Raw genomic sequence first — 72,089 nt, forward strand, 5'->3', positions numbered from 1 at the left:
TAAAATGTGTGAGTATGTGTTGGGTTTTATGATGGTTCCGTGGTTCCTTGACTTGCGCAATGGCACCACTATTATCACAATAGAGGTCCAATGGATTAGACGCGCCCTCAACCACACCAAGATCAGAAATGAAATTCTTCACCCAAACACCTTCTTTTGCAGCTTCAGAAGCCGCAATGTACTCGGCCTCTGTTGTAGAATCAGCTACCGTATCTTGCTTGGAGCTCCTCCAGCTCACTGCTCCTCCGTTCAGAATGAACACAAACCCAGATTGTGATTGGCTATCATCCCTATCAGTTTGGAAACTAGCATCGGTGTAACTTTTTACAACGAGCTCATCCTCACCTCCATAAACCAGGAACATATCCTTAGTCCTTCTCAAATACGTAAGGATATTCTTAATCGCTGTCCAGTGACTCTCGCCTGGATCAGCCTGGTATCTGCCCACCACACTGAGAACAAAGCTAACATCGGGACGAGTACATACCATAGCATACATGATGGACCCAACAGCCGAAGCATATGGAATCCCATCCATGCGTCTTCGCTCATCAGGAGTCGAAGGACTCTGAGTCTTGCTAAGACTAATGCCATGTGACATGGGCAAGAAACCCTTCTTGGCATCTTGCATGTTGAACCGCTTCAACACCTTGTCAATATACGCACTCTGGCTTAATCCAATAAGCCTTCTCGATATATCTCTATAGATCTTGATTCCCAAAATATAAGCTGCTTTTCTCAAGTCCTTCATCGGAAAACTATTTTTCAATGAGTCCTTGGCAGATTCAAGCATTTGAACATCATTTCCAATCAATAATATGTCATCCACATATAAGATCAGAAATGAAACTGAGCTCCCACTAACCTTCTTGAATACACAATGATCACAGTCGTTCTTGATGAAGGCAAACTCTTTGACCGCTTCATTATAATGAATGTTCCAATTCCGAGATGCTTGCCTTAATCCATAAATGGATCTCTGAAGCTTGCATACCATGCTAGACTTCTTCGGATCGACAAAACCCTCGGGCTGTGTCATATACACATCCTCGGTTAAATTTCCATTAAGGAAAGCAGTTTTGACATCCATCTGCCATATCTCATAGTCAAAATATGCTGCTATAGCAAGAACGGTCCGAATTGATTTAGGCATTGCTACCAGTGAGTAAGTCTCATCGTAGTCAACTCCTTGAACTTGTCGATAACCTTTAGCGACAAGTCGAGCCTTATGGACTATGACATTTCCGTCCATATCAATTTTCCTCTCAAAGATCCACTTGCAATCAATAGCTCGAACGCCATCTGGCAGATCAACCAAGTTCCAAACTTGATTGTCATCCATGGACTTTAATTTGGATCTCATGGCCTCAAGCCATAACTCGGAATCAGGGATCTCCATTGCTTCTGCATACGTAGTTGGCTCGTTATTCTCCAAGAAAAACACACTGCAGTCATGCAAATTGCGTAACCTTTCCGACCTCCGTGGACCTGGCGCCGACTCCACCACGGGTTCCCTGACTAATTCCATTGTGACATAATCACCTACCGGAACGTCCCCATGTGGTTCTCGAATTCGAGTCGGACCGTCCTCCCACTAGCCTTACAATTGAGAAACTCTTTCTCAAGGAAAAATCCATGTCGAGCAACAAACACTTTGCCCTCTTCACGGTTGTAGAAGTAATATCCCAAGGTTTCCCTTGGATATCCCACGAATATGCACTTGTTCGATTTGGGTGTGAGCTTGTCCGACCGGAGTCGCTTGACATATGCTTCACATCCCCAAACTTTCAGAAAAGACAAATTGTGACTCTTCGCAGTGCATATATATCTCATATGGTTTCTTATCTACGGACTTAGATGGTACCCTGTTTAGTGTGAAAGCTGCAGTTTCTAGAGCATATCCCCAAGATGACAAGGGTAAATCCGACCGACTCATCATTGATGGACCATGTCCAACAGAGTCCGATTCCTCCGTTCTGACACGCCATTTCTCTGTGGCGTACCCGGGGGAGTCATTTGTGGAACTATTCACAACTCTCCAGATGATCATCAAACTCCTGGCTCATATACTCACCGCCACGATCAGATCGTAGAAGTTTGATTTTCTTGCCGAGTTTATTTTCCACTTCGTTCTGAAACTCCTTGAACTTTTCAAAAGTTTCTGACTTGTGCCTCATCAAGTAGACATATCCATATCTACTCAAGTCGTTGGTAAAAGTCACGAAGTATTGGAAACCACCTCTAGCTATTGTGCTCATTGGTCCACATACATCACTATGTATAAGTTCCAACAGCTCGGACGCCCTCTCACAACTCTTTGCAAAAGGAGTTTTAGTCATCTTACCGAGTAGGCAAGACTCGCATGTCTCGAATGATTAAAACTCAAACGAAGTTAGAATTCCATCATCATGGAGCTTCTTCATGCGCTTTTGACTAATGTGTCTGAAAGGATCGATATAGTTGACTAGAGGGGGGTGAATGGGCAACTAACTATTTTTAGCTTTTCTTTACCAATTTAAACTTTGCATCAAAGTAGGTTGTCTAGATATGCAACTAGGTGGGCAACCTATATGATGCAATAACAATAAGCACACACGCAAGCAAGAGATACAACACAAATAAGCTTGCACAAGTAAAGGCACGAGATAACCAAGAGTGGAGCCGGTGAAGACGAGGATGTGTTACCGAAGTTCCTTCCCTTGAGAGGAAGTACGTCTCCGTTGGAGCGGTGTGGAGGCACAATGCTCCCCAAGAAGCCACTAGGGCCACCGTATACTCCTCACGCCCTCACACAATGCGAGATGCCGTGATTCCACTATTGGTGCCCTTGGAGGCGGCGACCGAACCTTTACAAACAAGGTTGGGGCAATCTCCACAACTTAATTGGAGGCTCCCAACGATACCACAAAGCTTCACCACAATGGACTATGGCTCCGCGGTGACCTCAACCATCTAGGGTGCTCAAACACCCAAGAGTAACAAGATCCACAAGGGATTAGTGGGGGGATTCAAATTTCTCTTGGTGGAAGTGTAGATCGGGGCCTTCTCAACCAATCCCTAGATAATCAACAAGTTTGATTGGCTAGGGAAGAAGATCGGGCGAAAATGGAGCTTGGAGCAACAATGGAGCATGGAGGTGGAAGAGGTGGTCAACTAGAGGAGGAAGACACCCCTTATATAGTGGAAGGACAAATCCAACCGTTATCCACCAACTCAGCCTGCGCAGCGCGGTACTACCGCACCTGAGGCGCGATACTACCGCAGGGGCACGCGGTACTACCGCACCTGAGGCGCGGTACTACCGCAGGGGCACGCGGTACTACCGCCCACACAGCAGAGACCAGAACAGCCAAAGGTGCACTAAGGCAGAGGGCGGTAGTACTGCTGGCGCGGTACTACCGCTCCCCCTTGCGGTACTACCGCAAGGCAGGGACTGTCCAGGGATGGGAAGGCACGGATATAAAAATTTACATCTGTGGCTACTTCCGCAGAGTTGGAGTCGATGCAAAAACCCGACGCGGTAGTACCGTAAGCCAGCTACAGTACTACCGCGCGGGGCGCGGATGTAAAAAATTACATCCGCCCCTTACTGCCGCGTACTTGCGGAACTAAGTCAGGGACCACGGTACTACCGCTTACTAGAAGCGGTACTACCGTGGGCCCTTGCGGTACTACCGCACCAGCGGGCGGTACTACCGCAAGGTCCTGCGGTACTACCGCTCTAGGGAGCAGTACTACCGCATGCCTTAGTTCGGCAAGCAAGAGCAATATTGCATAGACAAGGAAAACATAGGATGCTCCAAAGGCTAGAGGAAAGGAGGTGCAAAGGGAGATGTGTACGTGATGAATCCACCCAACCTTTCCAACACGGACCCCCTCTTAATAGTACGGCTTCCCTACGACTCAATACCACCGAAAAGAACCGAAGAGAAACGCCGTCTTCCATAGCCTTCAAGGGGAACCAAAACATCTTGTGCCTAGTCAATATATCTAAAATATTCGATGCACATGATTAGTCCGCAAAAGCATTGTCATCAATCACCAAAACCAACTAAGGGATAGAAATGCCCTTACAATCTCCCCCTTTTTGGTGGATTGATGACAACACGGGATTTGCACGAGAGTATAACGCAAAGAGCGGGGGCAAACCCCAAGTCTCTAAAATATAGACGGGCTCCCCCTAGATGTGTGCTATCTCGATGAGTGCTTTGGACTGCACGGCACACATACTAGGATGAACGCTCCCCCTATATTTTATAGACATGGCAAATCTTTTAATAAGGCTAAAGCTAAGCAAGATAGACAGGAGCATATGCAATAAGGCTAAAGCTAAGCAAGATAGACCGGAGCATAGGTAATTAGCACAAGATAGAGTAAGCTCACTACGGTACGATAGAGTGCATATGTCTTACACCATATGATCGGAAGTCTCACGAGCACAAACCAAAGCAAACCAAAGCAAATGAAATAAACGAAGTTCAACTGACCCAAACACGACACAACTCGCAAATCCTACACTCTCTCCCCCTTTGGCATCGAGACGCCAAAAAGGCAGAGAGGACACCTACAGCAATAGTGGTGGCTCAAGCGGAGTAGTCACTAGCACGCTCCTCGTCAGACTCTGCGGCTGGGACGGACTCCTCCTCAGACTCGGTCCACCAATAACCCTGCTTGTGCAGCCATTCTGCCTCTGGGGTGATGTTCACTTCTGACCCGCTAGAGATGTTCTCGCCAAAGGTCCTGAAAATCCGCTTGTCGCGGCGGCGAGTCTCCTTGGAAGCCACGTGGGTCTGGTACTGCCCCTTTGCCTGCATACAGAACAACATCTTCATCTTGTTCTTCAGTCGCTTAGCCCAAGAAGGCTCAGAGGTGGGAGGGATGTAACCCTCAGAGCTATCCTCATCTGCTGCCTCCTCCTCATCCTCATCTGCATCCATGTCCATGGCAGCCGCAGTATCAGCACGAGAGGTAGTGTTGGCCCACTAAGGTATGATACGGAGGTTGATGGGCTCATGCCGGATCCAACCAGGGGCCTCAAACACATCCTGAGGGTAGACCCGCTCCCAGGTAGCCGATATCAACTCAAACAGATAAGGTCCATAGATGGGGACCTTGCGGTTGTAGACCGCAAAGCGAAGCTCATGCCACATGATATGTGAGACATCAAGTGGTAGTGTCTGAGAGTTGCGAGCATCTTCACACAGGAGCATCATATCCACAAGATAGGCATGCACTTTGTCCTTGTCCCCAATGTGTGGGAAGAGAGTGTTTCGGAAGATCCGGTGCATGATGTCAAGAAAGGAGTTGAGAACCCAAGATGACTTGCCATTGGAGAGCCTCTTCTCCACATAGTAGGGCATAAGCTTGTTCTTGTTGGCAGACTCGGGATTGGCATGAGGGCGAACACCTTGGGGTGTGGCGAGCCCCTCATCCGGAACCCCAAGCAAGGTCATGAATTCCTTCCAAGTAGCAGTCAGCTGCCGACCACTGGTCATCCAAGTCATGGTCCTTTCCTCATTGGGATGAAAATGCACTGAGGCAAAGAACTGAGCAAGGATCTCAGGATCATAGTCTTTGTGGAATGAGATGATATGCTCAATGCCAAATTGCTCCACTAGGTCCAAAGCCTCACCAAAGTATTCCCGGTGCGCCTCTTTGCGCATGTGATGCAAGTTGATCCACTTCACCTCCACATGGATGTTTTGCTTGGCCTTGATGACATCCAGATAGATGAGATTCTGCTGCTTGGTCCAGAATAGATCATTCCCTCGAAAGTTAGCACGAGGGTTTCCATACGGATTGATCTTCCTCCGAGAGATGAACTCAGCAAGCGGTATCTCATCCATACCCTTGGCGGGGTCCTTCTCTTTGGTGGCAGTGGTCTTGGTTCTGCGTTGGGGGGCATTGGAGCCCTCTGCTTCCTCTGTGTTGCGCATACGCTTCGATCCCGTGTCACGGCCTGGATTGGAGCGGCGAGCCGGAGCACCTGAGCCACCACCTAAAACACACACCACAAAACAAACACGCACAAAACACGAGAAGGTTCAATGCAAGGACCAAAGCAAGGCAGGAGAAACAAGTAGACATGGTACGTGAGAAGTGCCACAAGAGGGATATGAGATGACGGTAGTATCGTGTGGTGCGCCACGTGCGGTAGTACCGCACCATGGAGCGGCAGTACCGTAGACACGGTAGTACCGCACCATGGAGCGGTAGTACCGTAGACACGGTAGTACCGCACCATCAGGGCGGTAGTACCGGACGTGCGGTAGTACCGCACCTGAAGAGCAGTAGTACCGCACGATTGCAGATCCGAAACAGCCATGGAGATCTGAGCACAACCGTGTCAACACGCGGTACTACGGTCGATCAAATCCATCATGGGACAACTATAGCAAGTACCAACACTACACAAAACTACTCTCCTACATCCTACTCTTGCATAGATTTGGCCTAAAATCTCAAGAACAACTTGCATCCCCCCAAAACCTAAAGGCAACAAGACGAACAAGAAAAAAGGGAGGGATTGGGGAGAAACCTTGTTCCATGGCAAGAGGGAGTGGTGGGGAACGATCCCACCGGTCGGAATCCAAGGAGAGCGGCCGGAGACGGAGATCCGGCGAGGACCTCCGGCGCCGTTCTTGAGTGAGAGAGAGAGAGACGGAGTGGGGAGAGAGACGAATGGGTATAGGGAGTTGGAACCCCCCTGCTCGTGTTTAACCCCCACTCGCCCTCGACCGCACGGTAGTACCGCAAGTCATCGCGGTACTACCGCCCCGGGCGGAAGTACCGCACCGTGACTATAGTACCGCTCCCCCAGGTGGCAGTAAAAAATTACTGCCGCGCTGGGTGCGGTAGTACTGTGCGCTCCTCACGCGGTAGTACCGCACGTCATTACGGTAGCACCGCCCTGGGCGGAAGTACCGCACCTAGGCCGTAGTACCGCTCTTCCAGGCGGCAGTAAAAAATTACTGCCGCGCTGGGTGCGGAAGTACCATGTGCTCCTTACGCGGTAGTACCGCACGTCATTGCGGTAGTACCGCCCGGACGGAAGTACCGCACCGAGGCCGTAGTACTGCTCTTCCAGGCGGCAGTAAAAAATTACTGCCGCGCTGGGTGCGGAAGTACCGTGCGCCCCCTCGCGGTAGTACCGTGGCAGGCCGCGGTAGTACCGTGAACTCAAGAAAGATAGTTTCGACCAAAAGAGAGAACACCGAAGCACGGAACCTTCAAGCGAGAGACCACACCAAAGAGCTAACATACTGGACACCACAAGCACAAGCTTGGCACGAAGGAAGAGAGGCAAGAGACAACACAGACCAAAACGAGACACAAACTCTCCACGGAGAGGGCGGTGGCCGGAGCCACCTATGTTTGAGTCAATTGGTATGGCACCGCGAAGAATTATCCTTGGGCCCATGACCAAAACTCGTCTTTGAAGCACAAGTACCATAAAAAATGGCTAATGTGAAAGAGTTGATCACTTTATGCATAATGGGGAGGGAGAGTTCATTGAGAGAACAACACTCCCCCTATGTCCATGCCTACACCTAGATTAGATAACAAGTTGAGTGTGGTGGGGTGTGCAAGGGTTCAAGCAACATTGCTTGAATCAATGATACTTAGATCATGCCTTAACTCGCGAAATCTTACTTCATCCAAAGGCTTCGTGAAAATATCTGCAAGGTTATCATGGGTGTTGACGTAGTGGAGCTCGATCTCCCCTTGCCTAATGTGATCTCGGATGAAGTGATACCGAATCTCAATATGCTTCGTCTTGAAGTGTTGCACGTGGTTGAGAGAAATCTTGATGGCATTTTCATTATCACACCAGAGAGGCACTTTGTCACAAATGACACCGTAATCCTTTAAAGTTTGCCTCATCCATAAGAGTTGTGCACAACAACTACCGGCTGCCACATACTCCGCTTCGGTGGACGAGAGAGACACACAACTTTGCTTTTTAGAAGACCAACTTACCAAAGAGCAACCAAGAAATTGGCACCCTCCGGAAGTGGACTTCCTATCCACTTTGTCTCCCGCCCAATCGGAGTCCGAATACCCTACAAGCTTGAAGTTTGCTCCTCTTGGGTACCATAAGCCAAAGTTTGGGGTATGAGCCAAATATCGAAAGATTTGCTTGACCGCCACAAAGTGGCTTTCCTTAGGTGCGGCTTGAAACCGTGCACAAATTCCCACACTCAACATGATATCCGGTCTAGATGCACAAAGGTAAAGCAAGGAACCAATCATGGAGCTTTATACCTTTTGATCCACCGCTTTACCATTGGGATGGATGTCAAGTTGGCACTTGGTGGGCATTGGAGTGGACGCCGGCTTGACATCACTTAGCTTGAATCTCTTGAACATGTCTTGAGTGTATTTGGCTTGGTTGATGAAGGTTCCTTCTCTTCTTTGCTTTACTTCGAAACCGAGAAAGAACTTCAACTCTCCCATGGAAGACATCTTGAACTTTGAGGTCATGAGTGCGGCAAATTCCTCATTGAAAGCTTTGTTAGGGGAACCAAAGATAATGTCATCAACATATAGTTGGCATACAAACAACTCCCCTTTGACCTTCTTAGTAAAAAGAGTGGGGTCGATTAGCCCAACTTCAAACCCACGATCTTGTAACAACTCGGTAAGGTGGTCATACCACGCACGTGGGGCTTGTTTAAGGCCATAGAGTGCCTTATCGAGTTGATACACATGATCGGGAAAGTAGGGATCCTCGAACCCGGGGGGTTGCTTGACATAAACCAACTCATTAATAGGACCATTAAGAAAAGCACTCTTCACATCCATTTGTTGCAACTTAAAGTTGTGATGAGAAGCGTAAGCAAGCAACAAACGAATAGATTCAAGGCGAGCAACGGGAGCAAAGGTTTCACCGTAGTCGATACCCTCGACTTGGGAGTAGCCTTGTGCCACCAATCGTGCCTTGTTGCGAATGATGGTCCCATGAGCATCTTGCTTGTTCTTGAATATCCACTTGGTTCCAATGACATTGTGGTTCCCCGTTGGCCTCGGCACTAATCTCCACACCTTGTTGTACTCGAAGTTGTTGAGTTCTTCATGCATGGCATTAAGCCAATCCGGATCTTCGAGTGCTTCATATACCTTTCGGGGTTCAACACAAGAGACAAACGCGTGATGTTCACAATAGTTTGCCAATTGTCTACGAGTGCTTACCCCTTTTGAATGCTTCCAAGCACATTCTTCATGAGATGACCCTTGGTGGAGAGCTTGGATGCAATCTTGGCGGCACGACGCTCCAATTCTTCCTCGGTGGTGAGTTGAGGAGCGGTCACTTGATCATCTTGAGCGTCGTCTTGAGCTTGTTCTTGATCTTGAACTTGCTCGGAGGAGAGAACTTGACCTTGGGCATCACTTGGTGTGTCAACACCGTCTTGAGCATGATCTTGCCCTTGGTCTTGTTCATGAGGGTGAGGGCCTTCACTTTGTTCTTCGGAAGCATGTGGGCCTTGGGTTGGTGATGGCTCCACTTGAGTGGAGCATTGTCCTTCTCCTTCGGCCACAAGAGGTTCCTCAATGGGTAGGATAAAACCAACGCCCATTCTTCTTATGGCTTGAGGAGGAATTTCATCACCTACATCACAAGTGCCACTTTGCTCCACTTGGGAGCCGTTATTCTCATCAAACTCCATGTTACACGTCTCCTCAATAAGTCCCGTGGATTTATTGAGGACACGGTAAGCATGAGAGTTTGTAGCATAACCAACAAATATGCCCTCATAAGCTCTAGCCTCAAATTTAGACAATCGAACACCTTTCTTGAGAATGAAGCACTTACACCCGAACACCCGAAAATACTTGAGGTTGGGCTTGTTACCGGTGAATATCTCATATGGAGTCTTGTTCAAGCCCTTGCGGAGGTAGAGCCGATTGGATGCATGACACGCGGTGTTGATGGCTTCGGCCCAAAAGTTGTATGGAGACTTGAACTCCGCCATCATGGTCCTTGCCACATCCATCAATGTCCGGTTCTTCCTCTCCGCAACACCGTTTTGTTGAGGGGTGTAAGGTGCGGAATATTGATGCTTGATCCCCTCATCACTAAGAAACTCATCCAAGGTGTAGTTTTTGAACTCGGCGCCGTTGTCGCTTCTTATTGTCAAGATCTTTGCATTGTGTTGACGTTGGGCTTCATTTGCAAAGTCAATGACAGTTTGTTGGGTCTCACTCTTCCTCTTGAAGGAATACACCCAAGTGTATCTTGAATAGTCATCCACAATCACCAAGCAATACTTCCTACCCCCAAGACTATCAAAAGATGGAGGCCCAAAGAGATCCAAATGAAGGAGCTCCAAAGGCCTCTTCGAGTAAATGATAGTCGTGGGAGGGTGAGCCTTCTCATGTAGCTTTCCTTCGATACAAGCACTGCAAGCACGATCTTTAGCAAAACTAACATTCGTTAGTCCACGGACATGGTCCCCCTTGAGAAGACTTTGCAAAGATCTCATATTTACATGGGCTAAACGGCGATGCCAAAGCCATCCCACGTCAACTTTAGCCATTAGGCATGTCGCGGTCTTAGTGGGTCGCTCCGAAAAGTTAATCACATAGAGACCGTTCTCGACATGCCCAACAAAGGCTACTTTAAGAGTCTTGCTCCACAAGAGGGCCACGATATCAATATCAAAGAAAGTGGCAAAGCCCATGATTGCAAGTTGACAAACGGAAAGTAAATTGTATGCAAGGGACTCAACAAGCATGACCTTCTCGATCGTGAGATCATGAGAAATGACAACTTTGCCAAGTCCCAATACCTTAGAAGACGAGGCATCACCCCACTCGACATTGGTGGGCATAGATGGAATCTTGTGCACGTCCACCACCAAGTCCTTGCTTCCGGTCATATGATTTGTAGCTCCACTATCGAGCAACCATGATCCCCCACCGGAAGCAAACGCCTACAAGAGATAAATGCTTGGTTTTAGGTACCCATTTTGTAATGGGTCCTTTGATGTTAGTAACAAGGGTCTTAGGAACCCAAATAGACCATTCAATGTACTCATGAGGAGAACCAACAAATTTGGCATAAACATGCCCATCACTAGCATGGCATAACACATAAGAAGGATTAAAGTCGTCAGCTTTGTTGGAAGGAGTGGCATTGCCCTTCTTGACACCGCCACCCTTCGCATTGTTCTTCTTCTCCTTGGAAGCACCCTCTCCCTCCTTCACAAACGTTTGCTTGAGAGGAGGAGGTCGTTTGGTCTTGTCATTCTTCTTCTTGTTCTTGGGATTGGGTGCGAACCCAATCCCCTCCTTGGCCACAACTTCCTTTTGATTGCTCAAAAGGTCGTTGAGGTTCTTCTCACCTTGTATGCATGACACAAGGCCTTTCTCAAGTTGCTCCTTCAACTTAGCATTCTCCTCAACAAGATGCACATGCTCACAACATGGGTTAGTAGCATTTGCATTATCAATTAACACCATATGAGGAAAGGTGGCTTTCTCCTTAGTTAGCTTCACTTGGAGTTGATCATGAGACTCCTTGAGGCTAGCATGAACACCCTTCAAGACTTTGTGAGCCTTGTCGAGAATGTCAAACTCCTCTTTGAGTCTAGCAAGATCAACCCCAAGCTTTGCCTTCTCAGAGTTTAGCACACGAGACACAACAAGAGCATGATCAAGATCTTTCTTTAACTTAGCATGATCATCATTGTGTGACTCCTCAAGAGCCAAACGAAGACCACGCTCTTCGTCAAGAGCATTGGAAAGATCCGAAATCTCATCGGCATAGTCACGACTATGCCCCTCCATCTTAGAGATGGTATCTTCGTGAGCCTCGATCATGTCATTGGCTTCACCAAGTTGTTCCAAGAGAGCAACGAAGTGCTTCTTGGATTTACCCTTGAGTTTACCCATAAAGGTCTCAAACTCATTCTCCTCCACATTTGTCCCCTCATGTTCATCAAAGCTATCCGTCGAAGAAGGATGATTAATGATGGTAGTTTTGATGTTGGGGGTTACCTTGTTGGTGGCTTTAGCCATGAGGCACTTGGTGGTGATGTTCTCATTGGGTGAGTCGAAGAGAGACATCCGTGGAGTCATCGCAATGGCAACGGAGGCCATGGAAACCGACTCACCATCTTCATTATCGTCATCATCCTCATTGTACTCTTCTTGTACCACCAATGCCTTGGGATGAGTCTTCTTGGTGAAGTTGCTCTAGTTGGGGAACGACTTGGCCTTGTCCTTTCGGATGAGCTTGCCACCATTGTCTTCCCTCTTCTCGTAAGGGCACTCCGCAACAAAGTGGCTCACATTGCCACAATTGAAGCAAGTCCTCACTTGTTGCTTGCCCTTTGCGCCACTTGAATTGTTCTTGTTGAAGTTTGGCCTTGAGTTCTTCTTGCTCCAAAATTGCCTTGAAGCAAGAGCCATGTGTTCATGATAGGCATACTTCGTATCTTCGAGGTTGCTCTCCTCTTCTTCCTCTTCATCCTCTTCCTCCATACTAACCTTGGCCTTTAGAGCAAGGTTGGGCTTCTTTACTCTTTGAGAGCGAAGAACCGCATTGTCGGCGGTCTTGTCCAAGATGCTCATAGCAACGAACTCATCCAACACTTCACTGGAGGACAAGGTGTGGAAGTCCGGCCTTTGACGAATGACGGAGGACATGGCTTTGTGGTAGGGCATCATTGCCTTGAGGAATTTGCGCTTGATCCAATTGTCATCTGTGTCCTTACTTCCATGATCTCGAAGAGAGACCGCGAGTTTGGTTACTCTCCGATAAAGCTCACGAGGTTATTCATCTTCTTTCATTGCAAACTCATCGGCTTCATCTTGCACCACTTCATAGTTGGAGCGTTGAATGCTTGCGCTTCCCCGATAGAGGGAAATCACTTGTTGCTAAGCATCTTTGGCAATGGTGTAAGGCCGGAGATGAGGAAGATCTTCGGGTGGGATTGCTTCTTGCATGATGAAGAGAGCATTCTCATTGAATTGATGGTCCACGACTTCTCTAGGAGTGAAGTTGCTTTGGTCATGCGGATAGAAACCTTCTTCAATGATTCTCCAAAGGTTAGTGTTCACATGATTTAAATGACGCTTAAAATGATAGACCCAAGAATCAAATTCTACATTCTTCTCAATCTTAGGGGCAGGGCCGGCATGACTCAAATGAGTGGAAGGAAGCGGTCCACCATAGACAGGTGGAGGTTCCACATGGGCAAAGATGTCGGTACCATTTTTACCACTAGAAGAAGGAGCTTTCTCGCTAGTAGCTTCCCCCTTGTCGGAGGTAGCATCCGTCATCTTGTTAGTGGGATCACCCACTTTCAATGGTGCGGTGGAAAGTTTAAGCCCTTCTAAGAATTTATTAAACATGCTTTCGACCTCGGTCGGCATGGAGGTTTTCAATGTGTCCAACGCCACATTGAATTCCTCACGAGAGACCGCGGTTCCCCCATCTCCCGTAGACGAGACCGGATTCACACCGGAGTGCTCCTCCACACCGTCTACGACGTCAACCATACTCTTCGGACGGTAAAGTCCTTAATAAAGAGACGAGGCTCTGATACCAATTGAAAGGATCGATATAGTTGACTAGAGGGGGGGTGAATAGGCAACTAACAATTTTTAGCTTTTCTTTACCAATTTAAACTTTGCATCAAAGTAGGTTGTCTAGATATGCAACTAGGTGGGCAACCTATATGATGCAATAACAATAAGCACACACGCAAGCAAGAGATACAACACAAATAAGCTTGCACAAGTAAAGGCACGAGATAACCAAGAGTGGAGCCGGTGAAGACGAGGATGTGTTACCGAAGTTCCTTCCCTTGAGAGGAAGTACGTCTCCGTTGGAGTGGTGTGGAGGCACAATGCTCCCCAAGAAGCCACTAGGGTCACCGTATACTCCTCACGCCCTCACACAATGCGAGATGTCGTGATTCCACTATTGGTGCCCTTGGAGGCGGCGACCGAACCTTTACAAACAAGGTTGGGACAATCTCCATAACTTAATTGGAGGCTCCCAACGATACCACAAAGCTTCACCACAATGGACTATGGCTCCGCGGTGACCTCAACCGTCTAGGGTACTCAAACACCCAAGAGTAACAAGATCCACAAGGGATTAGTGGGGGGATTCAAATTTCTCTTGGTGGAAGTGTAGATCGGGGCCTTCTCAACCAATCCCTAGAGAATCAACAAGTTTGATTGGCTAGGGAAGGAGATCGGGCGAAAATGGAGCTTGGAGCAATAATGGAGCATGGAGGTGGAAGAGGTGGTCAACTAGAGGAGGAAGACACCCCTTATATAGTGGAAGGACAAATCCAACCGTTATCCACCAACTCAGCCTGCGCAGCGCGGTACTACCGCACCTGAGGCGCGGTACTACCGCAGGGGCGCGCGGTACTACCGCAACTGAGGCGCGGTACTACCGCAGGGGCACGCGGTACTACCGCAGGGCCCCGCGGTACTACCGCCCACACAACAGAGACCAGAACAGCCAAAGGTGCACTAAGGCAGAGGGCGGTAGTACTACTGGCGCGGTACTACCGCTCCCCCTTGCGGTACTACCGCAAGGCAGGGACTGTCCAGGGATGGGAAGGCACGGATATAAAAAATTACATCCGTGGCTACTTCCGCAGAGTTGGAGTCGATGCAAAAACCCGACCGGTAGTACCGTAAGCCAGCTGCGGTACTACCGCGCGGGGCGCGGATGTAAAAAATTACATCCGCCCCTTACTGCCGCGTACTTGCGGAACTAAGTCAGGGACCACGGTACTACCGCTTACTAGAAGCGGTACTACCGTGGGCCCTTGCGGTACTACTGCACCAGCGGGCGGTACTGCCGCAAGATCCTGCGGTACTACCGCTCTATGGAGCAGTACTACCGCATGCCTTAGTTCGGCAAGCAAGAGCAATATTGCATAGACAAGGAAAACATAGGATGGTCCAAAGGCTAGAGGAAAGGAGGTGCAAAGGGAGATGTGTACGTGATGAATCCACCCAACCTTTCCAACGCGGACCCCCTCTTAATAGTACGGCTTCCCTACGACTCAATACCACCGAAAAGAACCGAAGAGAAACGCCGTCTTCCATAGCCTTCGAGGGGAACCAAAACATCTTGTGCCTAGTCAATATATCTGAAATATTCGATGCACATGATTAGTCCGCAAAAGCATTGTCATCAATCACCAAAACCAACTAAGGGATAGAAATGCCCTTATAGTGTCCTTGTCAACAATGCCAGATATAAGCCGGATTTATCTCATTAGGCTTATGCCTCTTGACATTTATGTTATAGAGTGATTCACCTTCAAGATCTAGGATAAATAACGGGTGCAAAGCCATGAAACATATTATTCAAGTAAATAGAACATCCATTGTCCTTAATACTGAATTCATAACCTTGTCTCATCAAACATGAGGCATAAATAATGTTTCGACTCAAAGCAGGAACATAATAACAATTATCAAGTTCCATTACAAATCCTGAAGGTAAATTAAGTTGCATAGTGCCGACGACCAATGCAGCAACTCTTGCTTTATTCCCGACGCGTATGTCAACTTCTCCTCTTGTGACATTCCTAGTTCTGCTTAGCCCCTGCATCGAGTTGCATATGTGAACAACCGATCCGGTATCACATACCCAAGAGCTACTAGAAACATCAGCAAGATGAATGTCTATAACATATACAACAAGTGTACCTGAAGAAGAAGTCATACTTCCAGTCTTCTTGCCCTTCTCGGCAAGCCACTTGCTGCACTTCCTTTTCCAGTGTCCGGGTTCCTTGCAATGAAAGCAAATACTCCCCGAGGTCGTCCCTGACTTAGGCGCAGCAGCGGCAGTTGGAGTTGCCTCCTTCTCTTTGCCCTTTGCCTTAGCCTTTTTCTTGGACCAGCTCTTCTTGAACGTAGCCGAGTTCTGCACCATCAACACTTGACGATGCGTACCTTTCTTGATATCCTGCTCTGCCACTTTGAGCATCCCATGCAATTCAGTGAGCTTTTTTTTTCATCCCATGGTAGTTCGAGATGAATGGCCCATAGCTATCCGGAAGAGAGCCCAGAATTGTATGTGTGGACAACTCGTCCCCAAGTGGGAAGCCCAACCAATCCAGAGCTTGCATGTACCCGATCATCTTGATCACATGTGGGCTCGGTGGATCACCCTCTTTCAGCTTACAATCCATCAAGGATCGCCAGACGTTGAACCTTTAAGTCCTAGCCTGCATTTAAAACATGCTCTTGAGGTTCTCGATCATATCAAAAGCCTCAATATTTTCGAACTGCTGCTGCAGATCGGGCTCCATAGAAGCCAGCATGAGATAGCTGATCTCATTTGATTCATCAACGAGTTTCTGGTAGGCATTTCTGGTTGTGGCATTGCCATTATCGGCAAGTTCCTCTAGAAGCGGATTCTCTAGAACTTGTTCCTTTTTCTCATGCCTAAGAACAATTCTCAGGTTTCTATACCAGGTTGTAAAGTTTGTTCCATTCAATTTATCTTTTTCCAGGATTGGTTTCAACGCAAAAGGGGTAACTTGAGCAGGTGGTGCCATTTATCTACAACAGAAATATGCAAAACACTAAGACATGTATTCATGAAGAGTAATTCATATTAAATATTTTAATAAGATCATCACTCCCACTAAAATCAACATCCCTCGGTTGAATACTTAGTGATTCAAGATCCAAGATCAACATGTCAACTAGTGAGCTTTCACATCACTAGATCACTCGGTAAGCAACTCTTGCTAATCGTATCTCCATACGACTCTTGTTGTTGGGGACATCTCATGCCACGCCAAATCCTATGCCTCGTGGCCCAAAACTGTTTTGATAGCCACGACAAGTCAACCAATGCTTCACATGTAAGTGTCCGACACATACCCATCACTTCAAGGAGATCTAGTGGCACCCTAATTTTATAGGCCCATCGCTAAATATACTTGACATGTGAAGGTGCAGCAATTGGGGAGGCATTTATACTTGACATTCTTTGAGGGATCACCCTACTTAAAACATCTACCATGCAAAAGAAGGGTGCATAAAAGGGATAAACTTTCATAGGCAGTTTATATATGTGTGATATGGTATAGCCCCTTTTCACAGCGCATGGTGATCTCCATCTCCACGTGCGCGGTCTGCCCATGGCGATCTCCATCTCCATGCATGGTTTTCCTTGTGGTGATCTCCATCTCCACGCCATGGTGTCAACCGCCAAGTGTTACATAAGATACTATGCAATTACAAACTAATAGCTACTGAAAGTAAATTACATTACATGGCTTCTTATGTTGACACGCAGGTCATTAATACAATAATGGGACAACCATATGGCTCCTGCCGGTTGCCCGCACTCATGACTCGCAGGTCATGAAGAATTAATACACAAGCAACATTCATGGGCTATACCAAATCACAAGCATTCCCTGCAAAAACGAGTCAGATGTTCTACCGTCGAAGATAAAACCTCCCGAAACTCTATTTTCCAAGCGGATTTTGGCCTAGCCAGAAGCGCCAAAATCTTGTTTTGACATTTCTTCGCTAATCCAACTTTTTGTTAGCTTCAGTTTGACAGGTCGTGGAACAAAAACGAAGTTCATATGCAAAAGTTACAGCCGTTTTACCGAGACCGCTCCAACAGATTTCAGCACTGCGGAAATCACATTCCCACGGTGTTGATCTATGTTCCAATTCGATCAATCTCATTGATCTTCGCGTGTTGCATCCGGATTTACATTCCACTGTCTACCCCGATGGCGGAAACCGACCGGTAGGGGTAACTCGTGTCACGACCTCTGCGTCACAATCACGGAAACAAGATCAAGAAACCAACCTTCAACACTGACGTGCGCGGCCGATCTCATCGACCCGCACCTGAACCGATCTACATATCTCATATGCATATCATTGAATCTATCACCACACAGCGGAGGCTCTGATACCACTGTTGGAACACGCGGTACGCTACGCTAGCGCCAAATAAAATTTTCTACCGCGCACCCAAGATCATGCTGCTGGAAATAGATTACGAGATCGAGTTTACCACTAGACGCGCAGTCACCGCAGCGGAAGTAGAGTTGGTGATGCGTGTAGTCGATACCTCAGGCCGTCTCCTCCTCGTGTTGCCGATCTCCCGTGAACAGCGAAGACCCACGAACGGTGATCTCCTGCAAACGGCACCTCGCGGTTCCTTCGAACAGTTCGTCCAAGCACCGCAGATGCGATGCCTCCAAGGTATCCACATGTACGGGGAGCAACGTCGAGCGGCAGACTGCTAGGTCCGGTCGCGCAGCATGGGAGTGGGGAGTGGCGGCGACTGACCAGGGTGAGGAAAGATCAACCCTAAGTGGTGCACCCACTCCCCTTTATATAGACCTCCGAGGTAGGCTCAACACTTGCGCCCACTAGGAGTCCACATCCATTTTCCACTCGGATCCAATCCGAATGGGATGCAGCCCCTTAAGTGTGCGACCCTATAGGTTCACGTACGCATGGACACGACCAGAGTCGATAGTTGGTAGTGGCTCCTAGAAGAACGTGCCAACTCCCATGTGTGCATAAAGTCGTTTGACGAACCTCGGCAATGTGTCATATGTAACATTCCTTTTGCCTCACGATATTTATTGTCGAGCTCAAGGTGAGTACTTATCACCCTTGTGATAGCTCGACCTCTCTTCTCGAAACCGTGATACAGATTCCCGAACTGGGTTAACACTTAACCCAAGTCGCATGGCCATGCTTTCCGAATCTGATCACTCGAGAGGGCCCAGAGAATATCTCTCCAAATGGGAGGGGCAAATCCCATCTTGGTCAACCATGTCTCGTAGCATGTCTCACGACTCACTCGAAAGCTACCTTTATAACTACCCAGTTACGAAGTAGCGTTTGATAGACCCTAAGTGAGTCGATCCTCATCCCGAGAACATGCGAGGACCTCAGGTCTAGGACATGGCATATACATTGTACTTGAGACTAACAGATGACTATATCTTGGTGCGTCTCAAAGTGGGTCTGTCCGACTCGGTGATCTCCATCCCCAAGTCCATACTATCGGTTTAGCATCTCCATGCGCATGACTTGTGAAACATAGTCATCAACGAGTCGTATACTAGTCAAGGATATGTGTCCGCATAACCTCATCAACTAGGGACCATTAGAACAATCATCATACAATACATAGTTCCACAAACAAGTCACATACTTATTGATACATATCATTGATGATGCTCAAGGACAATACAAAGGACTCATGAATACATAGGGAAATATCATCATCACATGATTGCCTCTAGGGCATATCTCCAACATCACTATGCCTTAGCCATAGGTTCTATAAAGTATGCTATGCTGTGTACCAGACCTATTGTATACCTTGCCATGAGTTTGGCAAGGGGGTACGATAGTGATCCAGGAGTGGATCACTGCACAACGGTCAAATTTATCCTTAGTTACCTAAGAGGACTAAGGAAATATTTCTCGGTTATGGAGGTAATAAAGAGTTCGTCGTAAAGAGTTACGTCGATGCAAGCTTTTACACCGATCCGGATGACCCTGAGTCTCAATCTAGATACATATTAAAAGTGGGAGCAATTAGCTAGAGTAGCTCCATGCAGAGCATTGTAGACATAGAAAATTGGAAAAATACATAAGGCTTTGAATGTGACAAACCCGTTGACTAAAACTTCTCTCACAAGCAAAACATGATCACACCTTAGTACTCTTTGGGTATTAATCACATAGCGATGTGAACTAGATTATTGACTCTAGTAAACCCTTTGGGTGTTAGTCACATGGTGATGTGAACTATTGGTGTTAAACCACACGGCGATGTGAACTATATTATTCACTCTAGTGCAAGTGGGAGACTAAAGGAAATATGCCCTAGAGGCAATAATAAATTTGCTATTTTATATTTCCTTATATCATGATAAATGTTTATTATTCATGCTAGAATTGTTACTTGATACATGTGTGAATACATAAACAAAACAAAGTGTCCCTAGTATGCCTCTACCTGACTAGCTCGTTAATCAAACATGGTTAAGTTTCCTAACCATAGACATGTGTTGTTATTTGATGAACGGGATCACATCATTAGGAGAATAATGTGATGGACAAGACCCATCCGTTAGCTTAGCATAATGATCGTTAAGTTTTATTGCTATTGCTTTCTTCATGACTTATACATATTCCTTTGACTATGAGATTATGCAACTCTCGAATAACTGGAGGAACACCTTGTGTGCTATCAAACATCACAACGTAACTGGGTGATTATAAATATGCTCTACAGGTGTCTCCGAAGGTGTTTGTTGGGTTGGCATAGATCGAGATTAAGATTTGTCACTCTGAGTATCGGAGAGGTATCTCTGGGCCCTCTCGGTAATGCACATCATGATAAGCCTTGCAAGCAATGTGACTAATGAGTTAGTTCCGGGATGATGCATTACAGAACGAGTAAAGAGACTTGCTGGTAACGAGATTGAACTAGGTATGAAGATACCGACGATCGAATTTCGGGCAAGTAACATACCGATGACAAAGGGAATGACGTATGTTGTCAATGCGGTTTGACCGATAAAGATCTTCGTAGAATATGTAGGAACCAATATGAGCATCCAGGTTCCGCTTTTGGTTATTGACCGGAGATGTGTCTCGGTCATGTCTACATAGTTCTCGAACCCGTAGGGTCCGCACGCTTAATGTTCGATGACGATTTGTATTATGAGTTATGTGTTTTTGGTGACCGAAGATTGTTCGGAGTCCCGGATGAGATAACGGACATGAGGAGGAGTCTTGAAATGATCGAGAGGTAAAGATTAATATATTGGACGATGATATTCGGACACCGGAATAGTTCCGGATCGTTTCGGGTAATTTTCGAAGTACCGGGAGGTTACCGGAACCCCCGGGGGAAGTATTGGGCCTACATGGGCCATAGGGGAGAGGGGAGGCAGCCCACAAGGGGTGGTCGTGCCCCCCTCCCATAGGGAGTCTGAATTGGACTAGGGGAGGGGCGCGCCCCCCTTTCCTTCTCCTCTTCCTTCTCCCTTCCCCTTTTCCCCCTCCGAAAGAAGGAAAAAAGGGGGGGCGAATCCTACTAGGACTGGAGTCCTAGTAGGACTCTCCTCTCCTTGGCGCCCCCCTGGTGGCTGGCCTCCTCCCCTCCTACTTTATATACGGGGGCAGGGGGCACCCCAAAGCATATCAATTATTCTTAACTGTGTGCGGTGCCCCCTCCACAGTTTACTCCTCCGGTCATAGCGTCGTAGTGCTTAGGCGAAGCCCTGCACGGATCACATCACCATCACCGTCACCACGCCGTTGTGCTGACGAAACTCTCCCTCGACCTTCTGCTGGATCAAGAGTTCGAGGGACGTCATCGAGCCGAACATGTGCTAAACTCGGAGGTGCCGTACGTTCGGTACTTGATCGGTTGGATCGCGAAGACGTTCGACTACATCAACTGCGTTAACCTAACGCTTCCGCTTTCGGTCTACGAGGGTACGTGGACACACTCTCCCCCTCTTGTTTCTATGCATCTCCTAGATAGATCTTGTGTGATCGTAGGAAAATTTTGAAATTGCATGCTACGTTCCCCAACAGAAGATACCCCGAACAAGCCCCTCAAAGGATTATTTTCCATAGTAACAAGTGACAGTAATTTCAGCACACTATATAAATGTTTCCTTACCAAATTCCACTTACCAAAGGCGCTTCACTCCCCGGCAACGGCGCCAGAAAAGAGTCTTGATGACCCACAAGTATAGGGGATCTATCGTAGTCCTTTCGATAAGTAAGAGTGTCGAACCCAACGAGGAGCAAAAGGAAATGACAAGTGGTTTTCAGCAAGGTATTCTCTGCAAGCACTAAAATTATCGGTAATGGATAGTTTTGTGATAAGATAATTCGTAACGGGTAACAAGTAACAAGTGTAAATAAAGTGCAACAAGGTGGCCCAATCCTTTTTGTAGCAAAGGACAAGCCTGGACGAACTCTTATATAAAGCAAAGCGCTCCCGAGGACACGTGGGAATTATTGTCAAGCTAGTTTTCATCATGCTCATATGATTCACGTTCGTTACTTTGATAATTTGATATGTGGGTGCACCGGTGCTTGGGTGTTGTCCTTCCTTGGACAAGCCTCCCACTTACGATTAACCCCTCTCGTAAGCATCCGCAACTACGAAAGAAGAATTAAGGTAAACCTAACCATAGCATGAAACATATGGATCCAAATCAGCCCCTTACGAAGCAATGCATAAACTAGGGTTTAAGCTTATGTCACTCTAGCAACCCATCATCTACTTATTACTTCCCAAGGCCTTCCCCTAGGCCCAAACAATGGTGAAGTGTCATGTAGTCGACGTTCACATAACACCACTAGAGGAAAGACAACATACGTCTCACCAAAATATCGAACGAATACCAAATTCACATGATTACTTATAACAAGACTTCTCCCCTGTCCTCAGGAACAAACGTAACTACTCACAAAGCATATTCATGTTCAAGACCAGAGGAGTATTAATTATCATTAAGGATCTGAAAATATAATCTTCCACCGGATAAACCAACTAGCATCAACTACAAGGAGTAATCAACACTACTAACAACCCACAGGTACCAATCTGAGGTTTTGGGACCAAGATCGAATACAAGAGATGAACTAGGGTTTGATAGGAGATGGTGCTGGTGAAGATGTTGATGGAGATTGACCCCCTCTCGATGAGAGGATCGATGGTGATGACGATGGCGATGATTTGCCCCTCCCGGAGGGATGTTTCCCCGACAGAACAGCTCTCCCGGAGCCCTAGATTGCTTCCGCCCAGGTTCCGCCTCGTGGCAGTGGCGCTTCATCCCGAAAGCTTCTCTCTGATTTTTTCTATGGTGAAAGACACCATATAGCCAAAGATGGGCACCGGAGGCCTGCCAGGGGGCCCACAAGGTCGGGGGGCACGCCCAGGGGGTAGGGCGCGCCCTCCACCCTTGTGGCTGGCTAGTGGCCCCCCTCTGGTTCTTTCTTTGCCCAATATTTTTTATTAATTCCAAAACTGATCTCTGTGAAGTTTCAGGACTTTTGGAGTTGTTTAGAATAGGTCTCTAATATTTGCTCCTTTTCCAGTCCAGAATTCCAGTTGCCGGCATTCTCCCTCTTCATGTAAACCTTGTAAAATAAGAGAGAATAGGCATACGTATTGTGATATAATGTGTAATAACAGCCCATAATGCAATAAATATCAATATAAAAGCATGATGCAAAATGGACGTATCATGGGCCAAGAGGGGAAACGCACCAGCCACAAGGGGCTGGTGCACCCCCATATGGGCCGGACTAGGAGGAGAAGGAAAGAGGGAAAGGGAAAGGAAAGAGTCGAATAGGATTCCCCCTTTCTTCCCTCTTCCCCTCTTTCCTTCCCCCTCCGACAAATATGGCAGGGGGCGCGGCCAAGGGCAGGAGCCCAAGTAGGATTCAGACCTACTTGGGGCTCCCCTTGGCCTCTCCCCTCTCCCTCCCACCAATATATATGAGGAGGGGGGCGCCTAGCACACCCAAGACAATTGCCTAGCCGTGTGCGGTGCCCCCTCCACCGTTTACACCCCCGGTCATATTTTCTTAGTGCTTAGGCGAAGCCCTACGGAGATCACTTCACCATCACCGTCACCACGCCGTCGTGCTTACGGAACTCATCTACTACCTCGACATCTTGCTGGATCAAGAAGGCGAGGGACGTCACCGAGCTGAACGTGTGCAGAACTCGGAGGTGTCGTACGTTCGGTACTTGATCGGTCAAAGCTAGAAGAAGTTCGACTACATCAACCACGTTGTTAAACGCTTCCGCTTACGGTCTACGAGGGTACCTAGACACACTCTCCCCCTCATTGCTATGCATATCCATGGATAGATCATTGCGTGTGCGTATTTTTTTTCCATGCTACGTTTCCCAACACTTTCAACTTAGCTTTCTCTAGGAACACATTAAAATTCAACGGAACAGTAGCACGAGCCATTTATCTACAACATAGATTTGCAAAGACTATCAAGACTAAGTTCATGATAAATTAAGTTCAATTAATCAAATTACTAATGAACTTCCACTTAAATCAACGTCCCTCAAGTTGTCTAAGTGATACATGATCCATATCAACTAAACCATGTCCAATCATCACGTGAGATGGAGTAGTCTTCAATGGTGAACATCTTCATGTTGATCATATCTACTATATGACTCATGTTCGACCTTTCGGTCTGTTTTGAGACCATGTCTGTACATGCTAGGCTCGTCAAGTTTAACCCAAGTATTCTGCTTGTGCAAAACTGGCTTACACCCATTGTATGTGAACATAGAGTCTATCACACCCGTTCATCACAAGATGCTTCGAAATGACGAACTTTAGCAACGGTGCATACTCTGGGAGAACACAATTATCTTAAAATTAAGTGAAGGGATCATCTTATAATGCTACCGTCATTCTAAGCAAAATAAGATGCATAAAGGATAAACATCACATGCAATCAAAATATGTGACATGATATGGCCATCATCATCTGGTGCTTTTGATCTCCATCTCTAAAGCAATGTGATGATCTCCATCGTCACCGATGCGACACCTTGATCTCCATCGTTGCGTCAGGGTCGTCTCGCCAACTATTGCTTCTACAACTATTACTAATGCATAGCGATAAAGTAAAGCAATTACATGACGCTTAATGATTGACACGCATGTCATACAATAATTTAAAGACAACCCTAAGGCTCCTGCCGGTTGTCGATATTACAAAACATGATCATCTCATACATCAACGTATATCACATCACGTCTTGACCATATCACATCACAACATACCCTGCAAAAACAAGTTAGACGTCCTCTACTTTGTTGTTGCAAGTTTTACGTGTCTGCTATTGGTAACTACCAAGAACCGTTCTTACCTACGCAAAACCACAATGGTGATTACCAAGTTTGCTGTTTTAACCCTCTGCAAGGACCGACCGTAGTCAAATTTGATTCAACGAAAGTGAGAGAAACAGACACCCGCCAACCACCTTATGCAAAACAAGTTCATCAGTCAGTGGAACCAGTCGCATGTACGTGGACATGTGAGGTTGGTCCGGGCCGCTTAATCCCACAATACCGCGGAATCAAAATAAGACGCTGGTGGTAAGCAGTATGAACATCACCGCCCACAACTCCTTTGTGTTCTACTCATGCATATCATCTACACATAGACCTGGCTCATGATGCCACTGTTGGGGAACGTTGCATGGAAAACAAAAAATTTCTACGCACACGCAATATCTATCCATGGAGATGCATAGCTACGAGAGGGGGAGAGCATCTTACCCTTGAAGATCGCTAAGCGAAAGTGTTTATCAACGTGGTTGATGTACCGAACATAGGGCACCTTCGCGTTCAGCACACGTTCAGCTCGATGACGTTCTCGCCTTCTTGATCCAGCAAGATGGGCGAAGTAGTAGATGAGTTCCGGCAACACGACGACATGGTGACGACGGTGGTGAAGAACAATCTCTGCAGGGCTTCGCCAAGCACAACGGAAACTATGGCGGAGGATAGACTAGAGGGGGCGGGGTTGCCGGAACACGGCTTAGTGAATCTTGATGTGTCTTTGGTGCTAGCCCCGCCCCTCTATTTGCATGTTGAGCCCTGGGGTCTTTTCTTGGAGAAAGAGCCTCCTCAAAGTTGGTTTTTCCCGCAAGGCAAGAGTCCTTCTCGGACTCCAGGACTAGACGCCAGGGTCCTTGGCGTTTGGCCCCAGACGCTAGCGTCTGGCCCCGCAGCCTCCGCAAAACTCCTTTTGCATCTTCCTTAAGCCTCGTGGGCTTTACCCCTTGGCCCAAATAAAGTGTTCTCGTACCCGAACATTCCGGGAAACATCCGAAACCCCTTCCGATGAATTCCGGAACCCTACCGGAGACTAAATACTATTATCCCATATATTAATCATCACCTCCGGACTATTTCGGAGTTCCTCGTCATGTTCGTGATCTTATCCGGGACTCCAAACAACATTGGTCACCAACATACATAACTCATATAATACTATATCGTCAACAAACGTTAAGCGTGCGGACCCTACGGGTTCAAGAATGATGTAGACATGACCGAGAAGCTTCTCCGATCAATAACCAATAGCGGGACTTGGATGCCCATATTGGTTCCTACATATTCTACGAAGATCTTTATCGGTCGGACCTTTATGACAACATACGTAGTTCCCTTTGTCCGTCGGTATGTTACTTGCCCGAGATTCGATCGTCGGTATCTCCATACCTAGTTCAGTCTCGTTACCGACAAGTCTCTTTACTCGTTCCATAATACATCATCCCGCAACTAACTCCTTAGTCACTTTGCTTGCAAGCTTCTTGTGATGTTGTATTACCGAGAGGGCCCAGAGATGCCTCTCCGTCATACGGAGTGACAAATCCCAGTCTCGATCCATGCCAACTCAATAGACACCTTCGGAGATACCTGTATATCACCTTTATCATCACCCAGTTATGTTGTGACGTTTGATGGCACACAAGGCATTCCTTTGGAGTCCGGGAGTTGCATGATCTCATGGTCGAAGAAACATGTATTCGACATTAAGAAAGCAGTAGCAATAAACTGAACGATCATATGCTATGCTAACGGTTGGGTCTTGTCCATCACATATTTCTCCTAATGATGTGATCCCGTTATCAAATGACAACTCATGTCTATGGTTGGGAAACCTTAACCATCTCTGATCAATGAGCTAGTCTAGTAGAGGCTCACTAGGGACACGGTATTTGTTTATGTGTCCACACATGTATTTAAGTTTCCGGTCAATACAATTCTAGCATGAATAATAAACCTTCATCATGAATAAGGAAATATAATAATAACAACTTTATTATTGCCTCTAGGGCATATTTTCCAACAGGGCGCACTAAGACGCTTCACTGGTAGCAATACTTGCATTCTACTAAGACGCTCCTCTAGTACTAGTGAGACCGAAAGCCTTTGCTCTATTCGATCCTACAAGTACAACCCTTTTTTTACTCTGTATTCTAGTTTAGTATATTTTCTCTCCTAATTTGTAGTCTAGTTAAATCCCCCGTTTATTATCGTTTCGGTAGCAACCGATAGAATAGGCTATTCCAAACTACGATTTGGGTGCGAATGTAACTCCGCAGACAACGTAGTTGCGGGGTTGGTAGTGTCTTCCTATTTGCTCCCTGTGGGTTCGACACTCTACTTATCACAAGAAAGTGCTACAACAACCCTGTGCACATGCAGGACATCAGAAATCAACAAACTAAGGATGCAAAAAGTATTAGGGTTCATGGAAATCCAAGTAAACATCTTTTTTTTGGAAGAAACATTTACGGAATTTCATTATATCTAACAAATGTGAAGGACATATCAATACACTGAAAGACCCATACAAGAAATACAAAATTAATCGTAGTCTTCAAAATCTTCAACTTCATCTTCTTAACCAGTTTGCGAAGAATCTCATCTATCTCACGGGCGGAGAAACTGTTGCCAGGAAGGAGTGGTTGCAAAAACCGCACCAGAATCTCTGGCAGCAACAAACGGCACCATGGGCTATAAAATCGCAATAGAAACCTGTCGCCTTGTGTGGGGGAAGAGAAAGAGCAGCGACTAGGTTTAATCGCATATGGTACTTGAAAGAAAAATCATGGTAACATAGAGTTGGTGTTTTACCGGGGAAATCTCTACACCTATAAAAGACTCAGTTGGTGATGAAGGTGTGTCTGCCATCCATCATTTCTGACCATTAGATCTACATCTAGCAACTGTGAGGTAAGTTGTGGCCTTTTTGCAACAATATGCCACTTCTCTGCTCCAATTTGCAGAAAACCCCTTAGTATCTTGAAACCAACCACATCCCTCCCTCACCTCATCAAAACAGTCCGAGGAATATATTTTGAGTGAAATATAATATATTTTTTGTGACATATGTATATCAAAACTAGAGTGTTAAAAAAAAGAACAAGTATTATTCTATTTTGGATCCATTGCAATGCACGGGTATATTGCTAGTAATTGGTACAAGGGGAGATCGTACTCATATTGATGAACTTATCTTGATGTGTAGGATGTCAAACGGCTAAGCGTCGATCCATTAGTTCGTGTGATTGTGATCTTCGGCAGTAATCATTGCTTAACTACGCCATATAAAGTTATAATCCTTCGCAGTAATACGAAATTATGATTTTGACAAAAAAATATTTGGATCCATCTTGGACCTGGAATCTTTGACCCTGCCAGACCGGGCCCTGGCAGCCAGCGCGGGCAGCCGCTGCCACTGCCTGAGGCCAACTCCACCGCGCGACCCCATCTTGTTCGGGTGTGTCCGTTTGGGGTAGAACGGACGAATAACGCGGCCCCAAACGGACAAATGTCCGGATTCTGTCCGTTTTCGACCCATTTCCGACCCAAACTTGCGCCGAGTTTGGGGTGAAACGGACATCGCGCGGACGGGCTCGCAACACGCCCTTGTCCTCCCGTGGCCCGCCTGTCGGGTACACTAGCAGTCCCTTCGCTTCCAACGCCTCCACCCCCTCTCCCCGCCCCCCTCGCCGCCGCCGCCGCTATTCTCCGGCTGCCTCCTCTCTGCACAGGCCATAGCCGTCCGTACCAAACCACGTCTCGACATGGCCGCCAACACGCTCGCGCTTTCGCCGTAGTTTTGGCCGTCGATCGGAGGAGGTTTGGCCGTCGCCGTCGTAGCCGGTGGCAGAGGGGATACGACCGCCGGCGACGTACCACGGCGGCCGCGGCAGCTTCCGACAAGAGCTCCAGAGCGGCCAGTAGCCGGCCGCCAACCACCCCTGCTGCGTCGTGGTGACCATCACGGCCTCTTTGCCACCACGACCGCAAGGTGTTCGACACTTTGCCCACAAAGGTATGGACAGTGGAGATGAGTTTTTCTTCCACCACTTCATTTGTTCATCGGATGATTCGTCGTCGGATGATGAAGATCTTGTGATGGCTGCACTGGTCGTTCACGACCACATTTAACGGCAGCTTCCTCGGTACAGGGGGTCACTCCCTGGCCGTGCTCCCAACCTGAACCGCAACAGGGAGAGAGGCCACGCCCTGCTCTATGCCGATTACTTTGCCAACACCCCGCTCTTCAAGTCGGATAAATTCCATCGCCGTTTTCGAATGGCAAGGCATGTGTTCAATCGCATCCGAGAGGGGGTGGTTGCTCATGACCCATACTTCGAGTACAAGACGGATGCCCTTGGCAAGCTTGGATTCTCCTCTCACCAGAAATGCACCGCGGCCATCTGCATGCTTGCATATGGAATTCCAGGCGATCTGGTGGATGAGTATGTGCGTATGAGTGAGACAACATGTCTGATGTCAATGTACAAGTTCTGCCAGGCTGTGATCGAGGTGTTTGGCCCAGAGTACTTGAGGCAGCCAACTGCCGCTGATACAGAGAGATTGTTGGCGACTAACGCAGCTAGAGGCTTTCCAGGCATGCTTGGCAGCATAGATTGTATGCACTGGGAGTGGAAGAACTGTCCATTTGCTTGGTAGGGCCAGTACAAGTACAAGGGGCATGTCAAAGCGTGCATTGTCATATTAGAAGCGGTGGCTTCGCAGGATTTTTGGATATGTCATTCTTTCTTCGGCATGACAGGTTCTCACAATGATATCAACGTGCTGCAGCGTTCTCCAGTCTTCGCAAGGCTTGCAGAAGGCCACCCCCACCTGTCAACTTTGAGATCAACGGCCACCAGTACAACAAGGGATATTATCTAGCTGATGGTATATATCCTCAGTGGTCAACTTTTGTGAAGACAATCTCGAAACCCCAAGGTGAGAAGAGAAAGAGATTTGCCCAAATGCAAGAGAGTGCTAGAAAGGATGTGGAACGTGCTTTTGGCGTGCTTCAATCCCGGTGGGGTATCGTTCGAAACCCTGCACTGTCATGGGATGAAACGAAGCTTTGGGAGGTGATGACTGCTTGTGTGATCATGCACAACATGATTGTCGAGGACGAGCATGATGAGAGTATCTTCGACCAAGGATTTGATTATCAAGGTGAAAATGTTGAGCCCCTGGACCAAGAACCGGCCACATTTGAACAGTTTGTCCAATTCCATCGTGAGCTGCGTGATTGGTACACTCACTTGGATCTTCAAAATGACTTGGTTGAACACGTGTGGGATCACATTGGCAACCAATAGATGTATTGGTTCATTTTATGTTCATTCAAAACAATTTCGATTTGGTTGTAAAACTATTTTATTAGAGACAATTTCGATTGGGTTGTAAAACTATTTTTATTTTCAGACAATTAATATTTAGACGTGCAAACTAGTTTTGATATGAAAATATGGGCTTTTTTGCCCTGGCAGACAGAACGGGGCAAACGGTTGCGGCCGCGCGCTGGGCGCACGCCGCCGCATCCCAGGACACGCCCAGACACGACCCCATCGCCCTACCAAAGGGATAAAATCCGGCCAAACCGGAGGTCCGTTCGGGTCGCGCGGTGGAGTTGAGGTGACGCACTCGCAGCATCTCGATGCCGAAATGAACCTGAGCCCGGCCCTACCCATCCAAGCCGCCGTCCCGGTCTTCTTCCCTCCCCCCGCCTCGCGCCTCAAGCCGGGCCATCCGACCCGCTGCCACGGCCCACCACCATACGAATTCACCACCAGTTTCCTTCCGCCCTGGCCAGTCAAACGCCAGTCGCGGTTGCTGCTGGGCGTGGTGAGGGTGAGTCACGCACGCACGCGACGCGACGCGAGCCAGCCGCGAGAGCCGGCGCGGACGGGGAGGGGACGCGACCCACACGCGCCCCCACCCCCCTCCCTACATTTCCTCCGCACTGTCCCCACCAGCACGCTGCCCTCCCCCTCGCTCCGCTCAGTGTGTGCCGTCTCGCCCCCCCCACCTGTTCGACGGAAGTCCGCTCCCCGCCGGCGGGGCGACGATGGTCTTCAAGGGCCGCTTCTTCTCGTCGCGGCACAAGTCGTCCGAGTCCTCCAGCCCCGACGGCAGCAACAGCCCGCGCACGCCCACCTCTGCGCCGGGGGCGGCCTCCGCGGCCTCGCCGGCCTCCTCCTCCGCCTCCTCCAGATCCGACAAGAAGAAGCCCAAATCCGAGACCCCCAAGAAGCGCGACAAGCTCTTCGGCTCGGCCGCCGTCGCCGTGCCCTCCCCCCGGGCCTCCCCGGCCTCCTCCACCTCCAGCCCCTCCGCCGCCAAGCACCACCTCAGGGATGCGGCCCCCGCCGCCGCGCTCTCGCCGATCCTCGCCTCCTCGCTCGGCCTCAACAAGATCAAGACGAGATCCGGCCCGCTGCCGCACGAGGGCCAGCGGATGGCTGCCGCGCTCGGGAGCAGCAACCTCGCGCGCGGCCACTCCCAGGCGGGGACAACCTCCGGGAAGAAGGCCGTCAGCTCGTGGGCCGATTCCACTAGTGCTGGCAGTGCTAGTAACCGGGGCAAGGGAAAGGCGGCCGAGCAGCCCGTGCAACCCGTGCGCGGCGCGGTGGGGACGGCCGTGGAAGCGGAAGGGAAGAGCGCTGCAAAAGGTAGTGGTGATCCTGCGTGTGTACATATACCCTGTTTGCAAGTTTTGTTCATAGCCTTGTTGCATAGTCCTGTAAGCTGGCTACTGATTGGTGGAAGCTAGGGCTTAGAACTTAGTACCAGCGGTGGTGAGCTCTCATATAGGCCATCAAGGTGAGTGTAGGCTCTAGCTATTCATGCTCTTCAATTACTTACTAAGTTGGCGATATGACATCACAGAATCTGTAGTCCCACCTTAGATGTGTTGAGTTGTCGGGTGACGCGAGTGCGTAATTCATCTCGATGCACGTCGTATCCAGATAGCTGGTGCTGACGAAATGAATTTTCTAGTCGTTGCCAAATCGAAACGGCAAGAGAATGTTTGTTATTGCTTACCTGTTTCAGTGCTTGAGCATAAGGCGACTCCAACTAAATATAAGTGCATTGTGCGCCCTTTTTAATTCTATATAAACAATTCATTGTATGATAGTCTTTTTTCTGACGCGTGGTAGGCGTCACTCAGTATCACTTCGTTGACACTTGCTGATGGGTACAGATCCGTATTCGTCAATTCGCTTGTGCTTCATTAGTTCGTAATATTAAAGTGTTTGGTGCAGCGTAGCGTACTGAATGATACTCTCGAGATGCATATTGTATTGCTATAGCTGTCTGGTTACAATCCTATAGTGCACGGTTTGATTTATTTTATGAATCCCATATGAAGATTACTTAAATGCAGTACATTCTACTATACTACATTTGTATGCCCATAGGGCAATACCTAACAACTGCTGGATCTCTCTATGCAACTTAAAACCAAGTGTGTCTTCTATAACTCGATACCATGTTTGTGTGTTCTGGTGGCTTTCTTTTGTGGGGCTTGTTCTCTTTGTTCTTCTAATAGATGTTTACATTTGACCTGATCCTTTGCTCTGGTGCCCTTTTGTCTTAACAACCATATCTGATACGTGGGCATCTAATCTATCTTATACACAGCTAAATCTAATTCATTTCGGAACCATTCGGGAGATTTGAGGACTCCGCCCCAGATACCAGCGACCGTGGTAATGATGTATTTGTATATGCTTTCCACACCTTACTTACAAGTAAACGACGAGTTGTCCATCTTTCCCTTTTTTTTCTTCTTACACCTCTGCATCTACATCTTAATTGACAGTCTGCATATGATGCCTGTGAAACGCCAAAGGAATCCGAGTCTCCACGCTTCAAGGCCATTATGCAGGCTACCAGTGCACCAAGGAAGAGAAACCCTTCAGATATCAAGAGTTTTTCACATGAGTTGAACTCCAAAGGGGTCCGACCATTCCCATTCTTGAAACCTCGAGGCGTATACAACTTGAAGGTAATCTCAGTTATTGTTCTGGGTGAGATGATGATCAATGCTGTATCCACATTTCACACTTCTATTTTATTTTTGCCTGATTCTTCTACTACCCAATAACTATGATCTTGTCATTTGTTGTCTATGCAGGAGGTGTTAAAAGTTATTCAGGTGAGGTTTGAGAAGGCAAAGGAAGAGGTAAATACAGATTTGGCAGTTTTTGCGGGAGACTTGGTTAGTGTAATGGAGAAGTACGCAGACTCTCATCCTGAGTGGAAAGAAACTTTGGAGGATTTGTTAATACTTGCACGCAGCTGCTCTGTAATGACACCCGGAGAACTTTGGCTGCAATGTGAAGGTATAGTGCAAGATTTGGATGATCAGCGTCAGGAGCTCCCAATGGGTGTGCTGAAGAAGCTTTACACTCGGATGCTCTTTATCCTTACAAGATGTACAAGGCTGCTCCAGTTTCACAAGGAGAGTGGATTTGCTGAGGATGAAATTGTTATGGATCAGCGAGATAAGATTATACAATCTGCTGATAACAAGATTTTAACCCAATCAGGTCCACATGCTACAACAAGCAGAAGTAGCAAAAGTGATGCAAGAAAATCATTCAGTCAAGAGCAGCATAATCTGAAATGGAGAAGAAGCCAGGAAATAAAACCTGTTAAGATTCTGCCCCTTGACGCTGATATCAAGAAAGAGGTTGAATCTCCAACCAGAGAACGGATTTCTTCCTGGAAACCTTTTCCATCACCTGTTCCAAAGCCCCCAAAAGAACCTACCCCTATTAAAGAGGAATCGCCTACTAAGAAAATAGATACACTCGCTACGATTCCTAGCGGCGTTGAGTTAACCAGTCCAGTAGAATCTGTATCACATCAACCACTTCCTCCCAAGCATCAACACAAAACTTCATGGGGACACTGGTCTGACCAGCCAAATATTTCTGAAGAGGGTTCAATAATGTGTCGCATATGTGAAGAATATATCCCTACAAATTACGTAGAAAATCATTCGGCAGTCTGTGCAATCGCTGACAGGTGTGACCAAAAAGGTGTAAGCGTTGATGAACGTTTAGTAAGAGTTGCAGAAACACTTGAAAAGTTGGTCGAGTCTTATACGCAGAGAGACCTTATCAATTCTGTCAGCAGCCCAGATGCTGCAAAAGTTTCAAATCCAAGCATCAATGAAGAATCTGATGGCGCCTCTCCAAAACTGTCTGATTGGTCTAGAAGAGGTTCTGCTGATATGATCGACTATCTCCAAGAGGCTGATAACACTATTTCGTTGGATGACATAAAAAATCTTCCTTCAATGACATGTAAGACTCGCTTTGGGCCGAAATCTGATCATGGAATGGCTACATCATCGGCAGGAAGTATGACTCCTCGATCTCCACTAACGACTCCAAGATCAAATCATATAGACATGCTTTTAGCTGGTAGAAGTGCGATTAATGAGAGTAACGATCTTCCACAGGTAAGCCATGCATACAATTTATGTTATTATATGTATGTCTATGTTTTTGCATTAGTAACAGATCATTCTGCTAGAAAGTTGGTAGTTGTGAAATTACCCAGACTGTGGAAAAGTTAGCTACTACTCCTATCTTTGTTTATATGAGTTTGATGTGCAAAGTAGTAACCATGATAATATATACCGAGTACCGAACTACTGATGTTTGATATTTTATTCTCTTATTTATGAGTTATAACAATTTAATGCATTTGTGCAACTTCTGAATGTTAACTGCTCAAAATAGATAACATAAATACGACATAAAGGGATTCATAGATTTTCATGATAGTAGGGAAATCATTCTTGTATCCCCATTAGCGTTTTTTTGCTGCTAGGAAATTACTTATATTGCAGAATTAATTAGCTTAGTACCAGCACAATGTTACTTATGTAATCAGAAAGTACCATATAGGACGTGTTTGTTTCACCGTTTTTGGCCTGGCATCTGATTACAGTGTCATCCAAACCCATTATTCATGTTTGGTTGAGTTATGCTGGAATTAAATACTGTGGAATCGGATTACAGCGCTGTACAAAGCCGATTACGCCCAGCCCTGGCCGTTAAACGATCCCATCCTGATCTTTCTTCTCGCTTGACATCTCCTTCATATAGACGCCGAGCTCGACACATCACTCATCCGTCGAGCAGCATCCATGCCAGTGGCCGGCCATCACCAGATCTGGTTGCTGCAATATCTGCCTCGCAGTATCGGGCACCGCCGCACCGGCGGCCGGCCATCGCGAGATCTCGTCGCTGCATGTGCTGCTGCTGCCATTGGCACCACTGCAGCCGCTAATCTCTCTTCCAGTTGTGCGACCTCCTCTCAGCTTTTAGGCATCCAAGGACGGCGACCGGCGAACTCTGTCCAGCAGGAGAATCATGCAGCAAGACCCCTAAATGCAGTGCCTTTTCTCATCTCAGTTGATTGATTGCCTTTTCTGTGCGACAGTTACTGGGGGTAACCAAACAAAACAAGCAATCGCCTCGTCACAGCCGCAGCACCGTGTATCCTCATTACGTTACCCGTGGCCCAGCCAAACGCCTCCATAACTTGAGGATGACATGTGGATAGTTCTTCCTAATTGTGCATCTTTGGTATTGATCTAATTATGTATTTCAATGTAATAAGTGCTAACCATTTCATATTTGAAATTTCTTTGGCTTCATCATCAAGTTTTCGAGCTGCTAAAATAGTTCCATTCAATCTGTGCAGATTGTTGAACTTGCTGATATTGCACGATGTATTGCAAATACTCCTCTGGATGAAGAAAGTGCTTTATCCCAATTGGTTACTTGCATAGAAGATCTGCAAGAAATTGTCAATCGTAGGAAGCATGAAGCCCTCACAGTGCAAACATTTGGCACTCGCATAGAAAAACTCCACCGGTGAGGATCTGCTGAGTCAATACAATTCTTTCAGCAACTTCACTTTTGCTCATTTATAACAGTATTACCATTTTCCTTTTTTAACTCTTGAATTGATTCTGCCTTCTCATTTTCATAAATCCTTCAGGGAGAAATACCTGCAACTTTGTGACTCAGTTGATATGGACAAGGTTGACTCGTCGAGTACCATAATGGACGAAGAAGATGATGTTGTTCGTAGCTTACGAGCAAGTCCTGTTCATCCAGTCAAGGATCGTACTTCAATCGATGACTTTGAAATCATAAAACCTATCAGCCGCGGAGCATTTGGACGTGTTTTCTTGGCCAAGAAAAGAACTACAGGAGACCTCTTTGCTATAAAGGTATTTTTTGTAGATACTCATGTCATCTGTCAGTATATCTTTTTTTAGTGAATTTACCAAAAATGACATGGAGCAAATAATTGGATTGAAAAACATTAGCGGGCTTACATGAATGTCCTGACAGAGCGAAGTTCTTGTGGGATTTTAGTTTTCAGGGATGGGAAATCTGACAGGTAGGGCATCTACTCATTTTCCCTTTGTATTGGCTCCCAGCTTGCTAAGTCAAGAAAAAGAGAAGGTCGGGTATAGCTAGTGTTAGTTCTCACATTTCAATCTGGACTACCATGTTTGCCTATTCATGTCTATTAGCAGGTAGTTTCTGAAAGGATCATATTACATGATCACTTTCCAGAAGAATGTGTGTGTATTGTGATTTTTTATAGGACTTGATTGCATGCTGATACACCACGTAAATCAATACCATGGGACCGATTTTACTACTAAACGCTTCTCAGCTTATGTTCATGTAGAAGTGCAGCAGCAAATTTGAACTTGCTCTGGTACAGCTTTCATTTGTTTCATGGTGAAGAATACTCTTCTATAATACTCATGTGCTGGATTGCTTTACTTTAAGCAGGTACTTAGGAAGGCAGACATGATTCGAAAAAATGCCGTCGAAAGTATATTGGCTGAACGTGATATATTGATCACGGTCAGGAATCCTTTTGTGGTGAGTGAACCTACAATTATGACTATCAACTAGGATATAACTTGATTCTAAAATGGTTATGCTTTTGGAAGGTTCGTTTCTTCTATTCGTTTACCTCCCGGGAAAATTTGTATCTGGTCATGGAGTACTTAAATGGAGGCGACCTGTATTCTTTACTGAGAAATTTAGGGTGCTTGGATGAAGATGTTGCTCGTGTATATCTTGCAGAAGTTGTAAGTTTATTTACAAGTTTGTGTCTGAATACTTCCCATTTTCTCCCTGTCAATTTATTAAAAAATAATACCCTGCAGGTGCTAGCTTTGGAATATTTGCACTCCATGCAGATTGTTCATAGAGATTTAAAACCTGACAACCTATTGATTGCTCATGATGGGCATGTAAAGGTAACGCCCACAGATGATTGTTAACCTTTCTCTCCGAATCATCGTATGTTCCACATTTGATAGCGGTAGAATAACATTCTTAATTTTCAAATGTGGTTCTTTTCTGTTTGGTACTGCTTGTATTTACCTTGTTCGACGAAAAGTAGATTTCTAACAGGAGATAAAATAACCAGCCAACTTACATGCTATTGAGTATAATCAATATTCAAGTCCATGATGCGTGATTAGAAACTTTACAATGCCATCATGTCGTCTATTTTTTTGGATTTCAGAAGCTCTGAGCTTGGTGTTAGTGTATTAGGTAATGTTAAAAAACCATGAGTTTTTTCCTTGGAGAAAAACATGGATTTCGCTACAAATTGAACATCAGATTTTTAACATTCCTGAAAACATAAGGCACTGTCAAATTTAAGCTTAGTGCAGATCCATTGGCTTATTTAAGAGGTGCCATACATAATTAAAGAACATATTTGTGACACAAGTTTGTTTCTGAATTCTCATTTCTTGTAGCCTAAAATTGTTTCATTCGCCACTACTTCCATACTCAATATCCTACTCCCTCCGCCCCAAAATAAGTGACTCAACTTTGTAGTATTTTCTAAGCATTTTACTGGCAGGAAAAATACCATTTTCGTTATTGGAATACCATGTCTATTTCCTCTTAATATTTAGGTTGTTTATTAATCTTAATTGCCTTCAGTTGACAGATTTTGGGTTGTCCAAGGTTGGTCTGATCAATAGCACAGATGATCTATCTGGCCCTGCTGTTAGTGGGGCTTCATTGTATGGAGATGATGAACCTCAGATGAATGAATTAGAGGAAATGGATCACCGAGCACGGCGACAAAAGCGTTCTGCTGTTGGAACCCCTGATTATTTAGCACCAGAAATCCTTTTGGGGACAGGGCATGGTAAATTGATGAGCATAATTGCTGTTTAAATTCTATGTTTTCTTCTGATCTTGACTATTACTTTTTTGCTGTGTGCATTATCTTCGCAGGTACTAGTGCAGATTGGTGGTCTGTAGGTGTAATTCTTTTTGAGTTACTTGTTGGAATACCTCCATTTAATGCAGAGCATCCTCAGGTACCATACTTCGCATTTTCTGTATAAAATGTTGGTCGCTAGAACTCAATGCTGGTTTCTGTTATCTGGATGTGTTGATGCAACTTGACATTCTTGTTGTACTTGTTTCTGCAGACAATTTTTGACAATATTCTTAATCGCAAAATACCTTGGCCACATGTCCCAGAAGAGATGAGTTTTGAAGCGAAAGATCTAATTGACAAGTAAGAATTTTTTCAAACCATCTGAGTACTTTACTTAATTACTATTGTTTATAGCGTTACATGATAATATGTTATTGCTTCTTGTTCAAATGTTAATTAAGGGCTTTAGGTATTGTGCTTTGTCATATGTGTACTTGGGGAATTGGGACCTGGGCACTGTTCCAAATATGGCCAGTTAATCGCTACTTGGTGGGTCATCGAATTGCCGATTAACTGGAAAATTTGCCTATTTATCCCTACTCAGCACCCGACTGATATGGTACCTAACTACCAATTACCGATATCCTGAACATGGCCTGGGAGTTAAAAGGGCTAACATTATTGCATGTTTAGGCTGCATTCATTTTGATCATTGTTGCAATACACAAAAGAAAACTAACCATACATGTGCACTAATTATATCTTCTAAATCATACACACTATCCATCCTTCTCCCCAAAAAGGGATTTTAGTAAATAACCACATATCATACTGGGGCTAAGGGTCTATCATGAGATTCACCTAGACAACAATTGAAGCTTGAAAGGTATAATCCATTATTCATTTATACGCTGTTGGGGGTAAACTGATATATGATCTTGCTTATTTTAACTGTTAGATCACGTACAAGTTGCTTCAGGTCAAGTTTATTAATTAGAATTTCATATTGTTGGTTGTATACACAGGTGGGATTTAGAGTCAAACTAGACACAAGTACTTCCGTGCTCATGTCCTTGCAAACAGTTTAGTTGTTCGCCGGATAGCTTGGCATTTGCTCTCTACTTTGAAATGACATAGACCAAGCCTTTATAGTTTTGCAGTTTCTGTGCATGGGATAATAGTAGTACTGTAGTGGCATGTTCTGTATATGCTGTGTTTGTCACCCGTGCTCTCACTGGAATATAGCCTGGAATCTTTGTAAATATTAACCTTTAAGTATAGGCATGCCATCGACGGTGCAGATTTCAGTTACAAGACTGCTTAGCAACTTCATGCTCAAATTCTAAATGTTTGATCTAGTTAATTGCGGATATTGTTTAAGTAAGACGAGTGATCTTACGACAACTTCCTCCAGATTTTTGACAGAAGACCCTCATCAACGTCTAGGATCAGATGGTGCCTCTGAGGTATTTTGATGGTGCCAGAAATCGCCTTTCATGGAACTTTATTTCATCGATACTCTATTCAAATATTTTACTCCCTCTGTTTCTAAATATAAGCCCTTTTAGAGATTTCAATACGGACTACATACGGATGTATATAGACGTATTTTAGAGTGTAGATTCACTCATTTTGCTCCGTATGTAGCCCATATTGAAATCTCTAAAAGGGCTTATATTTAGGAACGGATGGAGTACGATATATACCTGATTGATGTTGCTAATCCTATTTCCTTTAGGTCAAACAACATCCATTCTTTAAGGACGTTAGCTGGGATACCATTGCTAGACAGAAGGTGAGATAGGGTTAACGATTATTTTCTGAAGACACGAACTGCATTTCTTTTGTACAGACATACGGGATAACAGAAAAATCATTTGCAGGCTGCCTTCGTTCCTTCCTCAGATAGTGCATGTGATACCAGCTACTTCACCAGCCGTTACTCTTGGAATCCATCAGATGAAAACATATACGAAGCCTATGAATTTGAGGATTCCAGTGAGAATGGAAGCCTTAGTGGCAGCAGTAGTTGTGTGAGCAATCACCAAGATGACATGGTATGGATAATTTTTATCTCAGATGATTGAAAAGTACATGACTATGCAATTTCAGTAGCTGTAGGAAGCCAAAAAAGAAGTGTTTTCATTGCGGATTGTTAATCTACCTTTATGTTCTTCAGTTCCTTTGGTAAACTGTTTCAAAATTGTGTGAATTAGGGGGATGAGCATGGAGGTGGCCCCACTGACTTTGAATCCGGCCCAAATGTCAATTACTCTTTCAGCAACTTCTCGTTTAAGGTAAACCTATAGCTTCATAGGCCTTATTTTTCATTCATATACAATGATGATTGAAGTATATCAACACATGGATTGAATGATCTTGAATTAACTGTTCCCCAAGTGTGTGTTAGCCCTTCCCTTTCCACTATATCAAACTTAGCTTACATTTCTTTCTTGAGTGAATTTTGAATATTACAAGTTTATACGGAAATTTCAAGAAAACGACAGCTCAAGGACCAATTTCATAGAACTATTGATCTAAATGTCAATTTTATCACAAACCTTAGGGTGCACCAAAATTCCCACCCTGGCTGACACATTATATTTAAAATAAATTCGATATTGGTTCCATGCTGATTGCCTATTTGGCGTGCCGTGTGGGAATGGTTCAGTATTTTGTGAGTATGACGTGAGCCTGGGTGGGACTTGGATGCATCCTAAAGCTTGGTAGTTTTGTAGTAGAGTTTTTTGATCCCTAAATCTGCAATCTTGTAATAGTTTCTACATCCAACCATTTTTACAAAATTTACACGTCTTGTCCACTGCTTGGCACTAAATATCACTATTTAACACCATCATCTACTGTTAAGAGCCAGATGCAAATATCACAATCATTGCCATATTAGCCAGAGGCGCTATACTTACTATAAATGCTGGTATTTATGGGTGAGTTGGTTAAGCAATAGTTCAGCTATCCCATTGAGTGTGGCACAATCATTTCACTGTAACACATTATACACATAGTACAAACATACGTAGATTATCCCAAGTTATTAGTAATGTCCCAACACTGCAAATAACAGTTTTTACCTGTAACTGCATCTGTGGTATGGTTTTAAATGCGGGACCAGTCCTTAAAATGTACATCCACAGTCCCTTTTGTGCCTATATTCCGCACATCACCCTTATAAATTCTTCTGGCCACAGAATCAATCCCAAAGTTATTAATAATGACTCAACACTGCAAATAACAGTTTTCGCCTGTCATTGTGATTGTGATCTGGTTTCAAATATGATATTAGTCCTTAAATATACATCCGCAAAATTTTGTTATTAGCCCTCTCGTGCATATATGCTGCACATCATTCTTCTAAATTCTTGCTGCAGAATCTTTCACAACTTGCATCCATCAACTATGATCTGCTAACGAAAGGATTGAAGGACGAGCCTCCAATGAAACCTGAAACGTAGCTGTCTGTTTATACCGAGGTTTGATTTATTTGAGGTAATCAAAACAGTTTACAAGGCGCTCGGGTGGTGTGGATCTTGTACATGTAAGTGCACCAGTTTTATGTGCAGTTAAACATCGCATATGTGATGATGTTCCATCTAATTGCTACTATCAATTTTGCAGATGAAAGTGCGGCATGGACATCCAGCGGAGTGCAGTTTTGCGGTGGAAACAATTGTGGTGTCATCGTCGGTGAAACATCCTTGACCATAAGTTGGCATGAGTCACCTAGGAGCTCTGTTTTTTCTTTTCTTTTTCTTTTTTTGGTCCCATCATCGGCCTTGGGTGCCCAAGATTGGTCAAGGTTTACTGTTCAGAATACAACCCCTGAAAGTGAAGATGGTCTAAGAATTGTCGTAATTGTGGCAGGTCATTGGGGATGGAGCAGGTTTACCTGTACTCAGAACTGTTGCCGTAACATTCACTGGGTATAAATCTGGTCAATGCCAATGCTCCAAATTTCTTGCTGGCAGTATCAGTATATTTTTACCTAATAACTAATTAGCTCGAGATCCGTTGACTTAAATGTGACAAAGATTAAAATTTAGGCTTTATTATTTGCTAAAACAAAGAATAATTCTTTTATATCGGCATAGTGGCATAGTGACGTTCGTATTTGTAACAGAACCGTGCCCTGAAATTTAGCTCAAAATGATTGGATCAAAGTACATGTGCCTCGGGATTATCTACTCACTCTGCCCCAAAATAGTGTGTATTAGATTTTTATAAAGTCAAACTTTGTAAGATGCCTAATGCACCACCTAAGATTGCTGGTAACATTGAAGACTGCTACAATAATCACGGAGGGAGTAGAATACACGCCAAAACGCTGGAACATCAATGGTCAACCCAGGGCAGGAGAAATTTCGGTGAATATCAATTGTCAACCAATGGCAGGAGCAGTTTCTATATAAACTCAGACAAAAATATATGAAGTTCATCTTGAAAGATATATTTGGTATTGTAGCTATAGATAATTTTCTATATAAACTCAGACAAAGTCAGTGAAGTTCATCTTGAGAGAAAACCAATACGCATTGTATTAACTATCACAAAATGAATCGGTCAACAACAAGTGTGTATGACTTTGAATAATCACGATGCGCTACAAAAATGCAGCAACCAGTCCAATCACCATTAGAAACAAGACATCCCGCTCTTTCTATGGCCACATTCAGTCAAATACATCAGACAGCCAGGTACCATAAAAAAGCGTTAGATAGAAAGCGAGTATTAACATATCCCAGGTAACATTCAAGATTAGAATACACGCCAAAACAATGCAACATCAATGGTCAACCAACGGCAGGAGAAATTTCGTTGAACATCGATTGTCAACCAATGGCAGGAGTAGTTTCTTCTGGCCATATCCATACACTGATAGTAGGAATCTTCTTTCTTACGTGTTCTCATTGAATGCGTGGCCGCACTCCGGGCACTCGTAGAAGATAGTCTGCCCCTCATCCGCTGACCGAAGCTGCAATTGCACGTCAAAAAGGTCGGCAGGATTCAGAACCAGAAAGAGAAAATCATAACTAAAGCTGAAGGTGAGCAAATAACCTGCTTCGTGTAAAATTCGAGTTCAGGATGGTTGCATTCCGGACAGGCTCGCTCTGTCTAGAGGCAGAACAGGATATATATGTGAAACGCTCAAGGTATCCATCCATCCAAAAAGTAATAACCAGGGGGAAAAAGCAAACAATTTAGCTTACCAGGGATCTTTGCACAACTATGTCCAAATTTGGCGCCGATTCAAGAACCACAAACGCTTTTATCTTTAGCTCTCTTCTAATATCCTGTCAACAGGACATATGTAATTCAAAATCAAGCACGTGTTCCGGAAATAGAAACTTGTGTTGCCTAGTAAAGGAATCTGCACGTGCCAAGCTAGCAGGATCTAAAAATCAACAGGTGTCTTATACAGTTATACTAGACCCCAAGATCAAAATTGTCAAAGTATAACAGTTCCAGGGTAAGCTTACACATGCCGACCTAGAAAATCATCAATTCTTAAAGTATGTAATTTGTTCCATTGATTTTATGAAGCTAATTGATGCATTCTTACAAAAGATTGAACAATTTTCTCTGAAAAAAAATTCCCAAGTCCAGCAGCAGCTTAGCAGGGCCAGTATTTTCCTTCAAGAAACACGACACTGCAATCTAACTAGCGCAGCATACAAGCCGTTCTGCACACCTAGTTCTTCGCCTGGAACCATTCATTGATTTTGAGAGAGAGACGTACCTCTGCGGTGACCGCGTACCGAGTTTCTTTCCCTTCGATATCTGCAGAAAACAAGGAGCCAGTTTTGCATTAGCCACGGGATTGCCAGTCACAAGGATGCTTGGGATCAAGAATTGTGTGATTCGGGATCCGCGGAGAGGAGTAAACTTGGGCGTGGAGAAAGGAAGGGAGGAAGGGAGGGGGGAGACCTTTGGCCTTGCGCTTGAAGCCGCAGAGGGGGCAGGAGGCGTAGCGGTGGGAGTTGAAGTCGAGGAGGGTGCCGCACACGCCGCAGAACAGGAAGTCGCGCGCCTGCCAGAAAGCCATCGCCGCCGGCTACACCGCGCCGCCGTGCGGGAGAGAGAGCCTTTTCCTTCCTCTTCTTCCGACCTCTGTCTGCGGCGATGATCAGCAGGGAACGGCCGGCTGCGCGCTTAGGGTTTCAGCGCAGGTTCGCAGCCCGGCCCATTTAGGATGGATGTGGACCGGTCTGCGTCTCTGCGGGCCCTAGGGAAAACTCTAACGCCCAGCCCAAGAGGCCCGGTCACCGCGTGAACGCGCCAGAGGCTGGGTATTTTTTTTGTCTCAAAAAAAAACTTTTTTTTTCTTGAAAGGAGGCTGGGTACTTCCTGTTCTGAGTATATTTTTTAATGTGTAACGGGAGACCGGTGCACCAGATACATCCCCGTTCTGAGTATCTTTTAGTACCACACAGCTATACGAGAAGAATTTCGACCACTTTAAAACAGCACTTCAACCGCTGCTCATCGCCGGGCTTGGTGGCGCTTGCCTATGATCGTAGATGAACGGGGCAGACGGGAATTATGCAAGCCTCACATGGTGCACCGTGTGAGTGCAGCATTTCCTTTTTATTGAAGTACGACCCTTAAAGGCATTTATTCATTCCTCCATCGTACATAGTGCATTTCGTCACTCAAGAACTCAGGGATATAACTGAAAGTAACATCGCCCATGCCTAACAGCAGAGCATGCCGAGCTAATTTGCACGCCAGACCATTGGCGTCTCTACTAATATGATACAACTCGAATCCCTGGAAAGATGAGAGATAGACCTTCGTCTCTCTAATAATGAGACCCACATCAGACAGGTCTCTTGTATTCTTCCACTCATTGGCAAAGACTTGACAGTCTGTTTCAACTTGAACGTTGGTCCATCCTTGCTCCATCGCAAATACCATCGCGTCCCGACACGCCAAAGCTTCACCTATCAGCGGAGAAGTAGTCCCTGGGTAGTGTCTAAATCTGGTTGCGAGGAAGGATCCCTGATCATCTCGTGCTATCATCGATCCACCTGCCTCACCCCTGGACATATCCATCGCCAGTGGCGGATCCAGGATTGGAGCAAGCCCCGGGCCCAAATTTTTTCTTTTTTGTCGCGAGAGAAAAACTTAAAATCCATCAAGCTACAACTACCTCAAAAGAATACCTCAAATATGGCTCAATTGTACCCAAAATAGATAAAAAATGACAAGAACTACAAACAGTACGTGCAGTAAAAAGAGTACCAAATCAATGGTTTGCTTCATCAGTGTCTTCCATAACTTGATCAACGGTGGAAGAAGAGCCAACACCTTAGAGAAATCAGAAGCAAAATTTCATGAGAGAAGACATAAACATGAATTGGAACAATTATCATTATACAAAGTTGAAAACTTACTACTACGAGGAGGTAAAGTTCCTTTGCGAAATCTATAGGCTTGAAAGCGATATATAATAGCATCATCATCAACCTTTGCAAATATTTCTCGCTCAATATTGCACACCATGGAATAATTCAACCAATCATCACCCATCTTATTCCTCAATTCAGTCTTGATAATACTCATAGCTGAGAAAGCTCTTTCCACTGATGCGGTTGCAACAGGCAAAATCAATGCCAACTCAATAAGACGATATACCAAAGGAAAGACTATGTGTCTATCAGTTTGAACCATCTTCACAGCAAGACTACCAAGGTCATTACAACTAACAAAACTTGAATCAGCTCTCACATCAGCAATGAAGTTTTCAAGTTGGTTTCTAAGGACAAAAGAAATCTCATATATGGAGAAGTCATCAGCATACATCTGAGCAAGTTGAACAAGTTTGTCTTCATCAAAATTAGCAAATGAGTTCCTTGGATCAAGACAAGCAATGCATCTCAACAATTGAGTAGATCTTTCAGCAAAGCGGTTATTTAACTCAGTAATTATTTGGTCAAGCAGAACATTGAATATTTCATATCTGAAGCGTTGATAGAAAGTTACCATTTGACCACCACGCCCCCTTGAACGGCCCCAAGCGGGTATTGTATCATCCCGAACCATTTAGCTTGAAAGGATCTCTTTTTCAAAGATGTTCCTCTAGTTTCTTTTTTAAATTTATGCCCAGTTGGTTGGCATGGACCCATATTTACATACATCCTTCTAGCGACATCTCTAATGTCCGGATCTAAGCTTTCAATAGGTTTCCTAAGACCAGGATCAGGTTGAATATCACCTTCCCTCAGTTGACCACGAGCAGAATCTGGAATGTTACTTTCTCGAGTTGAGATTGAAGGCGGGTTGTTTGAAGTCAAAGGCGGTGGTCCCATTTCTGCATTGGTTTCATTTTCTGGAGTTGCTTCACTCCTCTCAGCCCCTTCATTTCCTCCGGCTAAAACCCCGGGTGTAGACACTTCTGTTGCTGCCACGGATGAAAAATACCGCTTCATCTTTTATTCTACAAAATGAAATGATATTCAGTTCAGGCCAACAGCAACAGGCCAACAGCAACATTCACAAAGAACTGGCTATGAAATTGATATTAACGGTAGGTCAGTAGCAATAACATTCACATTCAAATACAGCAGGCAGCAGCAGATCAAAAATGTTCTAAAATTTCTATCAACATTCAAGATTCAACGGCAGTCAACAGCAGGCCAGCAGCCATTACCATTTACCAATCCAGCAGACCAGGAGCCAGGAGAGGCCGGAGCAGAGCGGGCGAGCCGGCGAGCAGCAGGGCCAGCAAGGGGACGGCGGCGGCACGAGCCGGCGAGCGGCGAAGGCGCGGAGCAGCAACCGGCCGGACGGGCGAGCGGCGGAGGCCGGACCGCCGGAGGGCTGAGGGCGCGGGCGAGTGGCGGAGGGCGGAGGCCGGGGGGCGCAGGCGACGGGGCGGGCGGCCGGGCGGACTGGGACGGGCGGCGGCGGCGGACTCACCTGCCTGGCTGCCTGCGCGTGCGTGGCTGCTGCCTGCTGCTCGCTAGGTCGATTGCGAACTGGGCATCGGGCGAGTTGGAGTCCTGTGTGAGTGTGTTGGGCTGGGCCCTGGCTGTTAGTTGGGCTAAGCCCCGGGCCCAATTCAAAAACATACCTAGGTAATAACTAAAAAAAAAGCCACGCCCCGGGCCTGGGCCCTGGGGGCCTGGGGCCCAGATCCGCCCCTGTCCACCGCTGTGTCTGTATTCAGCTTGACAACCCCTACAGCAGGTGGCCGCCACACAGCCCGCTTGGGTACTGCATCATTTTCCTTGCCTGGAACATCAAGGGCTCTGATCATCTCCTGAACCAGTTCCATTGAGCGCATGGGCTGGTACTGCACCTCGCCATGCGAGTATTTATTCCTACTATTCCATACTGCCCACATCACTGTTATTGCAATTGCTGCTTTGTCTCTAGACAAAAACTGAGGATCTAGCAAGTCTCTAGTCCAAGTTCCCGGGAACAGCCGCGGTAATGTGATACCAAAAAATTTCTCCGCCTCTGCCCAGTATGTTGTAGCATGGACACACTGTACCAAAGAATGTAACAGCGTCTCCTCCTCGTGCCCACACAACAAGCATATAGCATCTTCATTTACATGCCTCCTCTGTAATTCTGCGTTGGCTGGTAGAAAGCCTTTCAGAACCCGCCACCAGAAAACACGTATTTTAGGTTGCACTCTGAGCTTCCATAACGACCCCAACTCTCTTCACCGCCCGATGAACTGCCCGGAACGCCCTGAGAATTTTGTTGTCGTTCCTTAAGTTCTCTATATACGCTGAGCGAATCGCAAACGCTCCTGATCTGTCCCAGGCCCACGCCCAATAATCCCCTTGTGTCGACCTCGGTCTTGGGATATTCAGTATCGCGGACTGGTGCTAAGAACAAGCTCCTCACCAGACCAGAATTCCAATTACCTGTATGCTCATCTATCAGATCCGCAACCAGCTGGACAGGTTCGTCTGATAATCTGCAAATAGGTTTCATAGTATTCGTGCCACTTATCCACTAATCATGCCAAACTAGATCGGGTTCGCGCCCTGGCGCGAGGGTACCGGTCTCAACGTTTTACCGAAGCATGTAACAACATGTAAGTAAGAACCTAAGTATAGCATTTGTACTTATACATGATAATAATTAAGTAAAGAAGCATTCAATTGCGACAGAAGTAAAACACAATGGATCTCAAGATCAACATCAAATTAGAAGACATGATCAAGCTCGGTGCGTTCATCCGACCACAAAAGACGGGCATTGAACACGCAGTTCGGTACTAAAAGCAAGAACACATAAGAAGAGTCAACTATGAAGCCATAATCGCTAAGCATACTAAGAAGTGGCGTAATTCATCTGCCTTATCGATTTTACTTCACAGTGACCGCCTCACACGAAACTGATACAAACAAATTGGGAGATACATAGAGCACATTGAGTTCTCCACCCAAGCATCTTGAAAGTGCAATATATGTACGGCAAGACGAAATCAACTTGATAGGCATAAGATCAGCTGTGAATTTGAAGAGGCGCCATCTAATAGCACGACCTTTGAAGAGGATACTGACTTCTAAGACATGGCAGCAGAGCCCCCATTTTTCTCCTTATTGTTATACTTGGTTACATTCATGATGTAACTTTTTTCATAGGAAATAAAGAAATATTGAATGCGACACTACGGTCTATCACAGGACAAACCTTATATGACTCAAAATTCACATTCCACGAAGTAATTTCAAGCGCCACATCATTCCATATGCAGCTGGTAGTAATTGTTATAGTAGATCAGACCAGAGTAAATACCATTTCCAGATATGGAGCTTAATGGACTTGTTGCCGATGGGCACCATCCTGTCTTCCGACTCGAAGACCTTTATGAGTTAGTGCCAGGCTGCGATGAACTGCAGTAGCAGGCATGACTTGTCATTTGCCAGAAGCTTCATAGCCATCTAATTTCACCATAGATGTCCCCAAACCCGAGAGCGCCCAGAAGCTGCATGGAACCATTCATTTCCAGAATGTGTGACAAAGATTTACAATATACTCAGCAAACAAGTTCAAGCTTAACTAAGGTTCTGCCTTCAGATTAGCATTTTCAATATATTTGTGAATAAATTAGAACAGGACATTATAATGAATACAACAGACTCATGCAAAAAGAGGGAGAAGGGAGAACCTATAAGCTGAAATATGTATAATGAAATGCTAAAAATCAAAGAATTGATAAAAATGATCAGATGCTTTGGCCTGGACGGGTTTCTGAAACAATACAGAAAACACTCTATCTAGGAAAATTGATACTACAAAATCAAGGAAAATTGGCACTACAGAGTCTATAAAATCATTTCAATGAAAATAAAAAACTGCTACAGGCATCAAATTATCATCGCATTGGCATCTCACAAAGACATGGCATCTCAGCTTTAGTCTACAAGGAAATCAAGATTGAGACCTGTAGGTCATCAATAGTCACTTCAACAAATCTCTTCATGGAAGCCATCGTCCTTCTCTTTGGTGTGGCGGAGGTTGTGCCTCTCCTGCTGAGAACCAAGTGGCAGAAGCTTAAGTTGGGAACAACAGTGTCAAGAGCACAGCAACGGTAAGAGAAACGAGGAAGGAGAAGGTGCAGGAGAGAGCCGAGTCGACGTCGCCAGGACGTACCTCGAGGATGACGCTGCCAAGCTTTTAAATCTAGGCCGATACGACCGATATATAGGCCGATATATCACTTTTGGGGCTCTACCGATATAAACATAACATATCATTTGGTAAATATCATTTTCCAACATATCATCCGATATGGATCGAAATATCGACTGATATGTCCGATATCTAGTCCGATATGTCCACCGATATAGAACGATACGTAGATGACAACAATTTTTTATTAGAAAGCAATGAAATAACATTATGCATTTACAACTTCATTATATATTATCAAAGTCATGCACAATGTTTTGTACAAATGCATACATATCGTATTGTTTTTAATCATAGAGTAAGGATTTTGTGAGTCCTTCCTTATTAGTTTCTTTATCAACAAGTTACTAAACTAGGAATCTAAAAGTGTTATGTTAAAGCATTGAGATCATACATTTTCTTTTACTAAAAGTAAATGTTTTGAACAAGAATAATGAAAAAAACTAGACTTGGTTTCTCCGATATATCTACATACCGTCTGATATATCGCCCGGTATCCGATATCCGATATGTCGAAGACAAACCGATACGAACCCGATATCCGATATTTTGATACTTGGACGCTGCTATACGACGTCCTCCATGACGACGAAACCATGCAGAGGGCAGCTGCCTGCTCGCCGGCGGACTCCATGGTGAACCAAAGCACAGCACCGTGTCAGAGGCGAGTACATTATCATTCACTCCACCCATTGCGCCGCTGGCGCATAAGATGAACAAAGGCCATGTATTATTTGACAAATAATTACCATACATTTGTATTAATAAGTAAGGGGAAGTAGTTAGGCAGGTACAATTAAACCTTCCTTGGGGACTGGTTCGAGACCCCCGGTCTGAACTTCAGGGTCTGAATCTGTATCCATCTCTTTTTCTTTCAAAGTGAACTGCTGAAAGAAAAAGTAGAAGGTTGTTAGAAGTTTCCTCTAGAGCTGGTCTGGCAATTCTGGTAATTTAGCTGGACAAAAGAGGAGATCACAAAATAGGTGATCATGTATTGGTACGTCTGTTTGGATCCTAAGGCTTATGTTTAATAAAAACTGAAACATGAGCACCACATCTAGTCTTGCTACTTGCTCCCATACTGAAAACTAAACATATTAGAAATGATTCCAGTACAAATATATAACGAAAATAAGGCGAAAGGCTCACGACATAGGCATGAAACAGCAGAAAAAATACTCCTGATTAGAATAGAAGCACATATAATCTTCAAAACTAATATAATTGAATAAATGTTCTGCCTTTGATGCTTATATATCAAGTATATTATTAGCAGGTTATAAATTGTAGTTCATTACCTATCTAGAAGCACTGAGGACTAAAAAATGATATACATCATGTCCATTCTCGACCTCTATACATGTAGAGGTATATTCAATGCATACCACTTAATGCTAATAAAACCAAGTCTAAATGAAACATAATGTGTATGCTTTTGTTAAGAAGAAAATTGATGTTTGAGGCTACTACATGCAAATACCATGCCGGGGAATTATTACCTATGGTACAGAGGAGTAATAGTCATGACCAATGATCCCCTTCATCAACAAAACCTAGAGCAAAGTCTAAAAATAGCAAGTGTTGACAATATTGCAGTAATATAATGTAAATCCCATTATCCTACTATTATTACATACCCTGGATAGCATGGTATCCTTCAACTTTCAGGCTGCAGTTTTGTAACTAATTCTAGCATTTAGACGACAAGTAAACTAAATGCAAACATAGGAAAAGAGAACACTATCGAACCTAAATTCATCTAATGAAAGAAAGATATAAAATCTGAGATATGGTAATAAAGAGTTACAGTGGGTGTGCACATTAAGTGCAGTGACACACTAACACGTGACCGTTAGAAAATTCAGAGAAAGGGAGTCTAGCAATATGCAAATAAATTATTTGTGATGCCTACATTTTTGTTAGTTCCTATTTTTTTCTGATTACAAATCCTTGCATGATCTACCAATTTCAACCGAATAGTGAACACTAAATTGTGTTTTCGCTAACCTGTTACATGGGGTTCTGAATCTAGATTTCCTACAATGCATCATTATGTTTGGAACTCAACCTTGACTCTATTCAAGCACGATTGGCAAGATTGAGGTAAACAAAAATGGCATCAAAGACATCATAGACCTCACTTCACAATAAAACAACTGCATATCTGGTGGATTATCAGTGAGATCCAAATCCAATATAATGCTTCCAAGCTCCATATCTCTACTTTGCAGATATCAAGTGGGGAAAAAAAATCAGAAATGACACAATTTTCTCCCTATCAGCACGTCGCAAGGAATTTATGTTATAGAGCAGGCAACAAAATGACTTGCCACCTCATACAAACAGGAAGAGGTAATCATTTCATTCATAAATTTTTAGGGCACAATAGTCAAAAAAACATGGCAAGGCAAGTATTGCATAGCAAATATTGGAGCAGAAAGTTCCTACTTGAGCTAGATGATATCAGATATAACCTTTCATCTCAATGTGAATACTGATCGAAGATCTATTATTTAGTTATGTCACATGCATAATGAGATACAAAAAGATCATGTAGTATACAAAAAAGGGAGTGTCGCAACAACGGAAAGAAACGCTAAAAGGGAACACAGAGCAGAAAACCAACCCAAAATGCAAGCAAGCATTTTTAAAAGGGAACATAGAGCAGCATGAGCATGAGGCATAGAAAAATGGAGTCACCTTAAGATCAAGAATCAATGGCCCTCTCTCAGTTCAAATCAGAAGGAAAGAACCACTATTATTGATTAGAGATTTTCTTAATTAGGCAAAGCACTACAACACTGGATCCTAAGCTACAGTTGAGGCATACAAAACTATAAGTGTCTGTTCTTTTCATATATAAACAACCCTTAGTATCTCAACCAGAACCAAAGCAAAACAAAAAACATGGTTAAGTAACCAGCAAAGGAAGAATGAACCTTTTGGAATTTTAAAGTAGCAAGACATGAAAAATTCTTTTTTGCCTTCAATATTACACACATTAGGGGAGGTAGCTGCAATTTTATTGCATAGTGGGCTCAGATTTGCCTTTCCTCGATCATATAACCTACCCCCATCATCTCTTATCACCAGATCGATCTGTTTATACAGTAGAGCTGCCCTGGTTATCACTCAACAAGAATGACCATCCAAGGACAACAACAAGTATCACAGGATCAAAAAGGATTCTAGAGACAAGAGGGAGGATCCAACTTGATACCCACTAGTGCCTCGATTGCTCAAAGGCACACTAACTCCAGCCAAGGTAATCATCATCGCCCTAGCACGAACACCACTTGAGCATAAATAAGCAACACCTTTAAATACAAATAAAAATGGTTCAGGGTTCATTGCATAGCCGCCACGGACGCCATCACCGGCGCCGCTGATATGCCGCCCTCCTCCGTGGCCGTTGCCGCCGCCGTCGTGGTTGGTGGGAGCCACCTGCGTGGGAGGGAGGGAGACAGCTGCAGGAGCGAGTGAGAGAGGAGGCGGAGGCTAGGTCTCCCACGGCAGCGGCCCCCTTTATACCCCCCAAGCGAAATGACCGAAATGCCCTGGTGGGGGCACGGTATTTACAATTTGTTGCCATTGGAATTTTATCCGACGACCCAGGTCGATCGGGGTCAAAATCAGATGGCTCACGGCGATCAGGCACGAGATCGGACGGCCGGTATTGCGAGGAGATTCTGATCGGACGGCCAGAATACCCAAATCGCTGAGGAGCGAGGGATTCTGATCGGTCTCGTTTTTCTGGATTCAGGGTTCATTGCATAGCGGGCTCAGATTCACCTTTCCTCGATCATATAACCTACCCCCGTCATCTCTTATCACCAGATCAATATGTTCATACAATGGAGCTGCCCTGGTTATCACTCAACAAGAATGACCATCCAAGGACAACAACAAGTATCACAGGATCAAATAGGATTCTAGAGACAAGAGGGAGGATCCAACCTGATACACACAGGTACCACGATTGCTCAAAGGCACACTTATTTCAGCCACGATTAATCATCATCGCCCTAGCACGAACGCCACTGATCAATCTAGCAAATCCAGGAGCATAGCTATAGGACCAGGGCATCCACATGTAAACCAGAGCATCACATGAGCTCCTATGATAGCAACTAAACATGAACAACAGCCTGCAAACCCTAAAATGGCATGGATCCACAACTACAGAGCTCAAGTAGGAAGCGATGCATGAGTAGGGCATAGAGCATCAACCAGACGAGCACCACATCAATATAGCCATGGCAATGTCCCATACAGTAGCCGAAGCAGAGGAGTGGGAGGAAGATGGACCTCACCGAGGGAGGTTGTAGCCGAGGCAGTACTCAGTGCGCGCCAGGGTTGCGCCTGAACACCGTCCAACCGGCAAGGAACCGCATCGGAGTTGCGCCTTGCACCGTCCCGCCGACGAGCACGAATGCATCAAACAACCTGTGTAAAAAAGGCATCGTTGTTTATCAGAAACAATTATTTAGGAATTAATATTTAACAGAAATGCATTTTGTAGCACAAAGATATACACAGGAAAAATACATGAGCAGATCCTTCTATCAAAGGTCACAGAAAACAACAATATGAAATCAACATGTTAGTTAGAAAATGTTTTGGTAGAACATATTCAAAACATCCATGTGCAGTAAAAAAGGAACTTGACCTTGCTACAATCATCTCTGAACCTGACACTACAGTCTAAACCAGGGAAAATGAATAATAATGCAGCTTTCTAGTCCTGACTGCTTTTCTTGTGAGCAAATGCATAATAATTTAGACTCAGGTGGAACTATACAGAACAAAAACAAAATGGCTCCAATGAAGCAAGTATTAACCAAATAAACATATAAAGAGTTAGATAAACAACTGAATGCCACCAAGGCGTATAAATTTAAGAGGATGCCAGATATGCAATAACCCACCCGCACTGGAGGTCAGCGAAAAATCTATTTATACAATCATGTAAGCATCATAGCACTCCTAAACAAACCCACTCATATTTTCCATTTCCTCTTCTAAATCATGTCGGGTCAAAACAGATATACAACTAGAAGCAAAGACTGAATAAAAGGGAACAAACCTTGAGGCTGAACCCACTTGAGTGGTCCGATAAGGAGCAAATAATCAAAAACATCTAAACTGGCATCAGAGTGGTCCGATAAGGCCCAAATCCTCAGGCTCGGCGGTAGCATCCAGATTGGTGAGGCATCACTAATCTAGCTCCAAAACCAAGAATCTAGCATCCAAATGAACCAAATATTAACACGTAAATAACTCTGGATGACACATGGCCTGAACTTGCTAGAGAAAGATCAACGGTAGTACTGCCTAGTTTCCTAATTCATAAGAATTGAGCATATACCTTTGTCTAAGCGAGAGTTATTGCCAAACATGATGTCTTCACCTCTCAATTGATCGCAATCAATGATATATAGGGAACACTGATGACCTGGTTATAAAAATGAAACATGATTTATCAGAAAGAGCAAGCCTTGCTTTAACTCTCAAATCTTTTGCACAAACATATTAGAACATGATAGTACTGAAATTTCCAATAAGCAGAGCCATCGTTTGCATCTTTCAAGTACCTATCAATATGAAAGCTTATTGTTTTGTACAGATTGCAAATCTTGCAGCACCAGTTTCCCAAACGCTGCCACATAACCCGAAGATTGTTGAACCATTGAGGATGTAGAGATGAATTGGATATTATCTGAAAGACTCCCATCAAAACATCTGTAAGAATATTAAAACTGAAATGCATCCCTTTCGCTATTCTCCCATATTCAACAAAATGAAAATCTACAGCAGTAACTAAAACAATATAGTCCTTGAAATGCATCCCTTTCGCTGGTCTCCCATCGATTCATTGGTCCTTGCTAACAAGGCAACAACAAAAGCCCATTTTTTTCGAACCTAGTCAAACCACCGATCCAAAAGATCCCAATATTTGGAACCTACCTAAACCCTTCTCTCTCCCATCGATTCCAAGCAAGGTAGCACAAAAGGCCCCAAAAAAGTGGCCATCTTTGGAACCTAGCCAGACCATCGAGCCAACAAATTCCTAATACTTGGAATCTAGCCAATCCAGAGAGCACAAAAGGCCACTTGGAATCTAGTCTTTGGAATATAGCCCGAATCCAACAGGATCTCCAGGCAGAGAAGACAAAAAAGCTACAAGCCCATGCTACAAACAAACAAGAACAGAGAAAGGAGAGAGATAAGGGGTCGACCTGCAGTTCCCTGGACGAAGACAAACCCTAGCCTCTCACCACTTCTGCTGCTTCTTGCCCGTCGCCGCCTTGGGAGCCAACTTCATCTTCCCGAATGCGGTGCCCTTGAGCGGGCTCCTGATGGCCGTGGCCTCCTCGTCGGCCTCGGGCGCGGCCTAGGCGGAGGCCGTGCGATCCAGCTCTGACGGCTGAGTGCATCCTGCAGACGACGTTGGGGGAGGATGGTGCACGGGGACGGGCGGGAGTGGGAGGCGAATGGTGGACGGGGCAGCGAGCGCGACGAGGGAGCGCTGCCGGCGGCGACGAAGAGGGCGGGGCGGGGGCATGGGCGGGACTGCGCGAGGCGGCGAGCTGGGCGACGACCGAGGGCGTCGAGCTGGGCGGCGCCATGGGTCGGGTTCTGGGGGAGGATTCAGATCGGGGGGGAGGGACGGGAGGAGAGGAGGACGAGAGTGCGACGGCGGCTGCTAGGGTTGGGAGGGGATCGGGGAAGAGATGAGAGTGGGCGTGTGGGGGAGGAGGTGCGGGAGGAGGAGGCGGCTAGGTCTCCCACGGCAGCGGCCCCCTTTATACCCCCCGTAAGCGAAATGACCGAAATGCCCTGGTGGGGGCACGGTATTTACAATTTGTTGCCATTGGAATTTTATCCGACGGCCCAGGTCGATCGGGGTCAAAATCGGATGGCTCACGGCGATCACGCACGAGATCGGACAGCCGGTATCGCGAGGAGATTTCGATCGGACGGCTGAAATGCCCAAATCGCTGAGGAGCCACGGGTTTGGCCGCGTCTCGTTTTTCTGGATTTCTGTAGATCTTTCATCCACCACACGCCGAATCAGACCCTGTTTAAGGGCCTCTCTCCCTTGTATGATGGCTCGCCAGGTGGTAGATGAGTTTGCCGGGCACCCGGCTTGTAAAATATCTCCTTCCGGGTAGTATCTCCCTTTAAGAACCCTGGCGCAAAGGCTATCTTGATTAACCAGCAGGCTCCAAGCTTGTTTTGCAAGCATTGCATCATTAAACAGCTCCAGGTCTCTGAAATCTAGTCCTCCCTTAGACTTCGGAATAGCCATCTTCGACCAAGATTCCCAGTGCATTTTTTTCTTATCTGAGTGACCCAGCCCACCAATACTTAGACATGACTGTCGTGACTTTTTTGCATTTACCTAATAACTGGATTTAAGCAAGCGGACTGGTACATCCACGTACCGCTCCTGCAGCTTGTCTAGGACTTTTTTTCCTGACTGTTATATTTTTACAGCATAGGACTTTAGGAAATTTTTATTTTTATTATTATATTTCTATGTACTTCCTGTTCCTCCTAAATTATTATATTTTAAAACATGCGAATACAGGGCAATTTTCTTTCTTTTTGCGGGAGGGCAATTTCAAATTACTCGTATTATATTTCCCGCAAAAAATATATTTCAAAAATCATCAGCATTATGCACAATTAATATCGCGGATGGCACCGAGGGCCCTCGTCTGATGTATCTTTATTGTGTCTTAGCATTATTCATTTACATTATCTTTGAAATCTTTGGCATCCCTAGCGATTTGTACAGCGGATAAAACCAAGGGTTGTAGTATGTTTCTTTACTATATCTTAGCGTTGTTTTCTAATATGTATTGCTTAATCTTTGATATTCCGAGTGGCTTGTCTAATACTTTCTTATTTTAATTATTATATTCCTTAATTATTATAATTTTAATTATGGGAACTTGGTTTTTTTATTACATTTCTAAGTTCTTTATTTTTTTCTTAGTTGTTATATTTTTAAAACATGGGAATTCAAGGAAATGTTCAATTATTATATTTTGACAATCATGATAGCATTATTCTTTTATACTATATATTAGATGACCAACTGCAGCCCGGAAGTTAAGTGAACTATTAAGATTTTTTTCCTCAACTGTTTGCAAATGATTATGTTCATACTACGTTTTTATTTGTCTTGACAATGATCATTGCCCATAATTTTTCTTCGGCGATTTGTTTTTGATGACATGAAGCTTTGTTCGTGATGATTTTTTTTTCAACTGTCAGCAACAGCGTAAAGACCAACTACAACGAGAAGTTTTTTTTCTAAACATACTACAACCAGAAGTTAAGCAAATACTGAACGACACGTATAGCAGACACTCCTTCAATAAATCATCCCAAAAGGTGATTGAGAAGGTGAATTGATTGTGCCTTTTTATTCTTTCATGCTCCAGCCGGGTTAATAGAAAACCCAAACGCATATCCCACGGGAAATGTCCTGAAACATTCGAACCGAGAACCCCACCAGGGAACACATGAGCAGAAGGAAACCAAACGAACCGACCAGACGGTCAAGCAAAGAGTGCGACGCCAACGAGCACGTAAAGCATATACGTTTGTCAGCCAGACAGCAGGGGTAAAAGGCCGGGAGAGATGGCAGAACACGCCATCCGGCCAGCCACTGTGGTCCAACATTGGACAACACAATAGGTGATACGTTCAGCTGCAAGGGTCTTAAGGTCCGGACAAGGGTCAAAAAACGCACCCAGATTCCAAAACACGCCTTCCAATCAAGGGGACGCAGCGGCGAGAAGACACGACATAGTCTGACAAGACGCCTAACAGAGCACAAGCAAAATAAGCCCAACGTTCACATTTTGTTTCTACCAATGATCATTCGAAGGAGTGCAAAGTCAAACTGCAACTAAAAGGGTAAGGAAGATATATGAAACAATATCCGACGAATGCATTGAGACATGGTCCATACATATACAAAGGGCGTCTTAGGTCCCTTGCATAAGAGCATCTCTAGCAGACCCCGCATCTCGCCGACCCCCAAAACGCGTTTGCAGTTCGCGGAAAAACGGCTTTGCGGGCCGGCGCGGACGGCCGCAGATGCAGACCCCGCAAAATGGACCTGTATAAAAGGATATTCCCAGAATATACTCTTTTACGGGCCAGCTTTGCAGGGTCTGCTCTTGCGCCGCTGCCGCCGGTCCGCAAATATCAATACCAGACCACAAAAATAAACAATCATCCACACTACAAAATAATTTAGAAAAAATATCAATACCAACACAATACAACAATCATCCACATTACAAATAATTATTCAAATCACCGAAGCAAACTAAATGATGCAATATGCAACTTGTCCCGAATACAAATAAGACATGAATTAAATGAAAATGAATAGAAAAATGAGTTTGTTACTGTCCAACCCTTTGCCAATGGTGCTCAATGAGATCCTCCTGAAACTGAAAGTGGGTGTTTGCATTTTCAATCTCCTTGTATGTCTGAAGAAAAGCTCTAATGCGGTTAGGGTCTCTAGCTACTTTGACACGGCTACCCACATTATCGTAGAAGAACTCCAAGTTCATGCCTCTCTCATCTTCAAGAATCATATTGTGAAAGATAACATAGCATGTCATGATGTTTTTCAAGGTCCGCTTGTCCCAAAAATGAGCAGGACCACAAACAATGACAAACCTAGATTGCAAAACCCCGAATGCTCTTTCAATGTCTTCTCGGGCTGCCTCTTGCACCCTTGCGAATTCACATTGTTTTCTAGTTTTGGGTTCTTTGATGCTCTTGACAAATGTGCACCAAGGAGGATATATACCATCTGCAAGATAGTACCCTTTTGTGTATTCATGCCCATTGATAGTGTAGTTGCAAGTAGGAGCATCACCACTAGCAAGCTTAGCAAACAAAGGAGACAGTTGCAACACATTGATATCATTGAGAGTGCCCGGCATACCAAAAAAGCAATGCCAAATCTATAAATCCTCGGATGCTACGGCCTCTAGCACAATTGTTGCATCACGAGACTTGCCACAATACATTCCCTGCCATGCCTTCGGGAATTTTTTTCAAGTCCAATGCATACAATCAATGCTACCTAGCATGCCAGGCCAACCTCTCCTCTCATTAGATGCCATCAATTTTTTTGTGTCATCCTCGTTGGGTGCCCGAAGATATTCAGGACCAAAGACACGGATGATCACTTTGGCAAACCTACGCATTGAATCAATTGTGGTATCTTCACCAATGCGAAGGTACTCATCGGCATAGTTAGCCAGAACGCCATATGCAATCACCCGCATAGCTGCCGAGCTTTTATGATATGCACTAAATCCCTTCGAGCCCGCGACATATCTTCTTTGAGTAAAATACCGACAATTTGCCTCGCAAGCTTGAACAATATTTATAAAGAGGGATCGGCGCATTCGGTACCTTCTCCGGAAGAGGTGTGGTGGATATGTTGGATTCTCCGCGAAGTAGTCTTGCATCAACATCTCGTTCTCGAGATGGCGATTTCGAGGAATGCAAAGACGCCCGACGGTCGATCCTCGCCGCCTCCTTCGGTTCTCGTCTTCTTGCTCCTTCACGGCAAGAGCCATCACCAACGTCTGCTGCCGATAGTTTGCAAGCAGCATCTCAACATCCGAGTCGTCCAAATCGGACGAATCGTCGAGCAAAAACTTCTCGCACGGGCTCAATTCCATCTACATGAACAAAAATCGCATGCCGCGTCAACCAACTATGCATAGCGCTCGGCACAAAGCACAAGCAAACACTCACCGGCGGCTCATGGGGCGGGTGATCCTGAGCGGCGACTAGGGGTGGCTCGGGGATGGTCGATCCCCGGCGACGACGACCAGGGGCGACTCGTCTCACCGGATCCGGGAGGGGGGGAGGGCGGTGCAGCGTATCGGAGGTGGAGGGTGGGGGACGCCCCCGCGGCGCGATTCCGCCCGCAGATTTGGCCAGAATCGCCGGCGGCGGACGGGCGGAACCAATGGCGGGCAGCGGTGGAAGGAGGTGGGGAAAGGGTGCGGGCTAAAGTGTCCCTCCTGCCAACCGCTTCCCTGCGATACGGGGCACCGTAGGGGCGAGGCGGAAACGTGCGTATTCGTGGGTTGGGGCCGAGATTTTGCCGCGCCCCTCAAAAATTTTTAAGAGCCGGACGCGTTTGTGGGGTCTGTTCGGGCGGGATTTTCCGCGGTGACCCACATTTTGGCGGTTATTTTGCGGGTCGGAGCTTTTTACGGGGTCTGCTAGAGTTGCTCAAAGGGTCATACACATCTGCATAATCACAAAAACAATCTCATGGCCAACACGTGCAATACTGATGATACGAAGATGATTGATACTTCTCCGTCGTATCTACTTTTCAAACACTTTTGCTCTTATTTTGGACTCTATTTTGCATGATTTGAATGAAACTAATCTGGAGTGACACTGTTTTCAGCAGAACTACCATGGTGTTGTTTTTGTGCAGAAATAAAAGTTGTCAGAATTGGACAAAACTTTTAGGAGATTTTTTATGGAATAAAAAAATACTAGAGCGAAGACCCACACGAGGGGAGGCACCAGTGGCCCACAAGCGACCTGGGCGCACCCTGGTGCCTTGTGGGGGCCACGTGGCTCCACTGACCCTAATCTCAAGTCTATAAATTCCTATTTCCCGAGAAAAGAATAGAAGAAGAAGTTGATGGGGACATGGACTAAGGGTAGGGTAACATGCCTGACCTACAAACCCTAACCTAGGACACCATACACCCTATACTGGTCCTAGGCCAAGCCAACATTCAGATGCTCTGCAGCCAGATAATCCACTCGGAGGGTATTGATCACTCGAAGTATACTAATCACTCGTAGAATCCCACTCGAACAGTCTCCTTCACTCGGCCAAACCTATCAAGAATCGAATGAAGAAGACCAGAGGTCTCCTTAGAACCGCAACGGTCAGAACATGCGTCCACCCTTATCAAGTATAATTATTACGCCCGTTACCAGTAACGGCCGTCCTTAACCCCCCTTTAAACCCTTGGTAACGGTAGCATTCATGGGGCAGAGGCACACTCTATATAAGCCTCCCCTCTACTCCGTGACGGGGGTTCGCAATCCTTTGTAATCCATACACTCAAGTCAATCCAGCTCCCAAGCACCGAGACGTAGGCCTATTACCTCCACCACGACGAACCTGAACTCGAAATTCAAGTGCAACAATTGTAGTTAGGCTCTGCCCTCTAATTCGTACCCCTATACACTATTGTCAGACTTACACCCACGACAGTTGGCACCCACCACGGGGCAGGCGTCTAGTGATAACCCACAAGTATAGGGGATCGCAACAGTTTTCGAGGGTAGAGTATTCAACCCAAATTTATAGATTCGACAAAGGGGGAGCCAAAGAATATTCTCAAGTATTAGCAGCTGAGTTGTCAATTCAACCACACCTGAAAGACTTAATATCTGCAGCAAAGTATTTAGTAGCAAAGTAATATGGAAGTAACGATAACGGTGGCAAAAGTAATAGTAGAAGTTTTGTAGTGATTGTAATAGCGGCAATGACAAAATAACTTAGTAAACATCAATATGTGAAAAGCTCGTAGGCAACGAATTAGTGATGGATAATTATGTCGGATGGCATTCATCATGCAACAGTTATAACCTAGGGCGACACTGAACTAGCTCCAATTCATCAATATAATGTAGGCATGTATTCCGTATATAGTCATACGTGCTTATGGAAAAGAACTTGCATGCCATCTTTTGTCCTACCCTCTCGTGGCAGTGGGGTCCTAATGGAAACTAAGGGATATTAAGGCCTCCTTTTAATAGAGAACCGGACCAAAGCATTAGCACTTACTGAATACATGAACTCCTCAAACTACGGTAATCAGCGGAAAGAATCCCAATTATTGTCACCTTGGGGTATGCGGATCATAAATCATAATAGGTGTCTACATCTTGCAAGATAGGATCAAGAACACAAATATATTCATGAAAACATAATAGGTTCAGATCTGAAATCATGGCACTCGGCCGTAGTGACAAGCATTAAGCATAGCAAAGTCGTAGCAACATCAATCTCAGAACATAGTGGATACTAGGGATCAAACCCTAACAGAACTAACTCGATTACATGATAAATCTCATCCAACCCATCACCGTCCATCAAGCCTACGATGGAATTACTCACGCACGGCGGTGAGCATCATGAAATTGGTGATGGAGAAAGGTTGGTGCTGATGATGACGACGAATCCCCCTCTCTGGAGCCCCAAACGGACTCCAGATCAGCCCTCCCGATGAAGAACAGGAGGCGGCGGAGGCTCTGTATCGTAAAACGCGATGAACCCTTCTCTCTAATTTTTTCCTCCCTGGATAGGGTTATATAGAGTTGGAGCTGAGGTCGGAGGAGCTCCAGGGGGCCCACAAGCCTACAGGGCGCGCCCCGGGGGGGGGGGGGGGGGGCGCCCCCAGGGCTTGTGGCCTCTGGGTGGCCCCCTCTGGATAATTCTTGCGCCAGTATTATTTATATATTCCAAAAATATTCTCCGTAAATTTTCAAGTCATTCCGAGAACTTCTATTTCTGCACAAAGATAACACCAAGGCAATTCTGCTGAAAACATCGTCAGTCCGGGTTAGTTCCATTCAAATCATGCAAATTAGAGTCCAAAACAAGGGAAAAAGAGTTTGGAAAAGTAGATACGATGGAGACATATCAACTCCCCCAAGCTTAACCCATTGCTTGTCCTCAAGCAATTCAGTTGATAAACTGAATGTGATAACGAAAAACTTTTACAAACTGTGTTTGACCTTGTTGTTGCAAATATGTATAGCCAGTATTCAGGTTTTCAATAAATATTATGAACTAACTATATTCACAATAACATTTAGGTCTCACATTTACTCATATCAATGGCATAATCAACTAGCGAGCAATAATAATAAATCTCGGATGACAACACTTTCTCAAAACAATCATGATATGATATGAAAAAATGGTATCTCGCTAGCCCTTTCTGAGACCGCAAAACATAAATGCAGAGCACCCCTGAAGATCAAGGACTGACAAGACATTATAATTCATGGCAAAAGATATTCATTCGCACTCATACTGTAGCGACCAGACCTCAAATGGTCTGTGCTGCTGTGCACCAGTGTCATCCCTGGATCAGTAATGCTGACACGCACAGTACAAATGGAGGATTTATAACAGAGTAGCAATCACACACTTATTACATCGAATATCTCCAAAGAGAATAAGTATGATAAATATGGCTTAAGGCCATCTAAAAACGATAACAGCGGAAGACTTGGAAGATAAGTGAGTCCATCAACTCCAGCGGCATCACTGAGTATAAGACCACGACCTAAAGCACCTTACTCGTCGTCTGAAAAGTCTGCAACATGAAACGTTGCAGCCCGAAAACGGGTCAGCACATGGAATATGCTGGCAAAATAACACATAGAGAATAATGAACATGATAATGCTATACTACATGCAAATATGGCTGGTGGAAAGCTCTATGGTTAAAGTTTTTGCGAAAAGCCAATTTTCCCTACTACAAAGGAATAAATTTTATTTAACTATCATGGTGGTTGTTGAACATTGAGATGGTTGACAGCATCTCAATCCCAATTAAGTGTCATCATTAACCCAGCAAAATTAATTAAAAGTAACATGGTGATGAGATTCACATGATAATCCAAGTACTAGATACTCAAGTTGTCCATAACCGGGGACACGGCTAACCATGATTAGTTTGTACACTCTGCAGAGGTTTGCGCACTTTTCCCCACAAGACTCGATCTCCTCCGTTGGATTACTCGCACTACATGGTGTTTGAGTAACGGATGACCGAGACACAGTCTTTCAGAAGTGTTTGCACCTTACGTATGGGTAGACAGTTACACCTACTTTCCCCTACATCTGCTAGTCTACCACTGTAAGAGTTCACACAACTTAATCAACTATGCTAGAGCCCATAATAGCTTGTGGCTGCACACGGAAGTTTCTAGCATGAATAATCTTATGATCCCTTTGAGCCTGGGTGGCGGTCCAAAAGAAAAACAGGCAATCCTGGAATACCCAGGTACCTCAATCCACCCAGATGTGAGTTTTAGTTGCCACCTTAAGTAAACCATTAATTAAGAATCTCACATCTGTCATGAAAATCTCTCAAACCCAATCCACGTCTACGAGCATAGCATGGCAATATAATAGCAACGTAGAAGTAACTCCCAAGGGTTTGATAAATAAAACAGGTAATAGGTACTACCTCAACTACTTCCCAATACCCACAATTTAATTAGATCCTAATCATGCAATGTTTGAGGATTGATCTAATGCAATAAAAACTGGGTATGGAAAAGGTATGATCAAAGTGTTACTTGCCTTGCTGATGATCCGCGAAACCTAGCGATTCGAAGTAACAGGCGGCGCACTCCGGGGACTCTATCGCAAACAAACAAGCAAACAATAAGTACTCATCTAATGCACAGTTAAAACTCGAATGAAAGATCCAACCAGAAAGTTCAACTTAAGAACTCCGTTTTGCAAAAAGAATCAACTCGAACGAAGCAACGAAAGTCAAACGGCGAAAGAAACAAGCTTCGTTTACTATTCTGGATCTAAGTCAAATTTTACAGTAGCAAAAACTTGTTTGAGTAGGTTAAACGGAAAGAGAATTTTGAGACGAAACTCTAGGCGCTTGAATCGCCTGATTCCGATAAACGAGCAAAAAGTTAAACGAAAACGAAGATCCGATCAGAAATCGAGATCTGAAATAATCGTGAAAAATCCAACGAAAAAGAAAAACTGACGAACGGTGAAAGAACGGACGTTCGTTAACAGAGAAAATCCGACGAACGCGTTCGTTAAAACGAACGGGTCGGTGAACGTTCACTAAATAATAAAACCGAAGAAATAAACCGATCTAGGTTTTTTTTTTAAAAACAAATGGTTTTTTTCTTCAGAAAACCGGCAAACGGCATCGGATCAGTACCTCGTCGGAACGGAACTCCGGCGGGGTCGGCGGGGTCCGGCGGGGCTCGGCGAGGGGCGGCGGCTCGGGGCGGCTCCGGCGGCGGCGAACGGCGAGCGGGGCGGCGGCGCTGCGGGCTCCCGGTGGCGGCGGCATGGGCGGGGCTCGGGGTGCGGGTACGGGGTGAAGGGGGGTGGCGACGGCTTATAAGAGGGGGGGGGTCGCCTGCTTGGAGGAGGGGGTAAGGCGGCGACGGCTCCGTCGGAGTCCGAGTTGGACACGGCGGCGGCGGGCGGCGTACGCGCGGAGGAGACGCGGCGGGATGGGCCGGCCGCTCGGCTGGGCCTCGGCCCGGTCGGGCGCGGCGCGTTGCGTTTTTTTAAACATTCCGCCGAAAAATTCATAGAAAAATAAATAAAAATCCAAAAAAGATAAAACAAATTTTCCCCGTCTAGTTAAAATAATTAGAACAGGGTGAACATTTTTTTACACAAAAAAGCAGTTTTGAAAACATGCAATTTTTTTAATGCAATTAAAATTGCAAATAAAATCCAAATAAAATCCAATATATGATTTTAATATTTTTCCTCCAATATTTCAATTGTTTTGGAGAAGTCATATTTTCTCCTCTCATTTATTTTAATTGTGAAATATTTTTCCGGAGAGAAAATAATTAAAACCAAAATCCTCGTTTTATTATTTGATAAAATCAATATGAAAAATCGAGAAAATCCCCAACTCTCTCCGAGGGTCCTTGAGTTGCTTAGGATTTATCGAGGATTTGTCAAAATGCAAGAAAATATGCTATGCAATGATGATCTATGTATAACATTCCAAATTGAAAATTTGGGATGTTACACATACTCAATATCAATTAATAGCAAAGCATACAAATGACAGTGGTGCTCTCTAACTGGTGCTTTTCATAAGAGGATGAAGACTCAAAAATAAAAGTAAATAGATAGGCCCTTTGCAGAGGGAAGCAGGGATTTGCAGAGGTGCCAGAGCTCGAGCTTTTAAAACAGAGATGAAAATAATTTTGAGCGGTATGCTTTCATTGTCAACATAACAACCAAGAGATCTCACTATCTTCCATGCTAGATACATTATAGGCGGATCCCAAACAGAATGGAAAAGTTTTTTCTCCCCCTCCACCATCAAGCACACTCCACGGCTGATCCGAAACAACGGGTACCGTCCATACCAACAACAATCCTGGGGGAGTTTTGTTTGAAGTTATATTTTGATTTGATTTCGAGCATGGAACCGGGAATCCCGATTACCAGCCACTTTCTCGTGAATGACAAGTGAATAAACACTCATCGTGAGAATAACCCACCTAGCATGGAAGATACTGACAGTCCCAATCGCTACATGAGCGATTCGAGCGTACAAAACAGATTATTATTTGAAGGTTTAGAATTTGGCACATGCAAATTTACTTGGAACGGCAGGTAAATACCGCATATAGGTAGGTATGGTGGACTCATATGGAACAACTTTGGGTTTAAGGAAGTGGATGCACAAGCAGTATTCCTGCTTAGTACAAGTGAAGGCTAGCAAAAGATTGAGAAGCGACCAACTAGAGAGCGACAACAGTCATAAACATGCATTGAGATTAACAAACATTGAGTGCAAGCATGAGTAGGATATAAATCACCATGAACACAAATATCGTGGAGGCTATGTTGTTTTTGTTTCAACTACATGCGTGAACATGTGCCAAGTCAAGCCACTCGAATCATTCAAACGAGGATACCATCCTATCATACTACATCACAACCATTTTAAAAGATGTCGGCGCACAAGGTAAATCATTACCAACTCCTAGCTAATTAAGCATGGCTTGAGTAACTATAATCTCTAATTGTCATTGCAAACATGTTCCATTCATAAAGGGATGAATCAAGAACAATGAACTAATCATATTTACAAAAACAAAATAGGTCGAGTTCGTACCAGCTTTTCTCCATCTCCATCATTTCATCATATATCGTCATTATTGCCTTTCACTTGCACGACTGAACGGTGTGGATAATAATAAGAGTGCACGTGCATTGGACTAAGCTGGAATCTGCAAACATTTATTCAAAGAAAAGACAAGGTAAGATGGGCTCTCTGTTAGATCAACAATAATGCAAATGAGAGCCACTCAACATTTTCATCGTGGTCTTCTCCTTTCAACCCAAAGAAAAGAAAAGGAATTTCAAAGAAACACACTAAAATATTTTCTGAGTTTTTGTTTTTCAGAAGAAAGTAAAACAAGAACGAGAAAAACTATTTACACGGGAAAGCTCTCAACAAGTAAAAGAAGAACGAGAAATCTTTTTGGGTTTTCTTTTAATACTACAACTAAATTACACTAGAGAGAAAATATAAAAAGAGGCGAGAACTAACTTTTTTATTTTCTCAAAGTGTTTCAAACACACAAGAAGAAAGCAAGAAAAATAAACTAGTAAGGATAATACAATGAAAAAGTATGAACACCGATAACTAAAATGAGTGTGTGAACATGAATGTAATGTCGGTGAGAAATACACACTCCCCAAGCTTAGGCTTTAGGCCTAAGTTGGCCTATAACCATGGCTGGAAATAATCCTCTCCTCGATACTCCGGAGGGTCCTAAGGGTTCCACTGGTTGGTGAGCTCCTGGGGCTCCCACTGATAAACAGGCTCCAGGTACGGATCAGGTGATAGTGTTGGCTTAGGGACCGGTGATCGCGTCCGCTCCCAATATGCATAAATGTCTTCGGACATAATGATGTACTTGCCTGAATGAATATCGAACAAAGAAGGTGCAGGCAAAGTAATAATCTGATAGGTACCCTGATTGAACACTACGTTATAGATGAGCCGCTTGTCATCGTCTTTGGTAATGAAATCATGTGCTACCATACTATCATAGTCTAAATACTTAGTGGGTAACAACATTTCTTCCTTTTCATCTAGCCTAATGGGTATCTCAAAATTTAGCAAGGCGGGAGGCATAGATACCTCCAAACATGGGACCCTTCGTGCGGTTTGTGTTTAACCAACGAGCAACAATGGCGCCCAAACTAAAAGTTCTATCACAATGTAAAGCATGACGCAAAATAGCAAGGCTAGGGGCACTAAGGCCTCCACTCTCCCCACGACCAATCAGACATCTCCCCGCAAATAATGAGTAATAGCGTAAAACAGGAAAATGTAAGATAGCCACACTCGCTTCTGACACCCCTCTCTCTTCCCCTACAGTAGTTTATGCAATAAAATCTTCCACGTCTCTATGACGTGGTTCACTGACGCTGCCCTCATAAGGTAATTTCCAAACCTCGCAAAAATCATAAAGCGTCATCTCCTTATGCTCATCATATAAATAAAACTCTACCGTAGGTGGTGACTTCCTAGAATAGAAGTGAAAATTTTGCACAAAGGTGTTAGTGAGCAAAAGGTATTGTTCACACTTATCTTGGAGGAAGGCGGTGAGGCCGGCATTCTCCGCGAAATAATAGAAATCATCATAAATTCCGACCGCTCCCAAGAATGCATCACTTGGCCATTTACATGGCCGAACCTCCGCGGTGCGAGGAAGGTTGTACTTGGGCTTCTTCTTCTCCTCATTTTCATTTTCATTTGAATTCCGGCTTGAAGAACCCCTTAACCATCTCTTCATCCTTTCTTTATTTTTCTCGGAAAATTTCTGAAATTTTTAGTGACTCAAAATAAAAGTGAATAAAACTCAATAAGATTGTTAGCAACCACTCCCACAAGTGTCTAGAGGCTATATCATGCATCAAAAACTACTTTGGGCCATATAAATTTGACATGCAAGCTCAAGAACAAGGTTACCACAACAGCAAAAATTTGCAATATATAAAGCACTAGAACAAAAACTAATTGGACCATTGGAGGAGTCACATACCGGAGAACAATCCCCCAAAACAGTTTTGCGAATGGAGCTTTGAGCTAGGAGATAAAAAATGGCAGCAAAATGAGCTAGAACACGGGTTTGAGCAATGGTGGGATTTTTTCTGGAGGAAGACGAAGTGAATGGGTGCTGGAATAAGTGAGGGGGACCCACGTGGGGCCCACAAGCCACCTAGGCGCGCCCTGTGGGCTTGTGGCCCACTGGTGCTACCCCCTGGTGTGTTCAGTGCCAAAAAATTCAAATATTCTATAAAAAATCATACTAAATTTTCAGGGCATGTGGAGAACTTTTATTTTCGGGACATTTCTTTATTGCATGAATAATTCAGAAAACAGACGAATAATAGTATTATTTATTTATTTATTCTAAAAAACAGAAAGTAAAAAGTGGGTACAAAAAGTTGTGTTTACTAAATTCATCCATCTCATGCTCATCAAAAGGAATCCATTAACAAGGTTGATCAAGTCTTATTAACAAACTTCTTCCGAATGACATGAAACCGGAGAATCTTTGTATAACACTAGGTTACCTCAATGGGGATATGCATGTCCCGAACAATAAGAATATCATATTTCTTTTTGATAGTAGGAATAGGGAACTCAAAACCTCCAATATCAATAGTTGAGACTCTTCCAATAGAATTGATGCTATTAACTTGAGGTTGTTTCTTCGGAAAGTGTACCGTATGCTCATTACGTTTAACATGAAAAGTGACATTGCCCTTGTTGCAATCAATAACAGCCCCTGCAGTATTCAAAAAAGGTCTACCAAGGATGATCGACATACTGTCGTCCTCGGGAATATCAAGAATAACAAAGTCTGTTAAGATAGTAACGTTTGCAACTACGATAGGTACATCCTCACAAATACTGATGGGTATAGCAGTTGATTTATCGGCCATTTGCAAAGAGAAAGGCGTAACACTAACACCGACTCCCAAATCACATAAAGCAGTTTTAATATAGTTTCTTTTAATGGAGCATGGTATAGTTGGTATTCCTGGATCTCCTAGTTTCTTTGGTATTCCACCCTTAAAAGTGTAATTAGCAAGCATGGTGGAAATTTCAGCTTCTGGTATCTTTCTTTTATTTGTAACAATTTCTTTCATATACTTAGCATAAGGAGACATTTTCAAAATATCAGTCAAACGCATACGCAAAAAGAAAGGTCTAAGCATTTCAACAAAGCGCTCAAAATCCTCATCATCCTTTTTCTTGGATGGTTTAGGGGGAAAGGGCATGGGTTTCTGAACCCATGGTTCTCTTTCTTTACCGTTTTTTCTAGCAATGAAATCCCTCTTATCATAATGTTTATTCTTAGGTTGTGGGTTATCAAGATCAACAGCAGGTTCAACCTCCACATCATTATCATTACTAGGTTGAGCATCAACATGTACATCATTATTAACATTAGCACTAGGTTCATGTTCATCACCAGATTGTGTTTCAACATCAGAAATAGAAATATCATTTGGATTCTCAGGTGTGTCTATATCAGGTTCACTAGAAGCATGCGAAGTCCTATCAGTTTTCTTTTTCCTCCTTGAAGGACTAGGTGCATCAATATTAATCCTCTCAGAATCTTGCTCAATTCTCTTAGGATGACCCTCAGGATACAAAGGTTCCTGAGTCATTTTACCACCTCTAGTCATAACCCTAACAACATTATCATTGTTCTTACTATTCAACTCATTCAACAAATCATTCTGAGCTTTGAGAACTTGTTCTACTTGAGTTTTCACCATGGAAGCATGCTTACTAATAATCTTAAGGTCATTAAAGTTCTACACATATAATCACCCAAGCAGTCAAGCATATAAGCATTACGTTTCAATTGTCTACTAACATATGCATTGAAGTTTTCTTGTTTAACAATAAAGTTATCAAATTCATCCAAGCATTGACTAGCAGACTTATTATGAGGAATATCACCTTCATCAAATCTATAGAGAGAATTTACCTCTACTACCTGTGTCGGGTTATCAAGACCATGTATTCCTTCAATAGGTGGTAAATTCTTAACATCTTCAGCTTTAATACCTTTTTATTTCATAGATTTCTTTGCCTCTTGCATATCCTCAGGACTTTCTTCGGAGTTGGGTTAGGAGTTGGTTCAGGAAGAGTCCAATCATTATCATTACTCAATATATTATTCAATAGCACTTCAGCTTGCTCAACAGTTCGTTCCCTGAAAACACAACCAGCACAACTATCTAGGTGGTCCCTAGAAGCATCGGTTAGCTCATTATAAAAGATATCAAGTATTTCATTTTTCTTGAGAGGATGATCAGGCAAATTTTTCCTCATGTGCAAATAGGGTGGCTATGTCATTCAATTTAGTAAGATGTGCCACATAGTTTCAGATTCATAACCA

The 72,089-nt window shown here is 44.7% G+C and overlaps 3 protein-coding genes across 3 annotated transcripts; 2 read left to right on the forward strand and 1 right to left on the reverse strand.

Annotated features, from left to right (window-relative positions):
• The first annotated feature begins 29,174 nt into the window (after positions 1 to 29,174).
• Positions 29,175 to 30,208, forward strand: LOC141021623 (uncharacterized). Its single transcript, XM_073497465.1, has 2 exons — positions 29,175 to 29,514; positions 29,688 to 30,208. The coding sequence occupies exons 1-2, from the start codon at positions 29,175 to 29,177 to the stop codon at positions 30,206 to 30,208; spliced, it is 861 nt and encodes a 286-aa protein (XP_073353566.1).
• Positions 30,209 to 30,931: 723 nt separating this feature from the next.
• LOC109778839 (probable serine/threonine protein kinase IREH1) lies at positions 30,932 to 42,117 on the forward strand. Its single transcript, XM_020337422.4, has 18 exons — positions 30,932 to 31,561; positions 32,535 to 32,602; positions 32,716 to 32,901; positions 33,031 to 34,365; positions 35,619 to 35,791; positions 35,919 to 36,153; positions 36,731 to 36,823; positions 36,895 to 37,035; positions 37,114 to 37,206; positions 37,907 to 38,117; positions 38,207 to 38,292; positions 38,407 to 38,495; positions 39,550 to 39,601; positions 39,874 to 39,930; positions 40,019 to 40,192; positions 40,352 to 40,432; positions 41,522 to 41,688; positions 41,769 to 42,117. The coding sequence occupies exons 1-17, from the start codon at positions 30,958 to 30,960 to the stop codon at positions 41,603 to 41,605; spliced, it is 3,762 nt and encodes a 1,253-aa protein (XP_020193011.1). The 5' UTR covers positions 30,932 to 30,957; the 3' UTR covers positions 41,606 to 41,688; positions 41,769 to 42,117.
• Positions 42,118 to 42,782: 665 nt separating this feature from the next.
• On the reverse strand, positions 42,783 to 47,125 carry LOC109778829 (DNA-directed RNA polymerase I subunit RPA12). The gene is made up of 7 exons (XM_020337415.4): positions 46,801 to 47,125; positions 45,545 to 46,587; positions 44,076 to 45,458; positions 43,888 to 43,928; positions 43,358 to 43,441; positions 43,206 to 43,262; positions 42,783 to 43,122 (listed from the first exon to the last, which is right to left on the reverse strand). Exons 3-7 carry the CDS (start codon positions 44,191 to 44,193, stop codon positions 43,045 to 43,047), a joined length of 378 nt encoding a protein of 125 aa, XP_020193004.1. The 5' UTR covers positions 44,194 to 45,458; positions 45,545 to 46,587; positions 46,801 to 47,125; the 3' UTR covers positions 42,783 to 43,044.
• Between the last annotated feature and the right edge of the window lie 24,964 nt (positions 47,126 to 72,089).

Source organism: Aegilops tauschii, chromosome 4, assembly GCF_002575655.3.
Source record: "Aegilops tauschii subsp. strangulata cultivar AL8/78 chromosome 4, Aet v6.0, whole genome shotgun sequence".
NCBI classification, from domain to species: Eukaryota; Viridiplantae; Streptophyta; class Magnoliopsida; order Poales; family Poaceae; genus Aegilops; species Aegilops tauschii.

Excerpts from the sequence above, each read along its gene's own strand:
- LOC141021623 (XM_073497465.1), top strand. The coding sequence starts at position 29,175 with ATGGCAAGGCATGTGTTCAATCGCATCCGAGAGGGGGTGGTTGCTCAT. Across the intron at positions 29,515-29,687 it reads CATGCTTGGCAGCATAGATT|CGTTCTCCAGTCTTCGCAAG; the intron begins GTATGCACTGGG and ends AACGTGCTGCAG.
- LOC109778839 (XM_020337422.4), top strand. The coding sequence starts at position 30,958 with ATGGTCTTCAAGGGCCGCTTCTTCTCGTCGCGGCACAAGTCGTCCGAG. Across the intron at positions 36,824-36,894 it reads CGGTCAGGAATCCTTTTGTG|GTTCGTTTCTTCTATTCGTT; the intron begins GTGAGTGAACCT and ends TGCTTTTGGAAG. Across the intron at positions 37,036-37,113 it reads GTGTATATCTTGCAGAAGTT|GTGCTAGCTTTGGAATATTT; the intron begins GTAAGTTTATTT and ends AATACCCTGCAG.
- LOC109778829 (XM_020337415.4), bottom strand. The coding sequence starts at position 44,193 with ATGGCTTTCTGGCAGGCGCGCGACTTCCTGTTCTGCGGCGTGTGCGGC. Across the intron at positions 43,442-43,887 it reads GGTACGCGGTCACCGCAGAG|GATATTAGAAGAGAGCTAAA; the intron begins GTACGTCTCTCT and ends TCCTGTTGACAG. Across the intron at positions 43,263-43,357 it reads TAGTTGTGCAAAGATCCCTG|ACAGAGCGAGCCTGTCCGGA; the intron begins GTAAGCTAAATT and ends TTCTGCCTCTAG.